The following is a 72,089-nucleotide window of genomic DNA, read 5'->3' as shown; positions in this document are numbered from 1 at the left end:
ACGTTTTATTAAAATTTTATTCCCATTCTGTTGGGTGGGCTGAGCGAGCTTAGATTTTGATGCTTCAGCAAATAGTTTTTTTTTTTCTGGTTCTGGTGACATTCTGCTTCAAGGCTTTTTGTCAACTTGCGACGGAAAACATTTCACTTTCGGATGAAATATGGATTCGGGACTGACGCGAGAATTATTCACAAATGGATACATTTCCGTGACTTTGTTTTAGTATGCAAATTGGATGAGATTTGGGGATTTTCAACTGGGCTTAGGCATATGTTGTGGTAGGTTAATTTGAATTTTATTTTTGTTGCTTGATTGGGACGTGAAATGAAAAGTTTAAATATTTTTTCAAAAAAAAGAAATGAGAAATGCCAATGTCTCCTTTAACCACAAAGAGTTTTATCTGGATGATGGAAGGATACGCAAAAACATTATCGATTGCAAGTTTGAAATTTTCACGGATACTCCACACCCGGGCAGACTTGGCATGGTGATGATTTATTGGAGCTTCACTGAGGGGTAAAAGTTTTGCTGCGAAATTTTGAGCTCAAACAATTGGAAAATAATACCACACACGTGGCCTGAAATGATTAATTGCTGGGGAATGAGGATTTTTGTTTGCTTCGAACTAAAAATGATTTGTTTTTTATGTTTTTTTCTGCTGAAATTAACATTAAGTAAAAGACTTATTTAATTTTTTACCATTTTCACAGTCAAAATAAAATGTACAAACATTACAATATTCCTGTAAATTGTTTTCAAATCTCGCCAATGCATGCTCCATCCTCGTCCAAATCAGCTCCCCCTATCCACCAGAACTTCTTGATCCAACAACGCATCCAAGTCAAACCCGAGAGCCCTCAAAACCCAAACAAGAGTCGGCAAATCGGCACCACTTAAAAGGGTCCATCCTAATTACAGGGCAACCCGTTGATTACTCTCATTATCAAGATGAATTCCGAAGCTTTTCATTATTTATCTCTCCGCCGCTGCCGCTGCTGCACCAAGTCACCCCTCACCATAGCTCCCCCACCCCCTGAATCACACTTTTTCGCACAAGAAAAAAAAAAACCTCCAACTCCAAGGAGTTGCAGCAGTGCAGAAAAAAATAACAACCATCGCGCGCAAAACACGCGGAGCAGCCACAAACCGCCCATTTTTATTGCAAGCTCAGCTCGGGCGCAGCTTTTGAGCAGAGTTGGGCACCGGAGTATCGAGCTTAAGGCTGAGCCACCTTGCGCAAAACCACATCCTGTGGCGTGGCGTTGATCCAAATCCCCGTCCCTTCTATCGTAAACGCTTCAAAGGGTCTGGCTCGGGAGAATGGGGGTCCGAACTCGTGACGGTGTTTGAGGCAGAGTTTTTTCATTTGTCGTTGTTGTGGTGTTGGCAATAGAGTACCGTAACGTGGTGTTAAAGGTACATCCTTCTAGAAGGTTATTTGAAAAAAAAGGGCGTTCAATTTTCCCGAGTTTTGAATATCCCTGGAAACGGGAAAAATATGCTGGGAATTCGAGAGATTCCGGCATATTTTTTAATTGGTATGTTGTCAAATTTGTAAACACTGAAATTTTTCCAAAATCGATTTTTTTTAAATTCACGTAAATGTTTCCAAAATCAACAACATTATTTTTTAAAATCGGAAAAAAATGTTGACGATTATGGAAACATTTTAATGTTTTCAAATTTGACAATATAGAGTTTTCGGATCAGCTTGCAGCATTTCTATCCGTATAATATCACATCAGGAATTTGTGAATTTTCATTATTTTTTTTTGAAGAGCATTCAAATATATCTTTTGTTAAAAATTTGGAAGTGCTACAGATTTTTAAACAATTTACTACAATTTTTATCCAATGTGATCCAGATAAAATGAACTTCTTGTAAATAAATTTATTTTCTTCATTCAAACATATTTTTTCTTGATATCTTTGATAACGTCCGAAAAATGAACAAAAATAAATAAATAAATAACGGAAACAAAGAAATTTTTCCATAGTCAATCTGAATTTAATATTAGTTTAGATTTTGACGATTTGTACAACACGTATTTTTCAAATTGTCTTTTATCTTCATTTAAGTCACTAATACCAACTGGGGTCATTCAAGACTATAGTTTGAATAAGGGCAGGTGAATAATTAAACTTATTTTTTTGTTCTGCTCCTATTTTATCCTCAATCAAATATCATGACACTTTGCAAAATAACAATACTTCAATGCTGTCCCAATTCGTTACATTTGTCCTGATTCCACAAATATTCCGGTTCTTAAAGAAAAATTCTTAATCGAATCAAAAAATATTAGACGTATTACCCTATCTTATAATAATAATAAAATATACAAAGACAATAATTAAAAAAAAAACTAGACATTTTGCAAATTTAACAATAAAATTATTAAAAAAAATGCTTTAAAAGTTTTATTAATTCTTTAGTTTCAACTGTTTCAATATTTTTACAACCAAATCATGACTTCCACACCAAAATATTTTTTTTTTCAATTTCAGGAAAAGCGGGACATAATTTTAAAAATCCATGAATTCCCGGGTTTTGAAAATTGCCATGAAATAAATTTTCAAGACTTTAATTCAAAATAATTAATAAAAATTTAATAGTTTTCGTCCCAAAGCATTGGTCAAGGCTATGAATGTAACTTAAACTACATTATTAAATTACTAAAATCCACGATTAAATTGTACTTTTCAAATGATTATAAATATTTTTTATTTTTATTTAGTTTTTTTTTAAATTGATTTTTTTAAACTAATTGAAAAAACGGATTTAATTTTAGATTTTTCAACTGTTCTGCTTTTTACAAGGAAATAAAATGCTGTTATCTTTGAAATGTGGCTTTAAAAACATGGAAAATACTTACCAAACTTCTGAAACAATGCAATTTTATATGGGAATTTGTATGGAAAACCCTACCTTCTCAAAAAAAAAATCCATAATTCTTTTTGCAATTCCGAATATTTCTTAGTCAAGTCAAAACCAAAGTAGAACATTTCAACACTTAAATGAGAACAACAACTCAAAGTTGCCATTTGAGTGAGAAAAAGTTCCACTTTCAAATACTAGTATTGAAAAGCAAAGCAAAACGATATTGTTTAGAGTATGACACATTTCATTTAATATATTTCGTTGTTTAAAAGTATTACTTGTGTGAAGTTACTATCCTAAGCTGAGATGTGACTATCCCTAGTAACATTTTAGGTTTTAAGTAGGCCATAAAAGCCTGTTTAGGCTGTATGAAGGTTTTCAGAACCATGATAAAACCTGTGAGTTTATAAATGTTACTAGGGTACCTTTCAACAGTTGATTAATACTATTAATTCTAATTTATTGAAAACAGAGTTTTTGGGTGCTTAAGAGCGAGTCCACGAGCAATGCATACCCATCTCGCATCGACCTCACCAATCTCCCTGAAAATTGGGTTGTTTGTACATATAAAACTAGCATCTGGCCAAAATATGAGCACTCTAGGTCAACGGGAAGTGGGGCAAATCGGGACACAAAGTTAAATGGTTCAAAAACGTCAAAATCTTAAAAATGCTGTAACTTAGGCAAAATTAAATTAAATTTCAAAATTCAAAATCCATCTGAAAGGGCTTGAAAAATGTAACAAAATTCAGGGTAGAGATAAATAAAGTAAAAAAGAATCTTCAAAGCACAATCACAAATCAAAAATTCGTTTCCAAGGATACCAGATGTCACCAGAAAATGATAGCTTCTGAATTTTTTTCACTTTGATTTTTTAAAGGGTTAAAATGGATGAAAAAAAAAATTTTATGCATGTTTCTATTGTAACATTTTTGAAGCCCTTTCAGATGTATTTTGAATTTTGAAAGTTAATTGAATTTTGACTAAGTTACAGCATTTTTAAGATTTTTGACGTTTTTGAACCTTCAAACTTTGTGTCCCGATTTGCCCCACTTCCCGTTGACCTAGAGTGCTCATATTTTGGCCAGATGCTAGTTTTATATGTACAAACAACCCCTGAAAATTTCAGGCAGATTGGTGAGGTCCAAACGACGTCCCATACAAAGGGGTATGCCCTGTTCGTGGACTCGCTCTTAAAGAATCGAGTTAATCTAATGAAGTAAAAAAGTTACAAAATAATTTTCGAAATAGCCTAAACTAATTTTTATCAGTGATATAAGCTCTTGAAGAGCTTGTTTTGAATTTATTGTTTGTGTATTCAAATGGAGAGAAAAATCATTATTCCATTTTAAACCTTGCATTCAATACGAAAATAAAGTTTGAGGCAAAACAAATAAATAGGTATCAGAATAGAAAAAAAACATGGAATTCTTGTTTTTCAATTAATTATTTAAATTAAGATGTCGATACAGCGTTATGCAGCAACATGCTTGTTGCAAAAAAATGGAAGAGTTGAATACAAAATAAAATTGAACGATTGAAATTATGGCTTTTGTGGTTTTTTTACTTATCTAAAGGCGTTCCAAAGTGTCTTTAAAAAAAAAATTAGTCAGTTAAAAATGTGCTATTCAACTTCACCCTCTTCACCAGTCGCATCGATATCGCAGATCATTTCTCAGTCACAGTCCGGTATACTGACCCATCATCCGTTGAAAAACGGTTCTTCGGGGTCTTCAAAGGTGAGTCCCTTATCGCGGTCTTAAAGCTCCCCGAACACATTCACAGCCATTCAGTTCCTTTGGGTCGCGCTGTAAACGTGAAGTGTGCCCTCCAGCAAGGAAGATCCGCGACTTTGTAGATAACTTGTTGCACGCGCCGTCTACTTTTGGGGAGAGACCCCTTTCAGAACCCAAATTAGCGAGCGCTAATCCCGCTGGGAAGAAGGATTATCCCTGCAAGCTGGACCTGCCAAACTTTCCTTTGGGACTTAATTTCAGCGCTGAGCTGACCGGTTTCCTCCGAAACCATAAACCCGCGCGGAACTTCACCGCGGTGTAATTTGCCTAATTAGGGCCGTCAAACTGGCTGGTTTTTACTATTGAGATGTTGGGAAATGTGAAACTTCCTTTGCTGAGGTAATAATAGTACTCATGAAAAAAATCTCTGGAGTTTTGCCAGTTAAAAATTTAAAAATTAAGCTATCAAAAATTCAACAGGTAGACAAACCGCCAAAGTGTTTCCCAGAGAACCACGCTCATAAGATCCTAAACGTCCCGGACCGTAATTGGATCAAAAAGAGGGCCACTTATTACACGGCGGCGTCGTCCCCTTAAAACGCCCGAGACGGTTGACGGGCTGATTTGGGATTTCGATTACGTTTGATTAACATGTTATGCACCGCGCGTTAGATGGATTCCCGGAGTTGGAGAGCATTCGCCACCACCAGAAGCAGCAGCTGCTTTTACGGCTTAATAAACGAGCTCATCTCGAGTCCAAACAAACCCCAAAAGTGCAGCCCAAGAAGTCCCAGCCCCGGTGGTGGATAATAAAATCCGCCGAAATTAATGCCCCCTCATTTGCATCTCCCGTTGGCCGCTGTGTTTCCCAGCTTGTGGATCTAATCGGACCACGAGAAATTTTAAGGTTTTAAAGTTATTAAGAGCAAACATTAGACATGGCATTTGCAAATGGTTATTTCGTCGAGCGCGGTTTATGATCCTTTGATGTGAGGTTTATTGCTGGGCAACTGGATCAAAGGGAAAATTCCCATGATTAAAGATGGATAGATAAAATTTCAGCTTGATTTTTCTCATGGATAAGATCATTGTGTAATTGAACAGAAACTTTAACCATAAAGGTTATGAAATTATGTAATCTATATATGAAACGGGAAATAAGTTTCTGTTTCACATTTTCTTGCAAACTAAAGCACACTTATTTAAAAAAAAAATACCTAATCAACCTACGTGGTTGCTGCCTTCCTCACTGCATGCCAAATATTTTTATTTTTCCAAAAATAACCCTTTTTCAAAAATTCCAGATTTTGCACCATTTTTAACTCTAGCGAAAATGATGCCTTTTAGTTCCTTTAAAAATATAATGTTTATCGAAAATCAAAAATACCTATTTAGGAAAATCAACATTTAGTAATAAAAGTCAAATAAGAAAATCTAGAAAAATATTGCTGAGAACAACTTTTTTGCTCAAGGTCCAGATCTGCCAAGACACAAAATTGATCAAAAATCTCTACTCAAGAGACAGATTTTCAAATATCACACGCCTTTTGATGACAAATGAACAACGTTTCATTCAAATCTAAACTATCAAAACTATAAATCAAGATAAAAGTTGAAAATAAAGAGAACTTCTAAACTGTTGTTAATCTTGTACAGTTCAAATCAATGCTCAACTAAAAAAAGTATGAGTTTTACAGAATATTTACTTTTTTACTACACAGAAAAAAAATGATGGTAATATTCATCAGGAAATGGTGACAGATTTTGTGTCAAAAAAAGGTTAATTTTACCCCAGAAAATGATGAATTTTCATCAATTTTTGATGAATATTCATCACATTCATATTTTACACATTTTTTATGTAAAAATGTTCAAAAATAGAGGTAATATTCAACCTATCAAATTTTCTACATTCCAAAATTCACCTTTTTTCTGTGTAGAATAGATTTTGAATACATTCAGTTTGACACATTTTTGAGAAAAAACTAAAAAAAAATCAATTACAGTCCAAGCTCGATTATCCAAAGTTTCGATTACACAGAAAAAAAAAGTTGAATTTTGGAATGTTGAAAATTTGGTAGGTTGAATATAACCTCTTTTTTTGAGTAATATTACATAAAAAATGTGTAAAAATGTGAACCTGATGAATATTCATCAAAAACTGATGAAAATTCATCATTTTCTGATCATTTTTTTTTGCCACAAAATCTGTCACTATTTCCTGATGAATATTACCATAATTTTTTTCTGTGTATCCGAAGGTTTATAAGGGATTTCGGATAATCGAATCACGAGCAGATTTTTTTTTTCATCTATTTTTTATTTTTTTACTTTTAACATCAAGTTCGAGTTCTGCGACCCCATTTTAATCAAATTTGAATATTTCATTGCCTTTTAAATCAAAAAATGTATATTTTTCAATATTTCAGCACCACAATTTTGGGCCCATCTCGGATTTAAAAATTCTAAATCATTTTAGAGTAGTTTATGGGACATACTAAGCTCGACAATCAAAAATTGGACAATGAAAAAAATATATTTTTTCGTGATTCGATTATCCGAAGTGAAATTTTTCCGAGGCCTTCGGATAATCGAGGGTGAACTGTAGTATTCATTTGGGTGCTGGAAAGGTAAACTTGTTAGCATTTATTACGAAAAGTTAAACTTTTTTTAAGATTTCGAAATAAATATATATTTTTTGCAAATGTGATTTTATATTCTTCTTATTTTTAGAATGTCAATTTGCCTTGTGAGATTGCTTGATTTCATAAAGGATAAATGCTATGAAAAAAATATTTTAAACATCTTCAAAGAGCAAAGCTTTCCTTCATGCAAAAAAAAAACTATTCTTACTTGTTTAAAAAAAATTGCTTTAGAAAATAACTCTTATGAGAAAACAACCAATAGCAATATAATAAGTATTTATTGTATCATAAACATTAACCCCTTTGGTATCGTTCCCATTTTTAATTGTGCATCTTCAAACAATTCTTTGCACATCTGCTCCGATCTCCTCTAAAATATTACCCTCACTCGAAGTGATCATCTCCTATCTTAGAACGTACTAAAGATAATTTCATATTATACACATTCAATATCTTCTTCCAAACTGGTTCGCCAATGTATCAAAGGCTCATTATCCTCCTCATTGAAGTCAACGAACAATGAAGGCTAAGAAAAAAAGCACTACCCGCGTGTAAACAGCTTCAGTTCGTCGACTCGACACGTTCATTATCCTTGGTTCGTTACAGAGGGAAACTTATTTAGATCCTTTCTCACTTCCACAAATACATGAGGAGACAGAGAAGAAAAAAAATACCCAAAGGAAAAAGACTAAGAAAAGCCAATCTCTAACGCGCAAGCTGTAAATAGCCCTAGTTCTGGAAATGAATCACTTCCTTCGCGCGCGCTCACTCACCCCGATGGTTTCAAGAAGATTTCCTCACGCTCACTTTTCATCATCATCATCGCCATCATCAGCGCTCAAGAGTGAGTGCGAGCTCTTTAGAATAAGTGACGACGTGTTCGTTGCACACATTCAATCAGGCAGCGCGAAAGGGAGCGAACGACTGTGTCTCCACTCATAATTTCTTCTTTTCGCTCTCATTTCTCATTCTTCGCCTGTCACCATCGTCATTCACTGATCCACACACACAGCGTTGCCACATGTACAGATTTATCTGTCATGGTACAGATTTTCAGCAAAGATCTGAGTACAGAATCTGTACGTACAGATGACAGATATTTGGGTCACCGTACAGATTTGTACAGAATTTCAGATAAAACAGATTCTTACTCAAAATAATATTATTGAAGTTATTGCAGTTACCTCAACATTTAAGAACTTTTCATTGATTAAATCTAATTTAACTTTTGAAACATTTAGAAATGGATCATGCTTATATTTTTTAACGATCTTAGATCCAGTTATGCTAGAATATTTTGAACTAGCAATCCCTCTCACTACTAACCCCCAGTACGCTGGCAAAGCAGATCCAGCCAGCGTTGCCACATGTACAGATTTATCTGTCATGGTACACAAGATCCTCTGTAGTTACTCTTAGGTTTAAGACAGTTCTCTTTACAAAAGCAGACTCATTGCTAACCAGGTTTCAGTACCGACAAGGACCTTATAAAAATAATTCAAAGCATAGCATTTCGTTCTAATAAAGCTATAACATAATTTTGAAATGAAGGAGACCTCAGGTAAAATAAAATCTAAAATACTTCAAAAATGTATTAAAAGTTGTAGTGAATCCAACTAAAAATAATGAGGCATAATGTTTATTGTATTTTTTTTTATGAATTGGAATATATTTTAAAATCATTGCTTGTTGCATTCCATACTTTACATGCACTAAATTTGAAAAATATTTACAACCGCCTTATAGTTGCCTGCATTTAAAAAAAATGTAATCCTCGTTTTTCAAAACATTATTATTTCTAGAGTTTTTTTTTGAATAGGTCCTATAAACATATGAAAGACAATAGCTTATAGGTCCTTTAAAAAAAACTCTGGATTTGTTTCTTGAAAGGTAACGTCATTATGTCACATTAAACTTTATAATAAATAAAATCTGGCCAAAGTAAATCTTATTGAAAGCTTTCGATAAATTATGTTTTGTACCGTCAACTGGGTCGATTGGGGCTGCATTCTGAATAGTATGAATATGGATTACAGTCTAACTTTATATTTTTAAATTCTTAAATTCATAAATTCTTAAATTCTTAAATTCTTAAATTCTTAAATTCTTAAATTCTTAAATTCTTAAATTCTTAAACTCTTAAATTCTTAAATTCTTAAATTCTTAAATTCTTAAATTCTTAAATTCTTAAATTCTTAAATTCTTAAATTCTTAAATTCTTAAATTCTTAAATTCTTAAATTCTTAAATTCTTAAATTCTTAAATTCTTAAATTCTTAAATTCTTAAATTCTTAAATTCTTAAATTCTTAAATTCTTAAATTCTTAAATTCTTAAATTCTTAAATTCTTAAATTCTTAAATTCTTAAATTCTTGAATTCTTAAATTCTTAAATTCTTAAATTCTTAAATTCTTAAATTCTTAAATTCTTAAATTCTTAAATTCTTAAATTCTTAAATTCTTGAATTCTTAAATTCTTAAATTCTTAAATTCTTAAATTCTTAAATTCTTAAATTCTTAAATTCTTAAATTCTTAAATTCTTAAATTCTTAAATTCTTAAATTCTTAAATTCTTAAATTCTTAAATTCTTAAATTCTTAAATTCTTAAATTCTTAAATTCTTAAATTCTTAAATTCTTAAATTCTTAAATTCTTAAATTCTTAAATTCTTAAATTCTTAAATTCTTAAATTCTTAAATTCTTAAATTCTTAAATTCTTAAATTCTTAAATCCTTAAATTCTTAAATTCTTAAATTCTTAAACTCTTAAATTCTTAAATTCTGAAATTCTTAAATTCTTAAATTCTTAAATTCTTAAATTCTTAAATTCTTAAATTCTTAAATTCTTAAATTCTTAAATTCTTAAATTCTTAAATTCTTAAATTCTTAAATTCTTAAATTCTTAAATTCTTAAATTCTTAAATTCTTAAATTCTTAAATTCTTAAATTCTTAAATTCTTAAATTCTTAAATTCTTAAATTCTTAAATTCTTAAATTCTTAAATTCTTAAATTCTTAAATTCTTAAATTCTTAAATTCTTAAATTCTTAAATTCTTAAATTCTTAAATTCTTAAATTCTTAAATTCTTAAATTCTTAAATTCTTAAATTCTTAAATTCTTAAATTCTTAAATTCTTAAATTCTTAAATTCTTAAATTCTTAAATTCTTAAATTCTTAAATTCTTAAATTCCTAAATTCTTTGATATTTTTTTAATTTTTATTCTGGGTAAGGTTTTAAATTTTAGATTTTTATTAAGAATTTTAAATTTTTTGGTTTATAATTTTGAATTTGAAGGATTTTGAATTTTTGAATTATTAAATTATATTTTTTCAATTCTATTAATTTTTAATTATTAGAATGTTAAAGCTTTGAATTTGTTATTTTTAAATTTTGTTTTGTATACATATTTCTTTTTATTATTTTAATCTTAGATTTTTTTATTTCTCAATTTTGAAATGTTGTTTTTAATAATTGTATTTTTGAATCTGTGTGTTTATGCATTTTCTCTTTGGTTTACTTCCTTTGAAGCAAAATACAAAATCGTTCCTTTTAATTTCAAGATTCTGCTTTTTGAGATTCGGCATCATAAGGCAATTCGGAATTTTCAATATTATAATATCGATTACAAAATTATTGATACATTTATAAATTTCAGTTTCAATAAAACAAACAATTCCTGAATATTTAAAAAAAAAATCACCAGAATATTTTGCAAACAAACATCGCGCGAAGAAACGTCATACACCACTTTCCGTTTCTGTTACTTTTCAGCAGCGTACCACTTAAGGAAAATCTTTTCGTGACCCTTTCCATGAACGTTTCTTGGGCGTTTTTTTATATGGAGTTTTGCGTTCCTTCAGAGCTGCATATCAGCATTTAGTGTTGTCATAAGATTGTTCAAAATGCATGTTAAAAAAAAGTTTTTTACAAAAAATATACCGTACAGATAATGGTACAGATATTCGCCATGCTTGGTGCAGATAAGACAGATTTTTGGACCCTCTGATACAGACGAGCATGTGGCAACACTGCACACACACCACCTCCCTCAAGTCACTCATTTTGGGGAGGGACTCCGACGCGCTCACTCGCCGAGGTGGGATGGGTCAACTTCGTTCCAGTGAGAGCTGCCTCGGCGAATGAGTACCGCAAAGCGCACGTGAAAACAAAATGGTAGCGAGCGCGAAGAGAGTGAGCGCGCGGCGCAGCGAGTGAGTCGCAACCTCTCGTCACCCATACATGCTCGCGGGTAAAGCAACTGGTTGCCGTGGAGGGGCGTGGCCAAAACGGGTTTCTTTTGTTTCGTGTGAGTGTTTTGCATCGGATTGCTTCATTATCGCTGCATTCGCCGCTCAGCAAACCGGCTCCCGCATGGTTTGCTTTGGTTTGATCTTCCGAGGGGTTTGAGTGTAGTGGTGGACTTGGAACTTGTTTTCCGAGGAAGTGAGTGTTGGTGCAGTGCGTTGAGAGGAGGGTTTCGGAAAACCAGTTGGAAGGCAGTTCGAGCCCGGGTTCGAGTTTAGTTTCGTACTGTTCGCCTGAAGGCTCGTACACACAGTTGACTCTCGGGGTTTTAGCTGCGGTGTTGACGGCGTGTGTCGTGACGTGTGAGAAGAAATTTGTAGAAAGGAAAAATAAGCAGCAAACGAATTGTTTTCTTTTTTTGTGAGTGTGTGATTGCAATTCTCTCAAGAAAGTCGAGCGAGTGCAGTTGAGCGTTGGCTGTCTTCACCTCTTGCATCGCGGGAACCGCTAGAAACGGAAGTTCGGTCAAGTGAAGAACACACAGCGATTTCAGCTCAAGTGAAAAAGCACAGACCCGTCGGTAAACTGGAACAGGTTCGGTTCGGTTGTTCGCGGCTCGCGTCGTTCGGTTGTCGTCATTGTTGCCACAGTGGTCGCGCGAAAATTGGTCAAAATTGAGAGAATAAAACGAAAACGTGAATCCTCTAGTGAGTTAAGTGGAAGCGGTACTTCCAGCAGCAGTTCGGCAACGGTAGCGGCTATTACAGCGGCGGCGGAAGCTCACCACCGGAAGCAGCTGGCACAGCACGAAAGGATGCTGCTGGACACACAGAACAATAACAATAACGGCGGCGGAGGTGGAGTCGGCGGACCCACCAACTCCATGGGACTGGTGGGGCAGATGGGTGGACCGATGGTGAACCATCGGAATGTGGCCGCGTCGGCGGCGGCCCTGCAAGCGGCGGCCGCGGCTGCCCTGACGGCGGCCAAGGGCGCGACGGACTTTTCGATCGCGGCAATCATGGCACTGCGGGAGGGTTCCGCAAGCCGGAGCCCTCTGGAAGCAGTTTTCGTAAGTGGCAAGTTTGTTTTCGGATTCCTCTATTAATTAGATGTTAAGTCTGGGTTGGAAGGAAATGAAACGTAAGGATTAGTTTGTAAGGAAGAGAAATACATAAAAGTTCTTACAATACTCAGTATAGTATTTAAACTATGGTGATAAACATGAATTTATATTAGAATCGAGAATACAGTTTAACTGCTTTATTGTGTAAATACAGCAAATACCTATTAATTTAATCTAATAATCTATTGAATCGTATGAATATATTTTTATTTAGCAAACTATACATTTATGTACGTTATTTAAAACGATCCAACAGCAACAAACTTTTACTATTTTTGAATTTGTTTTTGCATTAAAGCAATTTCTGATTTTTAATGATTATTTTAGAGTTATCGAGTTGTTTTCCAAAATATTTCAGATTTCTAAGAAGATTTCCTAAAGCTGTGTATTTATGATGTTTCTAGAAACACCTATGATATAATTCAAGATAGTATTTGAAAATATAGATTTCATCTTTATCTACAATTGTCACCGTTTTTTTTATTTGAATTTAATTTCTAATATCATTTAAATAATATTTTTTTCTGGTTGCTTGTTTGTTAATGTGTCGTCTAGTTTTATGACTTTTAACATTGTAAGAAGATACACAATTTGATTGAAAATTTAGATAAATTCTTCGTTAGATGTATTATAATCAGTAAACACATTTTTTAAGTTTTATTAGTTTGATACAGCCATTTTCAAGAGTACAAACAAAAATTTATTTAAATTCAAATATAAGTGAAATTAACTGTCAAATATTCAACATTTAATGGTATAAACATTAACACTCTTTCAGTAGATATTTTACTCCTAACTTATGATTTCCTGCAATTTTTGCACAGATCATGTCTCTCGACTCCATTTCAAAATAGCTTCAAAAATTAGTAGTTTTCCTCTGAATATATTTTTAAATAAAAATTCAATGTTTAGAATAGTGATGCCAACTGGCAATTTTTTTATCATTTCCAAAAGCGTTGTACCTACATTGTAGCAATACTATTTAGTTTTAATAAGTTATTTAATTTAAAAAAAAACTGTTGCTATTGTATGTAAACTTCTAAGATTATGTTTTCTCAAGTGTTTGACATTTGACATTGACATTCGATTTTAGAAAAAACTGGAAGCTGAAAGCATTTTTAAGTAAAAATTTCAATGAAGTCCGTGCAGTTTTTGCAATTTTATTTAGTAAAACTGCACTTTTTAATTTGAATTAAAGTGTTTAGCTCGAAAATTATTAAAAATAGTCATTTTGTTCAACAAATCGCCAACCCTGCAACGATTTTTTATGAAAGTTTCATCAAATAACTGTTTAGACCCGAAAGCACTCTCATTTTAAAAGTTAATTGAAAACTCAAATAGTAGTTTACGCAACTAATGGCAAAAATGATGATTTTCTAGCATCAGTCTTAGATTTAACTTGAGTTTTGCAACGAGTTTCATTCAACATTTTCTGTAATTCTGAAAAACAGTGTTTTAAATAATAATTTTTAAGTTACACTTTTTTCCCACTTAAGTTTGGCGTCCTTTTGTTTGATCGGCTCAAACATCAAAGCAGTGTCGAAAAGAATTACTTTTCAAAATAAGTGCTGAAAAAATGAAATTTTCAGCACACAAATGAGTGCTATTATGAACTTTGCGGCACTGTTGTTTTTGGTGATGATTAGTATGCCATTTCGTCATTACTTACTTAAAACTCCTTTGTAATGTTGCTACATGGGTTTTGCTCAAATTTTGGTCTTTGAAACTTTTTGCAAAACGGATCACACTATTTTGGCATGAATTTCAAGGTATTTTTAAAACTATTGGTAGTAGCATAACTGTAAAGTAACCTTTTTAAATGACGAAACCTTACTTAAAAGCGCTCAGGGTTCAGTCCTATTGAAATGTTACTTTATGTTTAAAAACATAAAATTGAATAAAATTTTCCTGGATTTCGATTTTGTTATTTTGATCCGTTTACCATCTTATTTTTGCTTTTAATTTCTAATGAAAAACAAAATAGAGAAAATTATATTTGTAATGTGTATAGTACTTAATTTGTAATGTTAATAGGACTGAATTAAATATAATAATAACAATTAAAAAAAATAATATGAAATTTTACTATTTTTTTTAAATATTAATGTATTGGAAAAGATTAAATTTAAAATTCAAAAAAAGTACAAAATTCCTTTATTCTAGGTGTTTTGCCTATTTTTCTTATTAAGTTGTTGGTTTTTTTGAATTACTAAATAAGGAAAAGAGGCAAAATTCCTAGAATTTAGGAATTCGGTTTTTTTTTTTTTTATATCAGTGTACCTTTTAATTTTTTTTGATGTTTCATACGGTCAAAATAAATAATCTGTATTTTTAAAGAAAATTTTAAATAAGTGTACGTAGTTAATAAATTAATAATTAAATTTTGTTAACTTTTTTTAGTGGATCAGGAAAAAAAGGTAACTGTTTACAGTTATTTTACTCAAATAATTTTATTTTAGCAGTGCTTCAACATGCATGTCTAATCTAAACTTGGACATATGCATCTTCCCTGCCAAGGGTTAAGAATTGATTTGAAAGGTTTCACCAAATTTCTAAATTGAAAATGTAGTACAGTCCAGACTCGATTATCCGAAGCCTCGATTATCTAAAGTTCGATTATTCAAAGTTCGATTATCCGATGGTTTGTTTGGAATTTTGGATAATCGAATCATGAACATAAACATATGTTTTGTATTTCTATATTTTCTTACTTTTATTATCATTTCAAATTCTGCGACCTCATTTTTGTCAAATTTGAATGGTTGATTGTCCATAAAATTACCAAATGTATTTTCTCAATAATTTTTATGCACAACCTTGATTTTTTTGATCATTTTAGAGTAATTTAAAATGTGTAATGTAATGTAAAATGACGAAAAAAAATCATCGAGTCTGGACTGTATTCTGCATTAAAACGGCTAAATTCTAATAATGTAACGACAGAGCCCACAAAGACTCGTGGGTTTACGCTCCATCTCTTTTTTTGCCATAAAGAGCAACACATAATTGCAGCATAATGATCTGCTAAAAGTTAACGGTTTCCTTAACCTCCCTGAGTACGGCGACCCCAAGTCTAGAACAGAACCAGTTCTAGATGTTCACTCGGCTCAATAAAATCCTAGAAAAACGCTCGTGGTATCAAACACAAAAAAATAAAATAATAAGCAACTGCCAAACCAGCGACTGGAATAATTGCCGCGATGATGTTAATCATCGACTGCAATAACTTCCCCATACTTCCACTGGAGGTCTGCAGTCTAGTCTCAATCCATTGCATCACCCACCCCTGAGTCCGTCCGGCCATGCTGGGTGCAACATTGTTTAGCTACTTGATTTGTTGATCCACCATCAGCACTGGTGGGTGGTTGGGGTGGTTTGGGTGGGCTGAATTCAATCTAAGTTTAGCATTGATTTTCAACACTTTATTAGAAAAGGTCCACACACAAAAGTCGTAAATCACGCGTTCGTACTTGAGGTGTGTGTAACGCAACGCGTAGTTTACCCCCCTCTTTTCCGCTAAATTTTATTTAAAACAGTTGGAAAACGCACCGTTGCAGCAACTGCAAGCAACAGACACGGAGGGAACACCAGAATCATCATCCTTTTCGCTTTATTAAGTTTTGCACTGCGAACACGCACACTGTCAGCGCGGCTTCCTTTGAAAAGTGCCCCCTCACCGTAGTGATTGGGCCACCCACCCATCTCCCAGGTGGGAGGTGGAATTTGTAGGTGGGAAAGAGACACGCACGTAAAAGTGGGGGAGCTTCTGCAGAAATTGTTGAACTTTTTTTTGTTTGCTGCTGTTTGTTGGTACAGTAAATAGGGAAAATCGCTTTGTGAGTTATTTGTGGGTTTTGCAAACTTGGCAATGATTGGTTGGGGGTGGAAAACATAGACGGTACACAAAAAGGCACTTAAGTGCGTGAATTGGCTTTCGTATCTGAAGAGCGCACGGAGAAAAATGAGTCCCCAAAATCGTGAACAAGCGTTCATGAAATTGGGAACCAGGAACAAAGTGATCAAATTTCATGGTTAGTTTTTGGAAACATGAATTTGTATTTTCAAGTTGGAGCATTTGCCATTCTCAATGCGGTTAAAAAGTCATAAGGCCGTTGCAAATATTTTTTGAAGTTTATGTCCCTCGACTCTGACCAAAGTCGAGAGGGGGGGGGGGGGTGGGGGGTGTGGGGAGCAAAAACAATAAAAAAGTATAAAAATTTAAATTACTAGCCATGGTTTCAACATTTTAATGAAAAAAGTGTTTTAAAAATCATTATACACCTGTCCAGTTGTTTTGCCATCATTAGTTTCCAAAATATCTAAGTATTGACGAAAATTTTATTTTTTGCGAAAAATAATTTTTTTGCGGTGCTGTACATTGGAATTTCATAAAAATTCAAAACATTTTTAAACAAGCCCAAACATGCTAAATATGATTATCAATGCAGAAAAATGCATTTTAGGTTGTTTTCAGTTGATAAGACTTCTATTTTCATGGAAATTTTGAAGTTTTTTGGAAAAATATTTTTTTTGCCCCCTGATTTTTCAGACCAATTTTGAAGGGGGGGGCGACATAAACTTTGAAAAATATTTGCAACGGCCTAAATTCTCGAAAAAGGTAAAATAGTTTTTTTTTATATTTTATTTATTGAAGTTTTGAAAATAAAAAAAATAGGTTCGAATATAAAATTAAAAAGATCATAACTTGTCATTGAAAATTTGATTTCATAATTTTAAATTAGAATTCATATTTTCAAATCGAAAAATACAACTATTGGTTCTATAGAAATAATGCAAGTCATTGAATTCATACAAAAGTTGTTACAAATTACCAAAAACAAAAACACCAAAACTTTCGAAACCGAATGAAGGCACGCAAATGATGCCCCCCAAAAAAAGAACTGCTCCCAGTCATATCATTACCATTACCGTGTGCGTTTACCAAACTTCCAACACCTTACCTCAAAGGGTAATTGTGCCGACTGGCAATCATTTCCCATCAAGTTCAACGCAACGGGCGAAAATGATTAGCACCCGTCGGCGCGCTCACTTGAGGCCGAACGGAGGGCCGCCTAACAATCGAAAATGGCTTACTCCGAAAAAGTGCATTGTTTTGCTCCCCTTTTCAAAGATTACTCAAAAGAAGCAAAAAATACTTTCGACAAACACGCACACGCAATTTTCTTCACTTGCGAATTGTTAACACCACTTACGCGAACCAACGAACGGTGGACCCCTCGTCGAATGGGAGTTCACACATTTGCAAAGAACTACCAACACTGCTACGGCAGTAAAAAGAGAGTCGAGCAACTTGCGTGCAAATTAATTGAGGGTTCGTCGCTTGCTCGCTTTGAAGTCTTCGGAAAATTTGGTGGACCCCTCGTCGTTGCTGTGTCACCTCTAGAAGCTGGGAGTTTTCTCGGAGATGATTTAGCGCTATCGCGCTCAAATCGTGGTCTTAATTAGTTATCATTTTCATCTTAAGGGGGCGTTCTTCTTCAAGCAGGTGGGTTATAAGAAGAAGTACCTCATTGTTTGTTGATTAGCGAACTGAGGCTTGAGCGTCGAGTTGATTTAGGAAGGTTTTGTGTGCGGCACTAATTAGTCTTTACGACCCGCGCGCAACTTGCGGGTCATTTCCGCACACGAGGTAAACGAGATGTTTGCGAGGGGTCCCTCACGCCACGTGTTAATCCCAGTGGCACACACAATCGAACGCTGTATAAATTAATTCAACAGATTATCACCATCATTAGGCGCGGTGCGCCCCAGTTGGTCCCCAACCCGACGCCAATTCAATTACATTACGCGCGACCCCTCGGAATTCCCCCTAGCGGCCACTAGCGCAAACTTCTTGAACCTCAAACCTCTAATCAACGCGCGGCGGTGGCGACGGCGCTGACAATTTTCTTTTCCACACCGGTGAACCACCCTAACCTTACGCATTGATTAGATGTCAAAAAGCGCTGGCAGCACTGGTCGCGCGTAACACGCGCGGCGGGGGGTCCCCCAAGGGGACACACACTCGGAGTTGCTACCGAATTGATTTGTGGTGAAGTGAGGGTCCCGAAAGAGGGTAAAGGGGGGTCTCGCCTACGCCTTTGGCGGTCATTGCTGTGGAGTTTGTGTGCGCGTGAGTCTGTTAGTGGAAATTATAGCAATTATTCGCAATTAGGTGTGATTGGGGACGAGGGGATGTCAAATGGATTGCGGGGGGAGTATTGCAAAAAATCTAATTGGATGAATTTAATAACACGGATTTGACGGGATTGAAAAATGTAAAATAGTTTCGTCATGAAGCGTGCCAACACTTTGACAGAAGGCGGTTTACTCGTACTGATCGATAAGGGACGAGGGGCTAAGCAATGAATTATTTTGCAATAAATATGTTCAAGTAATTTTTGTTTTGATACATTTATTTATATATGTATTTATAAAATAATCGAAAGTTAAAATTAATTAAAATTTTCAAACATTTACATCCGCTTACCCCTCGTTAACTTTGGTTTGTTATTGTTTTTGACGTTTGTCTGTTTTTTGACTGAACAATCGTCCAATAGTACTGAATTTGAAAAAGTAAACTTAAATATGTCCAGAAAATCTGTAAAATCACTCCAAGAACTTTCATCACATCAATATTTCATTAAAAAGAGAAGAGAGCTCACTTTTCATAATCTCTCTCAGTGAGTGCTCATCGAGAGATCTTCCATCGCTAATCATGGTACATTTGCCCTCACTTTTGAAGATGACATTTAAAAAAAATAAAAATTCTACAGTTCCGGACAACCTCCATTTCCTCGGACATCCATCAGTCCTGAACCAACTGTTCCAGACATTTTTAGAATTTGATGATTTTTGACTAATTCCCGGTCGCGCAACACCCGGTCCGCACTCCTAATCGCCAACCGATCTAAAGTGCTGATGTTGGCTGCAGTTGTCTAAATTCATTAGCATTCGCTTCCTTCCTTTTCCGAAGAAACTCCCACAGCTGTTTCCTTCCCAGCAAAAAAAAATGGGAAGCACTAGCGCACTGCACTAAAGTGAATTCTTCGCCGGTGGTGTTCCGTCAGAGCGCGGTTTCGCGCGGGGTCTTACGGACACACGCGCGCACGTATCTTCCCCGAGAAATCCTCAATTATTTCCCCATTAGACGCCCGGCCGGCAACACTTCCTGATGAGGTGCAATCCATCAGCGCGCGCGATCCCGATTTTGCCAGGACCATCTGGTCCGCTCGGAACTCCCGGGAACTCTATAATTACCACGGGTATCGCAGGGACATTAGGTGGTGGTTCCCGAAGGAAGAGGTTTGTTTTTATTCAAATTAGGACGGCGATGATGCGCGCCAGATGGCGCGGATTCAACCTGGCAGGGTTGCCAGCGGAAACCGCAAGGGCTCTAATTTGCTCGATTTTCTCGCCCTTTTTGGTCGAGAGGGAAGCTGAAGTGACTGGATGTTGGTTTTCCTCGACCCATATGGTGGCCAAACGGTTTCGGCCCCGTTGGGGCCGAGCTTGTTAACGCTGTTTACATAACCTTAATTCGGATTGACGTTTCGAGGTTGTTGCCAGCCGCGCGGTTTCTTCAAACACCTTTTTTTTCCTCGCATCTTTCCAACATTATAATTGTTTCACGCCTAATTTACATGTAAATTTAATTAAACCAACCAACTAACTCGACCCGTTCGCTTGGAACGGAACACTGCGGGCGCATCGCGGGCGCGGGAGTTGGAAAATCGGCATAAATTTATACGCATTTGTTGTTTGATTTATTAAACATGCGGTAATGGCCGCCACCACCACCACTCTGAAGCTGAAATAAAATTAATTGCACGCGTAAGGAAGAGTACCCCTCGGAGAGAGGGGTAGATAAGCTAATTGTCGAGCAGATAAGGTTATCGCCACGACAACAACAACAGCAAAAAAAAAGGGCGTATAGAACTAATCCGCCATTTTGTTCTTCTTTTCAACAGGACCCCCTAGCTCGGTAGATCGGCTGTCCGAGGTGGACGACGAGGTGGACGTTGACGTGGAGGAGTGCTCCGACTCGGAGGAAGCGGCCTCACGGTCCGGCCGGAACTCACATTCCCGGGCGACCGCCACGCCCAACTCGGTGTCGGACGAGGAGCGGCTCACGCCGGAACCGGCCTCGGTAAGTTTAGATTAGGTTATGACTGTGGAGTTGGTGGAGTTCGCACCATTTGAATACAGTACTTGTTCGGTAACTGTCCATTTCGAAAATTTTCGTGCAGATCATCAACGCTAAAAATAAAATTTGATGTGAAATTTCACCAAAAAATATAAACAGGAATATTAATTTGCTAAAATTCATTTCTGCATCCATCGACCCCTCGTCCTCGATCATTTTGCTTTGTTATTGTTTTTTGACGTTTGATTGAGAGAGAGCATATCTCAGTTTAAAATCTCACATTTAACGAACAAGTACTGTATCTGGAGTCTAAAAGAGGTATTAGACTATGACAAACAACCAACCAAACATACTCGCACTTTTTGACAGTTTGACAGTTTGCCTGCTTCGTTTGTTTACCTGATTTTTTTTTGCAAGAACGTCAACCTGCATACATTTTATTTTGTTTGCGAGTTTGCCGCAAACAAATTTTCGAATTTGGCAAGCTGTTAAACAAGAAAATTGCGAGTTTGTTTGTCATAGTCTCATAACTCCTTGAGTTGTAGTTGTGAGTTAAAATATGAGTCGGAGTCGGTGAGGAGTCGAAGTCGAGTTGAATGAAGGGCTAAAGTCGGAGTCGACTAAAGAAGGTATTAGACTATAACAAACAAACTAACTAACACTTATTTGTGTTTGACAGTTTGCCAAATTCGCATAATTCCTTGAGGCAAACTTGCAAACAAAGCAAAATGTATGCAGCCTGACGTTTCCGCAAACAAATGTAGGCAAACAAACAAAGCAGATAAACTGTCAAACTGTCAAAAAGTGCGACTGTGTTGGATTGTTCGTCATAGTCTAATACCTCCTCAATTCTCACGAATTTTCTATAAAATTCGTTTTGGAGTCGAGTCTTTTTGATGATCTTTGTGCGAAATCGATGTCAGACCTAGAATAGGAGCCAAAGTAGAAGTCATCAAATTTCGAGTAGCCGGAGTCGGATTCGTAACTCAACAGCCCTGATGTTCTGTACTATCTTATCATTTAATTGATATGCTAATTATTCATTAACGATCCCTCCCAACTCTTATCTCCCAAAAACAACTGATCAACAACTAATTTCCCTCATGTTCCTCCTCCCCACCAGAAACGACCGCAGATCCAGGGCTCGTGCAACTCGGACGATCTGCGGCCCGTACAGTGCCACCTCGAAACCAAGGAGCTGTGGGACAAGTTCAACGAGCTCGGCACCGAGATGATCATCACCAAAACAGGACGGTAAGTCGAACTCTAAACTTCATCCGGGCGTGACGCTGGTCGCTCGTGTCAAACGCAACACTTCGCCGGAGATCCCTATCGATCTATGGGAATCTACAGGGAAGGGACACTTTCGAGTGTCTTCTTCGGCGGGCATTACCAGTAGGGATTAGTGCGGGAATTTATCATGCGTTTCACTCGGGGTCTTTTTTTCGGGTGCGCTCCGTCCATAAATTATGCCACTGAAGTTTCGAGGGGTCGCCGGACGGGAGAAAGAAGCGAAGAAGGACCAGATAATGAGCGCACAGATAAATATCTTAGACAAAATACAACTATTACCGGCTCCGCCAGTGTGGGATTATAAATTAGAAGACATTAGTCAGTGTATAATTTTCGTCTAAATTGCGGTGAGGTTAGCCTCCTGCAACAGAAAGCCTTCACGGAGGTCCCGTGCGACATCGATCGATTCTTGCGCGGGGCCAGCAGCTTCCCACGTGATTCAGCGAAAAAAATTGAGCCATCATCCGCGATCGATGTCGATCGAGGGGGGTAGGTCAGATCATCAAAGGAGAAAGAAGTTGGCAGCTATTATTGAACGTGTAGCTGTCATCGCACGGCGCACGGTCGCGGTTTGGGGGCGGTAGCCCGTGTCTATTAGCCCCGCGGCCCCCCTGTTTCAGAGGGGGGCGCCGAACAATTAACCGATCGATTGCACGATCGAGGGGCGCTTCAATAGAGGAAAAAGCTGACCGCTTTTTTGTCTGTTGTTCGGGCGAAGTGGGCAGGGAAATCAATTGGCTTGGGTTGGTTTTTACCCCTTCTTGCAAGAGAGGTTCCCTTATGGCCACTTGAGGGGCGCTTTCAATGATCTGTATAAAGAGCCGGGACTTAATCTTCCAGGTAATGGCGATTAATTTGCCTGAGCGATGAAGATGACGAGCTGGGAAGTGCTTCATTTGGTGCAACTTTGATGGGTTCTCATCGGTGTGCGGGTTTTGCTCCGGGGATGACGAGACTGTTTGAGGTTAGGTTGCTTTAAGTACAAACCCTGAAGAAGACCTCAAAATTGGTTGAAACAATTTTTGAAATTTCATGACTTTGTCAATTCCGGTCATAGAAACGACCAAATTGACCGGGTGGCCAGCAACCCCAACATGTTCTACCCCTTTGGAAACGTCCAGCGCTCCGACAAAAACACACATCGTCCAAAAGACTAACAAATGACAACCCATTTAGCGCTTGTTTTATTGTTTTCCCACATTGGCCCGACCCTGCTGGGGATGTCGCCTACCAGCGAGCCGGACTTGGGAAAATTTATGACCGCCGCGTAAGGCGGAAATTTTCCCCGGAACTGGACCCCCGTCAAAAACAAGCCACGTCGAAAGGAAATTTATTTTCAATTTTAAAATTTAATACCTTGTTCCTGAGCGCGCGCACGGCTTGATTTTCAATTATTTGTTTTAGTTCGATTTCGGCGGTGTGTCGTCGGTGTGGGAATTTGGACACATGTGTTTGTGTACGCGCGACCGAGCGAGCAAAAAAAAAGATGGCGACCACCCGAAGCTGTCAAACGGGGGGCGCTCGCACGTACGACCCTAGCGCGCGCCCATAAATGTTCCACTTTTTTCAGAACATTCACGCTGCGCGTTCATAAATCCGGCATGTCGTTTGTCAGTTTAAATTACGTCGTCCATCGTTTTGATGCATTTTATGGTGTTGGTGGTGGCGCACCCCCCGGCCCCTGTCAAACGACGATGCCGCACCGATTTCGTGTCACGTTTGAACAGTGTTACAATTAAACCCCGTCACGAACTCCAAATTGTCGCGCTCTAAATCGATCGAAAGCGAAAGGGTTCGGTTGGCCGCCATCTTTGATCGGAAATGTCACCAATTATGGCGTGTTTCGTTTCGTTTCTCCCAGAAAAAAATTAAACCCTTCCGTCATGAAACTTGCATGGCACGAAATCACCACGAAATTACAACCTTTTGAGCCCCGCGCCGTCAGATGGAACAATTCTCAAGGGTCTCTCTAAAACCCGGGTAACGCCCCGCTCTGCCACAACAACTGTCAAAAATTGAATGGAAAATTAAAAGAAGTGTTTTTCTTCGCTGCGGTTGGCAGCCGACACTTTGTCTTCTTCCTTGAAGAGTGACACCGCCGCCTAGAAGAAGAAGCCACGTGATTGAGGTTCCTGTTTAGCCCCTTTTCCAGCGATTGTGTGTGAGAAACGTAAATAGAAAGCTTGTTGTACCTACTTCTCTACCTGGAAGTTCTGCTACAAGAGAACCGCATAAATAAATCATTTTCGTGTTTTTTTTCTTTCAATTCCCCCTCCCTTCTTAATCTTGAGGTTGCGGTGACTTTTGCGCCTTCCCTTAGCTCACTTTGAAAGAAGGGCGTTTAATTAACGAGAGCATTGCAGAAGGGCACAAAGACGCTTGTGTAAACAAACAGCTGTCAAAATCAATACGGCAAAACGTCTTGGCCCGGGGTCTAATTAGGCGACTCGACTTTTGGTAATAAACTGGAAAATTGAATGCGTTAGGTTTGGCAGCTGGCGAAATTTATGGCACTCGATCGTTTCGTTTCGGGACCTCGGCCCGTTAATGGGCTCAAGGTTGTGGGTCTTTACGTGATCCGGAATGGGTTTGGTGTTATTATTCATTATTAGGGACAAGATTAGAGCAGGGTTTTTGGTAGGGAAGAGTACATAAATAATCGGAGGATTGTTTATTTCATCTTAGATTTGTTTTGTCTGTAGATCTTTAGACCACGGCTTTGCAGTGAGGCGTGTTAGCCCTTTGGTTCACATAAAAAGGGTTTTAAAGTTTTGTTTAACTTATTTAAATTATAATGTAACAATTGTTCTTTCAGTCTAAAACTACAAGTGAGTTGAGTTAGCCCTACCCATTTACTGTAGGTTGAAAACCGTGAGGAGAGTTAGCCCTTTGGTAAATCTGTAGTTTTTTTGATGATCTGATGATCAATAAATTTGTGAACACGTCGTTTGCTGCCATTTAGGTTGCCTTATCAGTGTAAAACTAGTCGTGAATTGTGTTAGCTTTTTAACTGTAGGTCGTTAGGCGTGAGGCGAGTTAGCCCTATGAAAAATCTTTAGTCCATTTGTATATCAATTAAATTGTTAGGACGTTGTCTATGGCCATTCAAAGTTGGTCAATTCAGTCTAAAACTAGTCGTAAATTTTAGACCACTTTCATGCAGTGAGGCGTGTTAGCCCTTTGCTACGCGTAACAAGCTCAGTCTTTGTACTGATCTAAATTATACGCTTGAGGCATGATCCTTTCAGTCTCAAACTAGTCATGAGCTGTGTCAACCCTAGCTTATTCACTGTAAGCCGTAAGTCGTGATGCAAGTTAGCCCTTTGATATAAAATTGGGAAGACGGGGGTCCAATCTTGTAACTTATCTAAGTTATACGCTTGAGATATGGTCCCTTCAGTCTAAAACTAGTCGTGTGCTGAGTTAGCCCTAGCTCATTTACTGTTGATCGTAAGACGTGAGGCGAGTTAGCCCTTCGATATAAAATTGTGAAGATGTTGCCTTCAATAGACGAGATCTTTTTGCGCTAAGTTATCTTGTGCAACAAGTTTGCCCTATAGTTTTAGATCTTTCAACAGCGTTGAGACAGGTTCGGAAAGATTGGCATGTGGTCTGCATAGTGCTTTGGAATTATCTTAATTTTTTTGCTACTTGCAAATTATTGCATTATCGCATTATCGTGTAGAAACAAAAGGTATGTTTAAAAAAACACCAAATTTGCTTTTCTTTGTTTTCCAACTCGTTAAGTTTTTAATTTAATTAACGGAATAACTTGTTATATTACCTTGGAAAAGGATTACATTGCGTCCCATTACACGTTCCATATCGTATCGTAAATATTGTTTAAAGTAATGGAAAACTTGTACTATCACCTTCAAAATAGATTACAGTCCAGCCCAGAACCTGTTTCATATCATATCGTAAATTTGGCTTAACCGCATCTAAAATGTGTTACATTGTCGATCGATATCGTTACAACCAGAGAGCACCTCTAGGTTATTGAGCCATTGAATTTTAATACAATTATTGCACAATTAGCAGCAGCACTTTTCAGCCAGACAACGCCGTCGAACGCGGGTCGTAAACTTGGCGCAACAACTCTTGCAGGACAACCCCACAATTCTACGTGGCAGCTGTCCCGCGAGCATTAAAAATTGAGCCATTTAGACCACCAGTGTGCTGCACCAGAAAACGCAAGGTCCCTCAAGAAATGAATTCATTAACATTTCCCATCGCCCATAATTTATTCAATTGAGCGCAATAAAAATTCTCAATTTCTCGACCGTTTCTCATCGCGCTCGGCCGGTTTCTTTATTTATGGGATCCCGCGCGGGAGAAAGGGACTCCAGAGTGTGACACCTTCGCTCATGAATGGATCTTCTGAAGAGGTTCCAACGCTTTTAGGAATATGAATTGAATTTTTACGATCGATCATAATCGATCCCGAAATTTGGACACCTCCAGCGCGCGCGCTCTCGCGCGCTTTAAGCTCTTCCTTCTTCAGGGGGTCTTAAAGACCGTCGACCACTACCGTGGCAGAATTATCGCTTTATCGCTTTATTGAATGGGATTTGGGAAGGTGTCCGGAGATTCGGCGGTGGCCAACGCGGTCAATAAAGCGATAAAAGTATTAACCACACTCGAGTCGGGCACCTTGGCCGGACCCGTTTCGGGGCGACTTAATCCAGAGCCGGTTGTCACTAGCGGGCGTCGAGTGAGGTTAGCCCGCCCTAAGCCGCGCTGGCATTCAAAACAGTAAAAATGGCGGCTTAGTGCGGTTTTTGGAACGAAACCACTTCTTCGTCGCGACGGTTGAGATTTTCAACACCTTGAAGACCTGAACGCGGGCCGTGTGCGTAGGCCGGTAAGTGACGAACCGCCCGCAAGCGACCAAATTGATATCGCATCGATAAATAATTGCACACGACTACGACGACTACGAACACAACCTGCTGCCCGCGGGTCTAGGTTGTGTCTCTAGCGAGCTGCCCCCCTGCTGCGGACGACCAAACACACATGCAGCTGGGTGGATGTTGTCACGAAAAGCGAACGCGACGGGACACAATGCCCCGCAGGACTCGGTTCTTGAATGGCCAACCACTCTCCGGGACGACCCCCGGCATCTTGTGTGTTGTGTGTTTAGGGGCTATAAAGCCGAGCTGGTCATCCTCCTTCGGCGCAGCAGGGGCTCGTCCAAGGGGTTGCGTGACAGTTTTCTTGCCGCTCTGGGACGTACACAGAGAAAAAGAAGGTCTTGTTGCAGCTTTGTTCCGTTGTGTGGCCACATCCAGCGAGAGGTATTGACAGTTTCATAGGTCGTGCCGTAATTTATGGCCCTCGGGGACTGCTGGATCAAGTTGGAGTGGCTCGGGTTAAACATGTCTTAGAGCATGGTTTGATCTTCTAAACGAAGTTTGGTGGATAAGTTTTAAAGGTTTGGATCCAGCTTAGTTAGTACTTCGCCAAAACAACAATAAAAGACAAGATATTGACAGGTCTTCTTCACCTGTAAGTCTCCGGACGAACTCCGCGTGCCATCGCGTCGAGCAGCTGAATCCCCAATCGAGACTTCGCCTCTCATTTGCATAATTTACTACTTGTGAATCGATAATGTGAAATGTTTTACTCCAAACGTCTGTCATAATCAGCGGCTGGGCCGTTTAGCGCGATCGCACATTCCCAACTCGCTCGCGCTCGCGATGAATCACAGCTCAATCAACCCCGCTGAACCGGTAGGTTGTAGGTCAGCCTGGACTATCGAATTGATTTGGAGGAAATTTGCTGGACACGTTTTGGACACCATTCACAATGAATTCGTGGAGTTACGCGGCCTCTACGAGACCCTCAGCTGATTTGTCAATCAGCTGTCAAAAGTGGGTCGCGCGGACACGTGCGAGCGATTGCCTACGGAGAGGTCACCTCGAGCTTGCTGGGTGGTAAAAGGCCTAGATGTAGTAACGTGACTTCAAGAATTGGAGCCATGTCTAGCAGGGTTGATGCACGGGGTGCAACCAAGTTGGAATAACTTGATTTGTGCTGGTTGTGATGAGCTGAACTCACGGGGACATCGATTTGAGCCGATACATTGGCTACAACTGCGATGATCATCGAATCTTCAAATTTGAGAGGTTGTAGCCACTATTATAGATGTCCCCATGTCTCCAAACTATGGCAGGGATCCCAACTAAGCTAGTTTAGTTAAGTTACAGCCAAAAACATCCCTTGGTTTCAATATTGATCGAGTTCATGAAGAAGTGGTGAACACCAACTTCAGTAAATGCTTTCAAACATCGCTCCTTCGTTCCAAAAACCAACTCCGCAGTTGAACCCACCAAAATTCCGCCAACCCGCGACGACCTGCGCGACCATCAGCGGAACTTTTTCAATTACGCCAACTGTCAAAACGGCAAACCGCACCGCAAATCGCGCGCAAACTGGAACTGACAGCGCATTCCGGAATCCCACCCAAGTGGCGCGATTGTTTACGGCCACAAAACAATCCCCGTCGTCGTCCTCCTCGGAGGAGTCGTCTTGGACGACGACCACGTCACGGGGCAAAATAAAAGAAGAAGAGTCGCACGGTGCGAAAATTGAATTAAATTGAATAAGTCAAAGTGTCAAATCGATAAGTGCCTTAATTTGAGGTGAGATGTGAGAAACGGGCCAATTGTTGGCGGCGCGGCGCTACCGCGTCAAAACAAAAGCCCGGTGAAACATTAGAAAGGTGAGAAAAATGGTGCCCCTTGTCAGCTGGTGCGGTCTTCCCGCATCCCCTTGAAGAAAAAAAAAACGGACGATAACTATTCAACCTGACAGTTGCGCTATTATGCTTCCATTCTTGGGCGCACTAATCTGTCAATCATCCTCGTCCGGGTTTTTTTCCCAACCCAAACCGAATGCGATTATTATTAGCCGCTTCTTGGCACAATTAAATTCCAATCACGGGACCCCTCGGCTGTCAGAGCACCGACAAAACCCATAAATTAGACCTATTCAACCGACGGGGACAACAGATTGTCATCGCAACGAGCGCGCGAGGGATCAATATCCGACCGGAGTTTTATGATCTAATCCAACTGATTTTATTAGGATTTGTGTCGAGTCTCGAACGTGGCGGTGTTTGCTTACCGAAAACCTGTGACGATTTATAGTCCCCCCGGGTCAGGCGCGAGGGGTCCACCGAGAGGCCTTTATCTTAATTTAATTAATTGAGATTATTTTGGCCTGTTGCGGCGACCGCGCGCCGTGGAATGTTCCGGGAGGTGGGCCGAGTTGGCGCAAGGTGGCCGGATGGTTTCCGATTTCAGGCGTGTCACACACACGAGCGCGCGCGCGTTGAAGAAGCGTTGACATTATGCTAATTGAAATGTTGGACACGATGTTGGGATGGCTGATGGATGTTTTATTGATTTTATGGATTTTGGCAACTTTTTGGAATTTAATTTGAATTTCGCATAATATTTCACCAAATAATACTACGTCATTTGTGAATGGCGCCTGAACATTTTTATAATTTTTTTGATTTTTTTTTAATTCGAAAATATGGCAACCCTGTCCAAAAAAAATCTCTAATTACTAACTACTTTTATCAATTCGTAATATTTTGATAGGTATTTGAAAGATCTTTTCGATAGTTTTAAACTTCGCAGATCTGGCAACCCTGTCATCAAAAATCGCAATTTTAGAGGAATTAAGCAAATTCAAGCGTTGTTTATTTCAATTTAAATTACTTCAAATGAAAATCGTTAGATTGTTTCTGAAGAATTTTCTGATTTATCATGAACTTGTTGATCTGGCAACCCTGTCATGAAATATCACAATTTTAGAGGAATTTAGCAAAATCAAGTGTTGTTTATTTTAATTTAAATTACTTCAAGTGTAAATCGTTAGATTGTTTCAGAAGACTTTCCTGATCAATCGTTAACTCGTTGATCTGTCATAAAATATCGCAATTTAGAGGAATATATCAAATTCAATCTTTATTTATTTTAATTTAAATTATTTCAACTGTAAATCGTTAGATTGTTTCGGAACACATTCCTGATTAATCGTGAATTTGTTGCTCTGGCAACCCTGTCATGAAATATCGCAATTTTAGATGGATTTGTCAAATTTTAGTGTTGCTTATTTGAATAAAAATGACTTCAGATATAAACAGTTAGATTTTTTTGGAAGACTTATCTAACAAATCGTGAACTTGTTTATCTGGCAACCCTGTCATGAAATATCGCAATTTTAGAGGGGTTTTTCAAATTCAAGTGTTGTAGATTGTTTCTAAAGACTTTTTGGATTAACCATGAACTGGCAACCCTATCATGAAATATTGTAATTTTAGAGGGATTTATCAAATTAAAGTGTTGTTTATTCTAATGAAGATGACTTTTGATGTAAATCGTTAGATTGTTTTGGAAGACTTTTTTTTTATTAATTATGAACTAATTGATCTGGCAACCCTGTTGCGAGATGTTGCTACTAAATTAGATTTGAGGATTTTTGACCTGATGTTGCAAGTTTTGATTGAAATTGCATCTAGATTTTATAGGATTTTTTAAATTTAAAACAAAAATTCTGGCAATTTGGGAACACTTTCAAAATCTATCTAAACTTGAGAAAGGTAATAATAAAGTACTTTTTTGGTAAAATACTGAACAGAAAGTCCCAGAACATTGTAGATCAACCAATATCATAACTTCTCAACAACCTGCTCAAAAAGTCCTCCGTGGGTACCTCCAGGCCATTTCCCACGACAACCTCCGGGGGAGATCCCTTCAACAGCACGCGTGTCGTCAAACCACCACCAACAAAACCTCTTCCTCTCGCGACCAGGGATTAGATTAATTACACAATCATGTGAAGAGGTGTATTCTCACCATAAATAAACATATACTTAAGCCAGGTTCTCGCCGAAGATCTTCGCCAGCCGTCGATCCCGCAACGGAGGGCAACAAGAAAAATGATTATTTTGACATTTCAATATAAATATACAAATACAAGAATAACTACAGTCATTTGTTTTGCTCCGCGAGCAGGAAACCACCACGTCGTCGACCCGACTCGGCGAGGTGGCTTACGGGAGATCCGCTGAACTTGCCTCCGAATGTTTGAGAAGTGGAGGGGGTAAAAAAAATTGTTTGTAATCGTATTATCGTGGAGATTTTGGAATTTTTCAATTAATTATTATTTATTTTTTGTCGACCGTGTCGATTTCCCGCACTTGGGCCACCACACACCGTTTTTGAGGACAATAGCCGGGGACTTGGACCATTTGTGGAACGATTTTTATTGCTACAACAAACACCTTGACACCCGGCGGGTGGTAGCCAGACTGTGGGATGTTACTGGCAGGGTTGCCAGACTGCTGGGAATTTTCACCGAAAATTTGTCAAATTTAAAAATAGTTTTTGGAGATTCTAAGATATCTTTTTTCAGAATACCTCGAAAACTGGTAACCCTGCCGCAAACATAAATATTGTCACCTCTCGAGGGGCTGTCCTCACTGCACACAACAAACGGGAAGACTCCTCTCGGTCTCCCGAGGTGCGTGCCCGCACCCTGGAGGGAAGCTGGACACACAATGGCGAGGAAACCTGCCGAGAAGCTCCGAGAGTCCCAAAACGGACAGCCGTAAAAATATGGAATTATACCTCGATGAGCAGTGCCTGTTCTGCCTCCTCTTCTTGGGATGGCGAGAAGAAATGTGTGCTCAAATTTATCACGGAGTTTCGGAACGTCGTGTGCAGAACAAGTGGTGACCACACGCAACCGACCTTCAGCAGTCAGGGTCATAGCGATCGCCCGGCACCACCGAAGAAATTAGTCAAAATTAGAAGGTTCGAAAATTGCGCTCTCCGGAACCTGTCGGGTGTACCACCCAGAACACGAAACAAAGTCGAGTGTGTGATGTGGGTTATGATTGGTGGGTACCGAAAGTTTTTTCGGAGATTTTACGACGTGTTGAAATCGACCGGGCCGATGAAAGATCGCTGGGGTCGTTCTCACGTAATTAGTCGTTGTCAGGGAACCGTCGTCGGTGAGCTAGGCGTTGGCGTCGTCGCCCATGGGAAAGAGGTGCGAACGGAAAGCGGATAGGTGTTGACGAACGGTTGTCCGGTGGAACGCCCCGAATTTCTTGCTTTTTATGGAGATCTTCGGCGTCAGTCTCCAAATCTACGGGTTAGACTGATGACCTGAATGGTTCCAGATCTTCAGTGAACCTCCAACTTTGCAATCCAAACTTGTTCAACGTCAAAGGCTGAGTCCCGCTCGATATTGGCCGAGTTCACAAAGAAATGTCGCATTAACGACAGCGAGAAAGTCATGTTTCGCCAAAACTAACAAACTCGAAATCGCACCAATTGTCTCCCCACCCTCGCAACCTGATTATGACAGTCGTGTAGATTGATGACCTGAGACGTAGCAAAAACAGGTGCAACCCCTGCCTTGAAACGGGCTCAACCTTGCTAATGATCGAATTGCATGTCGCCAAATTGACTACCGCGTCGTCGTCGTTGGTGGCCGGATTGTTTGGATTTATTCATTCCACACAGTCACACACACGTGCAACTTGACGACCTTTCAGGAAGTTTTTTTGTTGCGCCCGAGGGCGCTGACAATTTTATCGTCGCGAGGTGATTATGTGCGATAAATAACGATAATGTTCTAATTGTGAATTTGCGAGTGTGATGGAAAAGTTGCTACCTTGGGTGCGAGTTGTGGGGACGGACAAACTACCCATAAATAATGCCGCGGGAAATTGTTGCTAATGATTTGGATGATTTTTTGACGGGCTGCCGAAGATTAGGAGCTGTCTTTATGGAGGGAGTGCTGACTTGTGGCAGTGAATCATACCTGGTTTTTCGCATTAGCCTAATAGGCTGTAATGACTTGAGTTTGGGGTATCCATAAACCGATTTTTATTTGTTTGCAGGCAAATTTAGGTCGAATTATGCTTCAAATCGTAATTTCCTTCAACGAGAGCTCGGTTCGTCGCTTGCACTGCAGTATTAGCCCGTTGAAATCTCCGGCCATATTCTGCGCATTTAAACATCTTTCAAAACCCCGTACCATTCGGTACATTTCTAGCTAGTTTACGACCCAAATTACCGCTGACATTGGCAGGTTTCGAGTCGTTAGCCCGCAAGTAAAAAGTTCAAATCATTCCTCATAAATCCGCGCGCGGCTCCCCGTCGCTAATTTGCCCACTTTCGGCACATTTCCACCACGTTAAAAGGTGACCACCCAAGTGCCTCCCCCGCCCCTCTCCAAATGACCCCCCATTTACAGCTATATCGCGTCGCTTTAATCAGACCAGCCCGACAAGTCAACGCTTCAGATCGCTGCACCACGATAGGTATGGCCATCGTAATCTATAATGGGGACTGGACACCCCCGTGATCAAGAGAGGGGGTTTCGTGTGGGTGGCGCGAGGGGTGCATTTTAAATGTCATCGCCTCCATTTTCTTTTCAGCGCTGATGACCTCTTGACGTTGTGGAGGTCTTCTTTTTCGTTGCTTTTTCGCTTCCACTCGCTGATTATAATTATTTATTTCAATTTTTACCGCTGCTTGTTCCGCGGGGTGCTAGTTTCGTCTCTTTCGTGGTTTAATTTAATTCAATATGCCGAGTGCCATCGAGCGGAACCCAAGTTTGGAACAAGCAGGAACCAGCCCCAAATTTATACCTTAAACAAGACTTGGCTAGCTGGCTTTAAAACTGTTGTAATTAATGCAGATGATGTGTTTCTTCTGCTTGTTGCCTTTAAAAATAAAAAGTTTCCCAAAAAAGAGCAAGCTAATTTTTCTCAAGTTTCCACGAAATGTGGGAAGGGGGTGGCCCCCTCTCCGGGGTGGAAATGATTTACGAGATTGGTGCTGCAGAATCACATTTCAATTTTCCGCCTGGTGCTACTTAGCAGAAGTAGCTAGCTAAGGTGTGGTTGAGCCGGGCTGGGAAGCGAGTTGATGAAGTTATTTGTGTGATTGTGAGAATGGCTTGTTTGGAATTGAAATGGCGTGTTTCCCGCGCGGCGAACATGGCTTAAGAGGGGGAGTCACTTCTGGAATAAATTACGATGGGTTGTTTGAGTTTTTTTTTGTTAAATTTTGTGAAATTTGTGAACTTTATCCATAGAACGCAAAAATTCTTTCTAAATGTTACTTTACATTAAAACACGAAAACTTTTAACAATTTAAAGTAACACGCCCCTTGACAATCATTGCGGCGTACCCCTCGATTCACATTTGTTTACATTAAATGTTTGACAGTTGTGATAGTCATTGTTTTGCAAAAAGTTCTTTTTCAATAGAAATTTTGGCCAATGATAGATTGGCGAGCCCCTCGTTGGCCTAAATTTGTCATGTTATGACTTTTGAACACTTTCTTTGGAGAATTAAAAAAATGCAATAACAAATGATATCATAACAACAGTTCAACGAAAACTGGCAATTTGGCAGCACTGGAATTGCAATGTTTGTAAACAAGACTCAGATGTACAATATTGGTTTGTGTACAAACAAAACCCAAACTGTGTTGTGGGAAATTTTCGAGGGGCACGTCACTACTAGTTTTTAGGTGGTTGATGCTAACTGTCACACAAACAAAAAAGAATTGGATCTGCAATATTTGTTAATTCCGAGGGGCACGTCACCTGTTTGTTTTTTAGACTGAAGCGAAGTTTTGTGACAGATGTCAAAATGAAATAAAAAAGCACATTGCTTTACTAACTCTAGCTAACGTTTCACAACGTTGACCATCCAACAATCCATGTTATTCCTGGTAATGAGGCAGCAGTTCAAAACGCACTCATCCAGCAAACCTTATCCAAACCGGCTAATCCACAGGTTCTGCACACAGTCATTTCCCGGTAATTCACACTAAATTGCACAAACAGATGCCTGCTTGCATCGAGTTTGCTACTGTCCGCCAGAGTGGTCATTAGACACGCTATTCAACGCGCTCGATTCCCGGGAGCAAGTTAATCCAACCGCGATCGCGGATGAAAAATGCACCCGCGTTGGAATCTATTTAGCGTCATAAATTTCCCTCCAAACGACGTGTGACCTTTTTATCCTCTCTCTCTGAAGTCGCTTCACACTTCTTTTTCGTGTGTCACTTCCACCACTTCGGTGGTGCCGGTGGTTGCCAGAATTAACAAACATGTTGTTAAGAGGTCGTTTTTCTCGTCGTCCCATAGAGTTATCTACGTGCGCATGTATTGCGTGTACGTACACGAAAAAGATTGAGGTTAAATTTTGTCCGGCCAGCAAAATCAAATGGTGCGCTAGTGTGTGTGCGCGAAACGTCATAAAGCTCTATTGAAAGCCGTCACGCAGATGTGTGGCGGAGTCCTTTCAAACTGTCAAACGGCGATTTTTCTTTCGATTCTTCTAACGAGAGCCGGAACAGCTTATCTGCGGGACTCTCGACAGGGTTGCCAGGTCGGCGGAGGAAGCTGGCGTTCGTGACCAGTTGCGGTCTGGCAACCCTGGCAGAAACATGACCGTGCACAATACCGCCGGTTGAGGAATTTCACATGAGGACGGGACCACCCACGCGCTCCGATAGCTCTAGCACTTCTATCGGAGCGGAAGCAGCAGCTTCACGAGGTAGCCGGAGCGTTCACCGTAGATGGAAGGTGCGAGGTCTACAATCGAAAACGGCGATAAATATGCAAATCACTATCATTAAGTGGCTGCTGAATGGAGGTTGCCACAACAGATCCCACCTCCGCGTGGCCAAAGTCTACGGAGGTTTCATTCATGACTAGACGTGCTGCTGGAAAGCACTGCTCCAGGTAACCTGGCGATCCTTAATCGTGCCATTACACTATCTGGCACGTTCCCTGGAAGCCCCAGTTATCTTATCGACTCGTATCGGTAAGTACCTTGTACCCAGCTCGCCACAGAAGTCGTAAAACACACACCTCAAGGAAGAAGTGGTGGTCGTGCAGCTGACCGGGTCGATATCGTAAAAAATTTGTTTCGTATTAAAATATCTCTCGTAGTCGTCGTCGTCGTCTGCTAATTCCCTGCTTCGTTCCGAGTTACTCACCGCAGAAGCCCGACTACGACGAAGAAGTCGAGCGCTGCAATAAAATATACAAAACAGTCGGAGCGGTCCGAGCTGTGGCAACGAACGGGGGGTGCTCAAGATCGTTATCGCGGCCGGCCATCGGGCAATAAATGTAAATGCTCTCTCCCTCTCCGGTCTTTGAAGGGTCTGTTTGGTTGCAACTTTACATGCATTCTTACAAGGTGTCTGTGCGTGCCCTTTGCGCGAGGGGTACGCCAATCGGTGGGGGCAAAATTGAATTTTTGCTCGTGTTTTCCACGAAACCTGTCCGTTTGATTAGGCTAACAACCGGCCGACATGAGTTCTGGAAATGATTGATGAGGGCTCGCGAATTGTTTGGGGTTTTTTTCTGCGAAATCGCAGCGGTGGTTGACCCCTCGGAACTGTCACTTTGACAGAAGCGACGATTACCTGATTTTTGAGCTCAAAAAGCAAATTTGAAGAAAAATAGACCACCCAAAAGGTTCAAACTAAAAAATTACCAACCATCACCTTGTCGGACATTTCTGACAGGTAGTCCCGATCGGCAAGATAAACCCCAATTTGCACCCGACAGAACAATGAGCGAAAACAGACGCTACACGCTTATTTCGAACGCAAAAACGGCAAGTGCTCCAACATCGTCGAAAATTGGCCCGGACGGTAATTTTCAATTACATTTCTGCATGCATAAAAATGTGTCGACGGCAACGCATCGACAATTATGATTGAAACAATTAGCGGAGCGACCTGTCAGCGGCGTTCGCCGCATGGCGACGCTAGCGTCGCACAGCAGAACAATCCCATTTTAAAACATGACTTAATGATTGTTATTAAAATAAATTATTGATATCTCGTTGGCGGGCAGCGCCCGCGAGCAAATCGAAAATGAATTCACTGGTACAATGTGAAACATTTCAATCAGGATGTAATTCGAGCGAGAGAGCTCAGGGGTGCAATAATCGTTCAATAAACGAGAAGGAAATTGAGCGCCGTAATGGCCGAACAAGAACGCGGGCGAAATTAAAACCAGCTGTCACAGGAGTTGAGCCGCGGCCGCAGTGTTGCCAGCACCGTGGTGAATGAGGTGAGAAATTGGAGTCGGTCTAAATTAGCTCCGTAACCCTTCTAATCCGACGGGGGTTCCATAAACGGTGTAGCAACAAAGTGGGTTGCTCTTTTTTATACTTTCTGACGTTTCGTGGGTCATTGATCTTGCGCAGCGAGCGTAACTCGTTCGGGAGATGGTACGTGCACGTTTTACGGGGCCATAATCTTTAAAAACCAGTAGAAATGAAATAACGATTTGTAGTTGGTGGATCGTTGAGCAAGCGGCAACGTGTGAAATATTTCGACGGGTTCTGCCACGGATCAACAGACGTAACAATCGAAGGTGAATTCCAAATTTACCACGCTAAATTGACGAGCGAATGACAGCTGAGCGTTTGCTGCGCAGCGTTAGCAGCACTGCCGCTAACGCTGAACGTTGATTGCGCGAGTCATTCGCGTGTTCGCGTCAGTCGCCAAATGTCAACCGCAATTCCCGTCCGCCCCGTGGCGCCACCGTTCGTGCAGCGAACCCCGGACGGGGCGAATGTTTGCAGAAACGTCAAAACCGCAAACATATTACCGAGCCAATCACGTTTCAAACGGGAGAAAACATAAATAATCATTGCCGGATCGCTTCTGCACTGCGCCACGGCCACCAGCGATACTGCAGATAACCACCCCTCGGCACCCAAGGGGTGCGCGGAAGGGAAAAGGTGCACCTTAAATAATCATAAATTTAACACTTTTGCATCTCTCCGTTTTTTCCGCTGCGCGCGCGAAACCTGAAGTCCTGCCCCGCATGCAAAACACAGTAAACGAAACGAGATGCGCGCGCCATCTCTCGCGCGCAAAAATCGTAAACTAGCGAAAATAAATAATAAATTAATTAAATTCCATCAACATTTTGCCTCTTTAGCCGGCGATGCTGGTGGCGTCTGTGCTGGTGGTGGTCGAATAACAAATATTTGTGGCCTGGACAGTTGCAACGTCGCGGATGACCCCCCTCTGGGCGGAGAACGCAACACTGCACTGCACTGGTCGTCGTGCATTTGGCCGCGCACTGCACAGCAGGTGAGAACTAACGAGACGAGAGCGGACACCTTGGCATTAAGCGAGGATCACGTCATCTTTGGGGGCTTTTTGGGGGGTTCAAAATATCGATTTTTGGGGCCAATTTCAATTTACACTTTTGATTTTAGGTTGGTTTTGAAAGGTGTCAGCTTAATGGGGTAGTTTGTTGAAAAATAGTCAGTGTCTTGTCTTTAAAGTCCATCTATGGTAGAAGGACTCATAAATTTAGTAGACATTGACAGCTGATACGACACCGGACATTTACGTAAGACGATATCTCTGTGTGTCTGTGAATTGAACAGAAACGTCAAAATATTATTGACTCCCGCTTCCAGACTTATGACTCCTGAATCCTGACACCTAACTCCTGACACCTAACTCCTTACTCCTGACTCTGACTCTGACACTTAAATTAAGCTTCCCATTTTAGTGACTAATTTTAAGCATTTACGTCCACAACCATTTAAGTGTAGTGAAACACGCAACCTAATTGACTCGTGTTATTTTCAACATTATTTTACACACTATCATGTAACTCGCTCTAGTTTTACATGCAATTTAAAATTCTCGACAATTATACAGGACATTTTTTAACATGAACCCGCGTGTCCAAAAGTAAATCGATCGGGCCCCCAAATTCACCTGCTACCCAAAAACCTCCCAATAAATTGTGTCATTTCAACTGCCATTAAGGGCGACACTTTGTTGGTCGCACGCCGTTGACCAAGTGTCCTTGGCGATCCCCATCGATCATTTACGGAGGTCCCCTTCCGCAAAAGCTGCAAGCGTTGGTTCCCGCGAAGAAGACGGAAGGCGGGCAAACATTCAGAAGGGCTCGTCGTATTAGCATAATTTGCGTTCGCGGGCTTACATTTTAATCAGGAAGGAACGCCGTGGAAAGTGGAACCGACATATGGTTCCCCATCCCCGCTCGGGGTGGATCAAAGGAGGCCGCCGGGGGTCGATTGGCGGAGGTCACGACGGTTTGTGCAAATTATAGGTCGCGGTCTTTTTTAGCTTTGAACTACCCGCCAGCTGTCAACCGCTTGACAGCTAGCGCCGCGCGCTCGACATAACCTCTAAATCGCACGACCACGTGAAACTGCGAAAAAAAAAATCAGTGACGTGTGAATGTGACAAATATTTTTCGCCGCACGTCACGGTGACAGTTGCGGGACGAACAAAAAATGCGGGCCCAATTACGGTCCACTTGTCGTCCGTGCGGAATCTTCTTTCCCGTTTTTTTTGTGTCAGCGCACACATCAAAACCCGGTGGCGTTTGTTGCGTGTGCGGCGTGAGCAAACAATGCCCGGTCGTAATTGCCCTTTTGTGCAACTGTCACGCGGGCAGGTCAGTTTGCGGAAGTAGGGTCTTGATTTTTGGGGTGCTTTTGTGGCTTGTTTTTTGACAGCGATGACGTTGGAGTCATCTGGTGGCGAATTGCATAACTTCAATTTTGATTTGTTGTCTTACCCCTCGTTCGTTGTTGTCAAATAGCGCTTGCCACAGACAACCAGACGTAAAACTTGGAACTTTTTCGCTTTTTCAAGACAATTTGTGCGTTTCTTGATCAACGCACGCACCTTACGATTAGAAATATCGACCAGCTGGAGAGTCGGCTTCCCCGAATCAACAAAAACCGTCGGAATTATTATTTATTGAAAACGATAAACTTTCTATTAATGAACTCACCCCAGTAAGGCATTAGGTCGGGTGACCATCAGCGTCCGGCTACCCATCGGTCCGATAAATTACAACCGGGACCTTAAAATTATCACGTTAATTTAATCATCTCCGAGCGTTTCCTTTCGTGAGCTCTGCTCTGCTCTCGAGCTGACCACGCGCTCGTTTCGAAAAAGGTGTAATAAATTCCACCCCCCTTCTCACTCTCACCCCTTCCCCTCGAAGAAACCCACTCCATTCTCAAAACACCAGCGCCAAAACATGCCTCGTAATCGTTTGTTTCAATGTTAATTAAGAGCTTAAAACATGCTGCTCGGCTGCGCCGAAAAGAGCACTCTTTTCTAATGAAAAGAAATTAATTTAATCGAGTGGCGCGCGGGCACAAATCGAAAAATTAATTTACATAATTGAAATTTTGTCCGTGGCAGTTCGGGTGACCCTTTTTTCTTGCTTTGACAGATGCGATCAATCAAGGGCGCGAGCGTTAGCGAGAGCGTTTGCTCGCAATGTTTCGCTCTCGCTCGCTTGTTCCCTCGCTTGTTCACAGGTTTCCGATCGCGATAATGAGTTGCAGTGTTAATTTTCAGCAAACATTTGCGGGCCGGAGAAATTGTGCAAGGTGCAGTGTGTGTGTGTGCGAGCGTGTATGCGTGCTCGCTCTAGCGGAGAGAGAAAAATCATGTGCAAATTGGCGCAGGTGAGAGGGAGAGAGAGAGAGAGTCGGGTTGTCTTTGCGATAGCTGTGAGAGGAATTGATATCGGGTGAAGATTTTTTGGTGACGATTTTTGACATTGAGTGTATTGTTTGGGTGTAGGAATCGCGTTGCAAAAATTTCGATATTGTAGTGATTTTTGCACTCTTAGGTGGATTTGATGTCGTGTTCGTTTAATAAATGAACACACAAGCTCAAGCGCTAGTGTGCGCTGCTTTGAATTGCTAATCAGGCTTAGATTCATTATCACTTTAGCCTCTCATTTAATATTCAATTACTGTGGGTTATGTGTGTGAACGAGTGCGAGTGCAAAAAGGGTAAGAACCATGCAAAACTGGGTACGAGAGAGGCGATATCGAAGAAATTGTGTTGCTGGCGGTAGAAAAGGTGCAACAAAAAGTTGGATATAAAGCGGACTGTTGCTGGGAATGCGTGCTATTATCTTAACGATGGCTATGATTATGTGCAGAATGTTCTGAAATGATTTCCGCAATAAAAGAAAATTGCAACAATCTTGTATTGATGTGTTTTTGCTTTGCAGAAACCGCCGGTGCGTGTCCCGAACAGGGCCCCCGAGGGGAGCGAATCTACTACGCACCACCGGTGCTCTGCAGTTTATTACCCACTTCCCAGCGAAAGGCACTTTAATTGACTAATAACTGAACGAGAAGTATTCGCTTTTAACACTTCTCGGGCGCAATTAATAACGAAGGGCGCAAAACCTCCCAAGTTGCGCACCCATCAGCATTCCCATATCATCTGTCAGCAACTAATTGACTGACATGTTCGAAACAGAGTCGGAAAATGTCCTCAGCGAACAAAAAAACAGAGCTGCTCAAATGACTTTCCCGTTTTTGTCCCGGTGCACACGAAACGTCAAAGCGCGTCCCTCTTTCGCACCCAGGTGCGATAATTTGCGATAAGCGCGCGCTTTGCGATGAAAAATAATGCTAATGCACGTCGTCGTCGTCGGTTGGTGCCCTCGGGCAACCCTTCGGTGTCCAATTCATTACCGGTCAGTCATATTTGCTTATTATTTTTTGCGAGAGCGAGCTTCGGCCGAAGATAACATCGAAAACCGGACGGAAATGAGGCTTGTGTTGTTGGGAACACTGTGCGAGGCATAGTTTTGCAAGTTTGGGAAGTTTGACTACTCCTCGACCTAAACTTCGAGACTTCTCAAGAAATGTCAAAATATCTTATTTCTATTTAAAACATTTTGTGTAACCGAGTGACACACCCCTCGGTAATCAAACTTAAGTTCGCTTTCGTTCAAAATGTCAAACTGACAATATTTTTGAAATAAAATCTTCACCGAGTGACGCACCCCTCGGTACGCACCGAGTACGCAAATTTGACATTTCGTGCACATTTTTCAAACGGCGACTTCGCAGCCCATTTTCACCTCCCAACAAAAAAGGCACCTTTACCGGATTAGCGTTAGCTAAAGTCCACGGAAAAAACTATCACCACAAATCAAGTCATTATGGCGTTTCATCGCCGTCGTCGTCGCCCAGCTCGGCGGTCGTTGAAAATCGAAAATCTGCACCTCGTATTAACCGCCACGCCTACCACTTACACGAACCCGGCCCAACTTCACCGCCGCGACCATTGGCTCTCGTGATTTAATTTAATAACTCATTCCGGAGCTAGGCTCGAATTGTCACCCCCCTCGATAGAGATATTCACTCGCTTTTTATTAAATTAAGATTTACGACCGGGGGCCGGCCCTGATTTCCCCACCCGAAATGTCGGAGTTATTTTCGGTAGTGACGAAAATCTTAGATTTTTATGACCCCGATAAGGCGCGGTTATTATTGCCCGACCACCCATTCTCGGGGGGGTCGTAAATTGTCCAAGCCCGGGTTGACAGTCACTTCCGTCGCCATGTTGGTTGCGTGCCGGCGTTACATTTTTCCTGACAGACGTCAGCGGGCACTCCCGGCGGCGAATGAATGGCTTCATCACTGGGGGATGTTTGGAAGTTTTTGCGAGAAACGGTTTGAAGTGGGTCCTTGCCAAATTTGGACGGTAATTGTTGAAGTGACTCGCCCCTTGGTGAATTTAAAATTGTTTGTAAACAATGATTTCGTTTGCGTGTTGCCAAATTGCAAAAATAATAAAACGAAATTAAAAATTGTCTTCGAAGAGTGACATACCCCTCGGTAAAAAAACAATATTGTTTGTCAACAAAGAACACGGATGCAGTGTTGCCAACTTATCATAATCCTCAAATTGAAAATATATTTTCGTTTTAAACGTTTTGAACTGTCAACAACAATTATGCGGTCCCGATGTCTACCCGACGTCTGTCAAATTGACAGCTAGTTCTAACCCAATTCTTTTCTCTTTTTCCAGACGCATGTTCCCGACGGTGCGGGTGTCCTTCTCGGGCCCCCTCCGCCAGATTACGCCTGCCGACCGGTACGTGGTCCTGCTGGACGTCGTCCCGGTGGACAACCGGCGCTACCGTTACGCGTACCACCGGTCCGCGTGGCTCGTCGCCGGCAAGGCAGATCCCCCGCCGCCGCCGCGGCTGTACGCCCATCCAGACACCCCGATCGGGGCGGACGCCCTGCGCAAACAGGTTATCTCGTTCGAGAAAGTCAAGCTCACCAACAACGAGATGGACAAGAATGGCCAGGTAAGCGTTCCGAGCTCGCTCGGCTTGTAATTTGATACGATCTTATAAATCACGTTCCGCGATCATGATAAATTTTGGATCATTAGCCCCCGCGGGTGCAGGCGCGCGCCCCCGGAACATGGGTTCTGCGCGGCCAAAACATGAACTTTGGTGTTTCGGGAGGGATTGCCGAACTGTCAAATTATTTCAACCTGACTTAATTCTAGCTCGTGCGAGTTGGACAACAACAACAACAAGGGGGCGATGAGTATCTGCCTGTCAAAGTGGGGACCAAAACGGTGGTAACATTACACCCACGGGAGTTGTCTACATGTGTCACGGGTTTCGTTTTGTTTTTTTCGTTGACGGGTTCCCGGAATCCTAGAACCGGGAGATTTCTCTCATCGCATTCTTCATCGTCAATTTACCGGCTAAATAGGGGGCGCCTGGGCTGACATTGGCGCGACGCGCCAGTTTTCATCTGTCTTTTGTTTTGACAGATGACAAGTGCATCGTGACATGTTTCATTAATCTTTGAGTCGCGTACGCGACTCTCTCTCTCACCGTCTCTGCTTCGACCCAGACGCGGAACTTTGAGAAATTATGAAGTGCGATGATCGTTTCGTGTTATGAAGGTCATAAAAACAAACAATATTTTAATGATGGCACCGTTTGAGGCCTTCCTTCTGGCCCTTGAGAAGGGGTTAATTTCCATAATTTCACCATAACCGTATTTTTTCCACCCGGGGCCCAGCAGTCTAGAACGCCTACGAACGGCCACGTGCTGGTACAAAATCGATAGCGCAAACACACGGTTCTCTAACGAAAACATCGCGCACCCCGGAGTATAATTAGCTTTCATAAAGACAATAATTTATACTTCATTTACGGAAATTCGGCCTTTCGTGGGCCCCACTCTTGAAAAGGGCGCCATTTTTGGTGTGAATGGTTCTAGCGAGCCCATAACTTGTCGGCTTTATGGAGCTTTTCTCCCGCACACACACTCTTTCTTTTTTGACAGCTCACACCGAGGGGCGAACCGATTTGCATAAGGAAATAATCCTTGTTTTATAACGCTTTCGGCGCGTTTTCCGTTTTCCTCCCCAAAAACGCCGTTTGCTAGTTATCTTTAGTGCCATTTCCATTCGTATTAATTAGGAGGCAACGATTTGGAGAACCTCGTGCTCCAGTTTCAAAATACGACCATTTTCACGAGTTAACACATTTGCTGGCAACTCGGCGCTTACGCGCCGCTACTCCACAACTGTCAACATGGCGGCTAATTAACCAAGCCGCGATTGCGACGATTCCGAAACCGGTTTTCAATTAATCAACCGGTTGGTCACAATCAATCTCGCGCGACCGAAGGTCGCCCCACATCAACACGGTTCGTCAACGCGACAGCAGTGATGCCAGCGCGCGAAGCGCTGCCTGCGTACTTTCGCAAATTTCAAAGTAACGACACAAAAAAAAAGTTTCATTCTTCCGAGGTCATCGCGGCGCAAATTATAATTCCTTGGCAGCTGCTGCAGGTTCCGTAATTTGTAGTTTGGAGCCGACGCAAGCCGCTTGCGCGCTCTCTCCTCGGTTAATTTTCGCAATTTGTTGTCATATATTTTTTTGTTTTCGGTGCATAAACTGCACTCTGCACAGGGCTTCGAGAGGGGGGAGAATTATGATAATTAAATTATGACAGCTACTTGGTTCCGAAGCCCGGCTGATCGGAATTAAGCGGTTTGAGCGTGTTGGGACATGGGCGTGCGGTTTTTGTAGGGGTTGTTGAAGTTTGTTTTGATTAGACCCGCGGTGAGAAATGACGTTGACTACTAAATGATGTCAATTTCTTTGCACTTTGAAGCACATTCAACGCAAATAAAAACTAATCTGGCAACAATGCCAAGCGTTCGGAAGAATGAAAACGAAACACTCAATTAAGAAATTGATAGTGTAAGGCTTTCTAGTCAGAAATTTACCAACACATTCAAAGTATGTTTACCTGGCAGCTGGACGTTTGTTTGCATCAGATTTCCTATCTCTTTCTAGCAAACGTTTTTTGTCAGGCGACTACTAGCTGGTTTTTTAGACTGGCCGCCCGATATGTCAGCCAACCTTCTTCGCAGGGCTGTGACAGCTCGAGCTCGATCATTTTTTTGCATCAGGACGCTGTGACAAGAAGTTCGTCATTTTTGGTTTAAATCATATTTTTTCCTATGGGCCTAAAAAGCCTTATGCATTTGGACGAATGTTTTCATAATAAGCTGTGAATCACCCCTCGGTGATCGATTATGACATTTCTCCAGCACGCAGCGCCATTTCTCTTATTTGCTCGAGTGACGCTCCCCTCGGCTCACGCAACAAAAGAAACAAATAATGTTTATTATTTATTAATGTTTAGCGTGTATGCCACTCCAGCTCCGCCAGAGCGGATAGGATTTCCTGTCTTAACTCATGTTCCGTGCTGAAATACCCCCTCCCAGGGAAAAAAGGGCGGAGAACCTGACACAGAGCTCATCCGTACAAATAACGATTTGATGAAACTGATATCGATTCATAAGTGGCTAGGCCAAAGCCAATATCAATAATGGAGTCGTACACAGCAACACACCCCTCGGGGCCACACCAGCCAGATTAAAAACGAATCATAACCTCAACCGAACAAATGGAGGGAATTTAGCACGCTAATCTGAAACAATCTTTCTCCCTCGGGGAGATGTCATCCGTTTGTTTGTGTGAATTTATTTCCACCTCGTCGACGTCGTTGTGTACATTACACACAGCTTCTTCCATTTTTTGCCCGACGTTCTCCGGTCGGAAATATTATTAGCATTGTGTTTGCACTTTTTACCCAAACGACAGCTCGGCAAACACCCCCTCGCGCACACCCCTTGAAGGGAAGACAAACTTTGTACATAACCTCAATTGGTCCAGCGAACCCTCGGTAAACAATAGACGCAGCAGCAGCAGCTTGTACAGCCATGTTGGCACCCCTGCCGTTTTTGTTTGTTGTTTGTTTGAGGTTAAAGTGTACATGTGTACACATTTATATCGCCCCAAGAAACGGTCCACCCTCGCTTTTTAGGTTAGGAAAAAGTGAAGAGGGTTCCATCCTCCAGGATGATCTTCCCGACCCAACGCGGTGCTTGCTCGCTCGCAGCACGGAGTATAATTTATGGACGGCATTTTTATTGAGACATTCCGGATAATTAGTATGAGGGCGGACCCTCGTCGCCCTAGTGTCAAAGCGGTTCCCAACCTCGGTGGTGTGGCGCAGGAGGAACATATAAATTAATGTAATTTATACCGGTATCACGCTTCTCCCTTTGACCCGACACTCCCGGTCCCCGGTAGAATCTAGAACACGGCTCCTAATTGAAACGCTTGGCTGAATCTGGAGCGGCAGCAGCAGTGTTGCCAGACCGAAGAATCAATCAAACGTCGGGCCCGGGTCACTCCGGACGGCCTCGATAACAGATAGTTTTCAGTCACATTTTAACACATCGTCGTCTGGTGCATCCATCCACGTGGTTTACCTCCTTCGGGGGGTATTACGGTCCAGTGGTCATCCTGCTGGGCATTCCGGTCAAGAGCGTTGTAAACCGCAAAAACCCGTGCGCGCCCGCTCCCCCACAGTCTGAAAAATAGCCCCGGGAAACGGGATCAATTTGTCACGAGAGCATCCCTGGCCACACCGCACACCAACAACTCGGCACGGTAGTTAAGTTTCGAGCATCCTTCCCGACGACGACACCGCCATCAACAGCGTATTTTATGCTTCGTACCTAATTTATCAAACTAACACCTCGCCAACACATCCAAAGCGCTGTCCCGACACTGAGAGCCATTTTTATGCTAAACACGCTTGCTCCAGCAGACATACACAAACATCCCCCGGAACTCGCCCCCCACTCGGGTCGGTCTACCATGGTATTGGTACAAGACATGCGCGCTCCAACGATGTTCTAATCTTCCGGCACCAACACCTTCGCACAGACTCCGACGACCCCCCTTTTGGTTTCCATGACAACGTCCAGGACACCAACACCAGCGCGCACACACAGGTTCCGACGGCCAAGGATTATCTCCGTACCGTTTGTGTAGGACAAATCGATTCTCCCTCGCCTTTCGTTAAAGCTTTTCACAGCTCATCTCCGACGACGACGACACGGTCTAATCCGGTGCGGGCGAAGACATTGTCAGCATATAGAACGGTTCATTTTGCCGCGTCTTTAATTGGCCCAGATTCTGCGGGGATGAAACTATTGTCGGGAGCTAATTTGCTACAGTTTACGACTCTGGGGTAACATATTATTTCCGGATTAAATTATCCACAAACTCGCGGTTTGAATTTTAATTGCCACATTATAGTTTTGATTTGCGCGTGACATACGCACACGAGAGTTCGCCAGATGTCACTAATGGTTCCCAATTTCTCGTTCGTTCCAGATTGTCCTCAACTCGATGCACCGCTACCAGCCGCGCATCCACCTGGTGCGGCTCGTGCCCGGCCAGAACATCCCCACCACGCCAAAGGAGCTGCAGGAGGTCGACCACAAGACGTACGTCTTCCCGGAGACGATCTTTACCGCCGTCACGGCGTACCAGAACCAGCTCATCACCAAGCTCAAGATCGACTCGAACCCGTTCGCCAAAGGCTTCCGGGACTCGTCCCGGCTAACCGACTTCGATAGGTGAGTTGCAACTTTAATTCTCGAAAAAAAAAAATCCTTCCGAGCGGCAGCAAGTGCAAAATTCCACCTCAATTTTGTTTCAAAACTGACGATGCACCCTTTCTGTATCTTTCAGTTTCCCGGGCATGTAAGTATCCGGAACATTCACGTAACTATAAAAACAAACCTAAAACGACACTAACTCCACAAACAACGCTTCGCTCTAACGCTAACGCTTGCAATGACGCTTTTGACAGTTGTGCCGTCGGCGGCTCGCCGAGGGGCTAGACACTGCTCGCGCAATCCAAATGCAATCAATAACGCTAATTTTGCTCGTAAATCTTGTTACCTGGCAGCATTGGGCCGGGATGCATTACGCGGGGGGCGGGGAAATGCTTTATGGCTAAATAATTGTTTTCGGCGTTAGTTTTTCGCCATTAATCAAGGCGCATCGCGGCCAAGAATCGCCGATCGGAAAGAGTCTGTGTGTGGATGAAGATGACGACTGTTAATATCGCGTTATATTTATGATTATTACGACGCTCGCGCGGAAGTGGCCGGGCCGCGTCGGCATTCCGGGGCCGGGCGTAATTACAGGGAACACGCGGTGTGTTCCCTTCTCCCGGGCCACTTTGTGATGGTGTCGGGAATATTGATGTTTGCCTCCGGGGGAAAACTTCGACCCAGCGACTCTCGACAAAGAGCCGCCGCGCCGTGAGATGGGCCTGTCAGCGCCCAGAGGGGAACGTCATCGTCAAGGATGGCGACGATGCCGCCGGAAGGCGAGACATAGAGCAGGAATTGAGATGCGACACGGCTTTCTGGGTTGTGGTTGCATTTGTAGCTGATGTTATGAAAAACATAAACAAATCGCTGTCAAAGTGACAGCAGTGTTGCCAACATTCGGATCCGAGGGGCTCGCCACTCTAAATTTTGTTTCGACCATTCATCTATGCGAAAAACCGGATCGATCGCCGAAGCCTTTTACGACATCCTTTTTTATCGGTGCGCGCGCGTCATCATCGGGACATCAACCTTCTCTCCAGTCTCTAGCGAGGGGGCGTTTAGCGTGCCCAAAACCCCACTAAAATCTTGTTTTACGGCCGCCCTCGGGGTTTGCAAATTCGGCCGAAAATTCGACAAGGGCGTGACACTTCAAGATTTGACAGCTCGGCGGCGCTGGCGGCGGCCGAGAAATTGACAATAAGGCTACCGCACACTGCTTTTTTAACGGCCTCGACGAGGGGTTCATAAAATCGGCAATGTATACGACCTAGGAGCGTAATTTACACGTGTTTTTAGTACTCAACGCAAAAGGGCGGCCTTTTATCGCCGTTGACCACGGAGAGATAAAACGAGATGCCCAGTAATTACCAAGTTTCTCCGCCACGTTTTCATTGTTGTTTTTTTTCGTTGTTTTTGTTCTCTCGCGCTCTCCTTTTGACGCTCGTTTCTTTGTTCCCACTTTTGAAATGTTTTCTTTTCATGTTTTCTTCTTTGCGGTGGCTTATCGCGCGGCTTCTTTATTGATTGTTGTTGAAATGATCGCGTTTGGATTGTTTTCTTTTCATTTAGAGATGGAAGTTAGCTCGTTTTTTGCTGCTGCTATACCCATGTGTGAGTTTCTCAGTTAGACAAGCCGTCGGCGGCGGTTTGAAGAAACAAAACAAAAAAGTGGGAGGTGCAGAAATCATCGCGTTTTATGAAAGGTGAGCCGCCGAGGGGTGTGCGGATGGAGTCGTTAGCTGGGTGATTTTGCTAATGAATGTGGAATTCATTAGTTGTTTTCGCCGGTTGTGATGAATGCGGCTTGAAAAAGTCTCAATTTACGCAGAAAGTTGATGCGTAGTGCCCCTCGGTCACCAAGGTGACCTGTCAAACTGACATTTTGCACTGTCACTGACAGTGGCGCCGAGCGGTACGCCAATACCCCGTTAAAGGTCAAATTTTCTCGAAATCTCTTTGAAGTTTGCCGCCGCCGCACCGTTTGACGGGTCAATTTTCCCATAGATTCCGCACGGTTGACACCTCCCAGCCTTCCGGGCGTCTAATAACCACGTGGACGTCTAATTTTGCGTTTCAAGTGACCGCCGCGTAGCGGCGGAGCAATTACAGACTGGCCGATGTCTCCACACCTGTCCCATTAGGCTGTCAAAGGTTGGTCAGAGATTTCCGTGGCCCGTCACTTCGCAAAGGTGTGAAAAACAACCTTCTTTAAAGTCTCGTCCAGCGTTGCAGTAGCCCCGAAGTGTGCAACGGAGAACCGCTAAGCATAATTAACGCATAATTTGAATAAATTGTGAACATAAAAAAGTGGTTCGCCGGGCCCTCTATCGACGATACCTGGAAGGGCTATAATGTTCCGGAGCAGGAGCATAAAACACTCCTTTTCAATGTTCGCCCCGGAGAACACGCATTAGAAGTCAGAATGGCAGGAGAGGAAGGGTGGTGCGAAAATGGTCATGTAAAATGCACTCGGAAAGCATGTTTTCTCCTTCCAGTGTAAGGAGTTCCTGCAGGAACCGGGACGACGTTCGGGGTCCGGTTTATCAGTCGAGTGCAGCATAATTTTTAATTTGAAATTATTACGATCAAATTATGTAAAACATAGTGGGCTCAAAATAGTGTGTGTGTGTGTGTGTGTGTGTGTGTGTGTGTGTGTGTGTGTGTGTGTGTGTGTGTGTGTGTGTGTGTGTGTGTGTGTGTGTGTGTGTGTGTGTGTGTGTGTGTGTGTGTGTGTGTGTGTGTGTGTGAGACCGGTCCACCAGGACACTCGATCGGACCAGGCGGGGTGTGAGGAACATGGTCATCGGTCGTTGTCGTTGAGGGGACGACATTAGAGAGTGTGATGTAATGGGGGCTCGTACTCTGAGCTGAGCGGGTAATGAAACAGAGTGCGATAATGGATATGGGATCAGGGATGAAGTTTGGGAGGCGTTAGAAATGTTATTGTTGGAACTTTATTCTTTAAATCTTAATTCAAAACAGATTTATTTTCAGATGATATAACACATTTTTTTAATTTAAAATTAGGAAAAGCATGCTTTGAACAGAATGAGCGAAAATCTTCAAATGATTAAATTTAAAAAAAGAAATCTAGCAAAATACTTTAAATATTATAAAAAGAACGAAATACTTAACCTGCTGTAAAATTGGATATTTTTCAAAAGTAATTTGGAAATTTTGAATTTTCCTGCAATATTTTTTTTGCATGGATTCTATTTCAATTAAAATGTGTATTATCTTAACATTTACTTCTTTTTTAAATTTGCTCTCATTTTTTTAAGATTTTTCAATATTTTGTGAGTAACTCTCGATTTTTTAAGGCTCGGAAACATTCCTTTCGGATTTTTTTAAATTATCTACTTTCAAATATTCACTCTCAATTCTATTGCTTTTTTAAGACAATTTAATTTTTTGAGTAACACTCCATTTTCCTAAGTGCTAGGAAAAATTTCATTTCGGATAGTCAAATCACAAAAAGTAATGTCAACAAAAATAACTTTTTTTACTTTTTTGAATCAATGTATTGAAATAAGTCTCTAAAAATGTTCTAATGTGATTGAGGAATTTGTTATTCAAAATGGCAGCCGGATTGGCGGTAATAAAATATAAAAAAATTATAGTGAAACAGGCAATCAACCACTCAAGTTTGACAAATTTCTGATCGCTGATTGCAAAATTGAAAATAAAAATATGATTGTTCATGATACAATGAGACCATTCAAGGCAAGAATCTTTTATTATTAAAAAAAAACTGGTGAAATCGATTGTAGACTATTGAGACCACATTGTACAACATTATTTTAATTGTTTTTTTTATAAAATAAGCCAACAGTCGGAAAACACACAAAATTGTATAAGAAAAACATAAATAAATTAAAATTTAACAAATTTTTGACATTACCATAACTTTTAAATTGCATAAAGGATTTTGCGTCGAAATTTTGAAAGTTTTTTTTAATTACTAAATAAACTTTTAACATTGATTTAAACTGTTCAGATTTCTTTTTCAGACATTTATTTATGAATAATTATACAAATTAGGCCTTTAACATACATTTAATTTTATTTAATTTCGGAAACAAAGATTAAAGCATAGCTTCGGAAACATTTTTTTTAATATTATTTGTTCCCTTTTAATTTTGACAAATTTGTCAATGAAGCTAAAAATGTATTAAGCGTTTTGTGATAGTTTTTGCATATTTTTTTTTGAAAATCTGGCTTGAAATAAAAAAAAAACTTTAATTTTTAAAATGAAAGTGTTTTTTCAATTAAATGATTTTATAACTAATATTTTTTTGTTTTTGTTTAAAACGTCGAATTTTGTGAGTTTTTTTTAATATGGTAAAATGTTTACTGTTCCTTTAAAGTTGATATTTTCCGAAATCCAGACGTGAACAAAACATCTTGAAAACTGCCACCGAATTGGAATACGTTTTTTTGTTTTTGTTTAAAACGTCAAATTTATTGAGTTTTTTTTAAATATTGTTTAATGTTTACTGTTCTTTTATTTTTGAATCCTGGAAAAAAACTCATAAACGGGAGAAAGCATCAACATTTTTTTTAATCAGAATAATCTTTTTTTTTACCAAATGCTAGATGCCACCGAATTGGAATATTTATCAGTTTAAAATGTTTGTTTCAATTGAGTGGTAGCCTTTTTTTTAATGTTTTCAATTTTAGTAAATCTCTTATTTCAAAACTATAAATAAGACCTGACAAAACCGAGTGAATTTAAAATTATATATTTTGATAAAAGTGTACTTTTCAGGATTTTTAAATTTAAAGATTTTTCAAAATGTTGTGTTTCATTTCTGAAATTAAAAAAAACTGCAAAATGGTTTACATTGTTGTATCAACATAACTTTTTTATCACATTTTTGTTAACTTTTGTGAACGAGAAAATTTAATATAATATAAAATTCAAATTAACAAAATGACAATGTTGCCACGTGGTTTCTGAATTTCCCCTTAAATTGCTATTTTTTTTTGGTAAATTTTCAAGATCTAGAATATTTTGATATATTTATGAATTAGGAAAGCAACATACATGTTAAATTTGATAATACACAGAAAAAAAAAGTTGAATTTCAGAAGGTTGAAAAGTTTGTTGGTTGAATATTACCTCTTTTTTGAGTTTTGAACCTGATAAAAATTCACCAAAATCTGATGAAAATTCACCAGTTTCTGATGCAGTATTTACACTTTTTTTTACACAAAATCTGTTATCATTCCCTGATTAATATTACCCTAATTTTTTCCTGTGTATATTTTTTTACCAAATGAATTGAACTTTGTCATAGAGCAGTTGAAAATTGTATTTTTTAAGCTTTAATTTTTTCAATTATAAAATGTTAGCTCAAACGAATAAATATATCAAAAATAACTGATTGAAATGAATGGAATGGAACCACTTTTATGAATATCATCATTCAATCAGTATTTTTTTTTATTTTGCTTTTTTCTTATTTGTTTTGAAAAATTATAGAAAATCGTGCAGTGCGAACTATTTTAACTTTTTATTTGGTTTAAGTTCAGAAGTTAAACTATTATTTTGATCTTTGTTTAGTGTAAATCGATTCATATTTTACTACATCAATTGGTGACTTTTCATGATTTATTTAGATAGAAATTTTCTGGTTTTCATTCTTAATAATTTTTTTTTTATTTTCTTATTTTAGCGAATATTTTAACATTTACCGAAGTCAGGAGACAAGAACATTGATTTTAATGTTTTTTTTAATTTCATTGGATTTTTTGAACTTTATGTATTTTTGAAACAGTTTTGCCAATTTTCGACACCTTCAACCCTGCTCCTCCCAATCGCTTCAAGTCACCCTCCAGAGTATGAGTTAATTTCATTATGACCGCCTCATCTTCCTCCTCCTCCCCCTCCACCAAGGGTACGGAGGAACACCATCATTTCGGGGGGTGGAGTGCCACGCTGCCACCCACCCTTTCTCCCTCCACCTTGCTTGCTACATTATCTTCCGCTGGCCGGCATTGCAACTCGCCGAGCACCTCCGAAAAAGTGTTGATTACAGAGCGGCATCCTTCACGTAAACTGTTTATTAACGCCGACGAAGCCCCCCAAACTAAATGACTGCTAAAAGTGGCCGTAATTGTCCGGGAGACCCGGGCCAAGGAATCGAGGCAAATTATTATGTTTCCGTGGCCGGTCGTGGTTCCTCCCGCGGGAGGAGAGGCCACTTTTCGGGAAGGTAATGATTGATAAAAATTTTGCAAACGTGGAGTTTGAAGCTTCTTCGCAGGACCTCGACCCTGGATAATTTATACGAAATTGATGAATTTTAATGCCTTTTTCGGCGGCGGTAGAACCGAAGATCGTGTATGAAGACGTATTACGCGGTTCCTGAAAGCGTTGCGTTTTTTTTTTCGGGGAGAGCGCGCGATAATTTATGATTTCGGACCAGACTGCGGGACGCGGAGTTCCCTGGAAGAACGTAGGGTAATTACAGCTCGGCGCGAAGCGATGTTGCCACATTTACGGTAGGTGAACTCCTGGAAGTTTGGGGGACTTTCTTGGTGCAATTGGGGTCTGGTTGGGGACACCCGGTGTAGAGACCCTGGCAGGGATCATTAATCATACTGTTTCGTCAATGTTTTCATGGACAGGAAAGGTTGATGTGACCATCGTCAAGTTGGACTGATTGCTGGGTCGGGTATTGTGATGAAAAGTGTCGATGGCGAAGATTGCTGAGGATATCTCAGGAATGTGGTAGGGAAAATGATTATGGTTCAATCAAGATTTGAGGTTATTTGGAATAAGATCGACTTTTACAAAGTTTGAGTCTTCTTCAAGACTATTTATTGAAACAATATCTAGGTTGTTCCCGTGAGCAACTCTTCGCCGAACCATCCCGGCTCAGCACTAATTGCAACCTCTATTAATGTGGCTTAATATCTTTTTAATAGTCGCGCCGATTCGCGCACGTCATCGCTGCCCTTCTCTCCAGAGCTGTCTGCAGAAAGTGGGCTGATCCTGCCCGCTCCCAGGCTTCATTCATCCGCGCAAAACCGGCAACTCATTCCGGCGATAGTCCGCCTCCTAGAATTTTTCGAGACTCAGTTTTCAATTTCACACGATCATAAATAAATTAAGACCCACGGCTCACGGCGAAAGAACCTGTGCCCGCAACAACAACAACAAAAAACGATGTCCCGAAACTGGGGCCCTCGCCGCAGCGTAGCATATCATCATCATCGTCGACGGTTTCTGGGTCGTCCAGGACGACTTGGCCTGCAACTCGCCGGTGCTGCTGCCGTGTTCATCGGGCCCGGTTGTTGAAGCGCGTTTTCATCAAAAGCCGCCACGCCGCCCTGTAATTTGCGCCGGTGCCGCGCGTGATGATATTAGCCAAAGGGTCCAGCCTCCTCGCCCGGCCCGGAGAGACGACTGCGACGGCCTCTTCTTCGAACTGGACCACGATAAACTGAGCGGTTTGAGAGTGAATGGAACGAGCAGAATGGAACGGGCTGGACCTGCAGAATCGGGGCACGGTGGGTTCAACAGCTCGAAATTATTGTTAAAAACGGTTTTGAAAGCAAATATTACAAAAAAGTCGCCAAGTCTCATACAAAATTTTCGCGGACGCTTCTTAATCAAGAAGAATCGACGTGAGCGTAAGAAGTTCTATTCTGTTTGATTTTAGTGGAAAACATTCACAATTAGTGCTTGAAAACGAATTTAAGAACACAACTGACAAAACAAGTCGCCAAGTCTCATACAAAATTTTTCGCGGACGCCTTTTTTTAGTAACGAGAAACGACGTGAGCACAAGGAGTTCTGTTCTGTTTGATTTGATTAGAACACAATCAAAATTAGTGCTTGAAAACGAATTTAAAGACATAAGTTACGAAACAAGTCGCCAAGTCCCATACAAAATGTTTCGCGGACGCCTCTTTTTTTCAATTTAAGATAAAGGATGTTAGCACAATGAGTTCTATTCTGTTTGATTTGAGTACAAAACATTTAAAATTGCTGCTAGAAATCGCATTTAAGGACAAAAGTTACGAAACAAGTCGCCAAGTCTCATACAAAATTATTCGCGAACGCTTCTTTTTTTTAATGAGAAGAACTGACGTGAGCACAAAGAGTGCTATTCTGTTTGATTTGAGTAGAAAACATTCTAAATTAGTGCTTAAAAATGCGTTTTAGGACAAAAGTTACGAAACAAGTCGCCAAGTCCCATATAAAAATCGACGCGAACGCTGCATTTTTGGAGTTAATCATTCTTCAAGCTTAATCTACTGGATTATGTTTATTTTTTTCGCCAGACTCCCAAAGTTTTCACACAATTCTACAAAAATCGATCCCACCGTGCCGCGAAGCGGGAAAAAGGGTGGAAATATCGATTTTTATTCCGCACCTTCCCCGTCTACCTGCCGTCAGAAGCCGGTCCGGGTCTCGCTGTGCCTCGTCCTGGGTGCAGCAGATCCTCCCGGAGTGCCGAAAGCCGGCTGTTGAAGGTCGCGACCAAAGTGGGGAGAGGTGCCTGCCCGGCTTCGCCGTCAGTGCCAACCAGTCTGCAAAGACAAAAGACGACCCCCAGAACGCGTCGTTCCGATGGTGTGGTTCGCTGATTAAAGGGCTGGACGAGAGGACGGTGCGATGATGATGATGATGATGACGGTGGAAGGCAGCGATTTCTTCACACCTCGTGTACAACAAATTAGTGGCTTTCTGCGCAGACACACACTTGCTGATGTTGCCGGCTGCAGGTGAAGAGATGAAGAAGGGGTTGAAGGGCCCTATCAACGGGCGATCGCGTGATTGCATCGCTGGGTTCTGGCGGAGGGTTTGGGTTTGCTGCGGTGTGACGGAAATGCAGCGGGATTGGATGATTGCGAGAGGGATATTTGAGAATTTGGAGTGTTCTGGTACGCAGATTTTGGTGGTCTGGAGGATCAACAGAACAAACTAAATCAAAATGTTGTGAAAGTCGAGTTTCTGGGACTTCTCTGAACAATTCCGATCAATTTTGGTACATTTCAAGCTTTAATAGAACTAAGATGTTGAAGGCCTGGTGGATCAACCACGTAGATATTGATGTTCTGGAGGATCAATCGAATAATCTCAATCAAAATGTTGTAAAAGTCGGATTTTTAGGACTTCTCTGAACATTTTTGATCAAATTTGTTTTTTTTTTCATACATTTCGATTGTAATGATAACATTTTTTGAAAATAATCAAAATTTTCACAAAACTACGTATCTTCAAAATTTCAGTTTTTTACAATATGGGTATCAAACGATCGGGATTTTTTCATACATTTGATAGTTATAACATATTTTTTGAAATTACTCAAAATTTCACAAAACTACGTATTTTTGAAAAACAATACTCAAAATTTCAGTTTTTAACAGCATGGGTATCAAATGATCGGGATTATTCCATACGTTTCGTATGTTATTACAACTTTATGAAAATACTAAAAAAATTCACAAAACTACGTATATTCGAAAATATATCAAAAATTTTAGTTTTTTACAGTATGGGTACTGAACGGTCGGGATTTTTTCATACATTTCGAATGTTATAACACAAATTTTGAAAATACTCAAAATTTCATAAAACTAGGTATTTTTGAAAACCAATACTCAAAATTTCAGTTTTTAACAACATGGATATCAAATGATCGGGATTATTCCATACATTTCGAATGTAATAACAACCTTTTTGAAATTACAAAAAAAACACCAAACTACGTATTTTAGAAAATATATCAAAAATTTAAGTTTTTTACAGTATGGGTATTGAAGGATCAGGATTTTTTCATACATTTCGAAAGTTATAACACAAATTTTTGAAAATGCTCAAAATTTGCATAAAATTACGTATTTTCGAAAAATACTCAAAATTTCAGTTTTTTATAATACTCAAAAATTTCACAAAACTACGTATTTTCGAAAAAATACTCAAAATTTTGAGTATTTAAAAAAAAAATTACATTCGAAATGTATGAAAAATTTCGATCATTAAATTCATATAATAATTTTGAACTCAAATTGTAAAAAACTGAAATTTTGAGTACCTTTATTTAAAAATACTTTGAGCTTTGAGAAAATTTTGAACATTTTCAAAAAAAATCACAGAACAACGCTCATCAACTGTTTTGGAGACTCAACTAAGTTGTATGAGAAATCTTGAGCAATTTGCTGAGTTGACAGAGCTATTCAAGTTCTAGATAGTCAATCGACCAATATGAGGAATCTCAATCAAAATTTTGTGCTGGTGAATCTTCATACGAGTTCTTTGAATAAAACTGATCCAACAATGGTAGTTTCATTGCATTTCAAACATAAAAAGAACTAAAATATTGAAGTCTTGGAGGATCAACCCAACGGTAGAAGATATCTGGAGCAAAAACTGTGTTGGTAGAGCTTGAAAGGTTTTCCCAGAATAACGCTGATCAGATTGTGAATGTTTTGGAGAACTTCGAACTTTGATAGAACCAAGATATTGAGGTTTTGGAGAAGCAACCAAGCCGTTTTACACCCAAAGGAAAAATATATCTCAAAATCTGCAACATTGGATTTGCTGCAGAAAATGTACCATTTTATAACATTTTTTGCAGCAAGCCCGTAGATCATTTTTGCCCGCGTGTAAACATTTCAGCGATCTGCAGTTCTCACCAACACATATAATGCTGGCCCGTCCCCGAGCAACACTCCAACGAGAAGCATATGTTGGTGCTCTTTCACCCAATTTTCATCAAGCGTCCATGGCGCGGTGGTAGCGTGTCGGATCAATAACCAAGAAGTTGGTGGTTCAATCCTCGTTCTGTTAAGGGTTTTTTTTTGTGAAATACAACCAAAAAGCCGTCGGTAATGTCGATAATTGTCGGTAACGGGCAAAAATGTCATACCCCTATATCTCAAAAAATGCATGAGGACAGATTTCATGCAGATTCTGATATACTTTCATGCCGCCATGCATCACAATCATGCGACTGCCAGTTGGGTGTAGAAATTTCGATCAAGTTTTTGACTTGGAAGACCTAAAAAAGTCTTCCCAGAACAATTCTGATTGTAAGAATGAAGTTCTGACGGATGAACTGAACATCTTGACGATATTTCTACCAAACTTAATACCTGCAACTTCAATCCCCCAAACCCGTCGATAGCTCAATACCTTCCGTGTCTCTTCGGCGCGGTAATTGACCGGTTAGCACGCTCTTCTTTGACACATTAGCTTGCGAGAGTTCGAAGAACCGCGCACATCTTCGCACCGTGTCGTCCCAAAGAGTACATATCTCCCAAAGTCTTCGTCGTCGCCGCCGTCGGGGATACTTATCACGTCTCATATCGCGGTCCAGCAGAGCTTGCGTGTGCGAGAGGAGCTTTTTCGTCCCGCTGCCTTCCTTCACGAACTTCACACCTAACCATATCATCATCATCATCATCACCATTTGGGCTGAAGATTTTTTTGCAGAGTTTTTTTTGCCGCGGCGGTTCTTCAATCACCGCGGCGCAGAAAAACGGTCCGCGCGGCCTTTCAGCGGCTATTAGAGAGAGAGAGAGCGAACGCTGGCACTGTGAATGCTAAATTGGACGATAATATGATAATTAAGTGCAAGTGTCGGACCTTGGAAACGGCAACGCCAAAAGTGCGCGCGGGACTTGCAACGAGCTTTTCCGAAGCGGTTGAGACTTCGGCGAATCGCTAAACACAGGGCAGGGTTTTGAAAAATGTAGCTGCAAGGGTCGAAATTTGCATGCGTGGACAGAACCGCAAGAGGGGGGTTCGGAGCGCGCGGGGAAATTGTCCACCCTTATTTGCGCGGCAAGATCAAAGGGATCGACGGAAAAGGGGCCGCCGACTTGGGCTGGGAAGTTGCGATTTTTGAGGGCAGTGTTGCCAAGAAATTTCTTTAAAAATGAAGTATCAATCTAGATCAAACCTCGTTGCTTATAAATCAACACGCCAACGCTTCGATTCCACCCCAATTAATGCACGCCCCTCGCCACTATCGGCAGCCATGTTGCCCGATCAATCATACGCTAGTCCATCAACGCCGTGGTACTGCTGCTCCGCCCTCGTAGCCAGTCAGCATGTCTGCGAGCGCGGCCAGCCAAGCTGAACTATTGCGTGAACAATTCCAACTCACCACGACTGCTTTTCCACGCTTCTGCACTCACTGCCATTACTCACGGTCTCATTATCATTTTATAATTACTCTCAACTGCTGTGAATCGTAAACTGACGAACGTTTTTCTTCTTCCTTCCAGGGATCCCATGGACGCACTGCTGCTGGAACAGCATCTCCGCTCACCCCTACGACTCTTCCCGGACCCGTTGATGGCTCAATTTGGCGGTGGCGGCCCAATGCCCGGCCAAGATCCGGACGGTGCCCAGGCGGCCCTGCTGGAGAAGGCCCGCCAGCACCTGCAGATGTGGGGCCGTGCCGCCCCGTACGGTGACCTGCTCATCCCCCAGATGTACGCCCAACGACCCAACATGGCCGCCGCCCTGAACCTGGGCCACCTCTGGCAGAGCCAGTGGCCCCAGCAGTTCCCACCGGGCTTCCTGCCGAACGCAGCCGCCGCCGCCGCAGTGGCCGCGGCCACCGCCCCTCCTCCACCCCCACCACGAACAACCCCCCCTCCACCCGGACCAGCCCAAACCATGACCAGTCCGGCCAGCTCGGCTGGCTCTCCCTCGCCGGACCTCCGCGCAAAGCACTTTTCCCGCTTCAGCCCGTACCAGATCCCGCAACAACACCACCACCAGCAGCAGCAACAGCCTGGACCGGCACCCCCTCACCAATCACCTTCCCCGAGAAGTCCCTCAAACTAAACTTCTCGCGCGCTGGCAACACTGCCGCCCTCAGAGGCTGATCATCAAATCACAGTATTATCAAAACGCAACTCTCGCAACATCACGAAGTTCACGAACAAACCCAGTGAAAAGCCTCGTGACAAAACAATAAACAAAAATCGTTTCATCCTGTAAATATTCATCTCTATTTATTGCTCGCCAAACTTGCGTCCTCAGATAAACAAAAAGTTTGAGCAGATAATTGTAATCGTTGCAATCTTAGAATCACCCTTTTCCTTCGTTTTCATCGTTTTAAGGCTTCATCTCATTTCCAAATTAAAAAAAAATGTAAAAATGTTAAAAGTGAGGAGGCTAGGATCTCGTTTCTGTTTCTGTGCTAGGGAATTAGTGTAGTGTTTCGAATCAAACAACTTTAACAAAAAATATCAAAAACAGTTTGAGCGTACTTAACAAAATCTACCAAGAAAATAAAAACAAAAAAGTAGACAGGTTCGACGTGTGTAAATAAAGTAAACAAAAACGCAAACTAAACAAATAAAAGCGAGTAGCAGGTAGTGCGCACTCGGTAGTCTGTAAGTAAGCCTAATATATATTCGAATGCCGCGAGGGAGGGAGGGGAGCGCGAATCGTGTAGCACAATGTTAAATTATATCTACATAAATACAATGTCTCGATAAGGGCGGATGAGAATATGGACACAAACACACACAAATTTGCAAAAAAAAAACGAACATAAATTAACGAACACACGCGGTTTGAAGGAAATGAATGGAAAACTAATAAATTATGAACAAAAATGCATGTATTTGATAAATGAAATCGATGTTGTATAGATGAATTCAAGCAAATAAACACTAGAAATATTGAACATTATTCAAAACTGGTTGTTTTTTCTATCTTTGTTTGTAGTGGTTTATCACATTCCCTTGTTTTTTTTTTTAAACCAAATTGTTGCTAATATTTTCCAAAATGATTGCCGTCTTCTTTTAAAATGTTCTTCAAACACTTTTAGCTTTTTTGGTATCTTTGAAAAGTCTTCTGGTTGATTTTGGAATTCGGTAGCTCTTCTTGACTTGAAAAATCGCTTGTTTTAGCGAAACTGATCCCCTAAATAGCGAATATTTTTTCAAAACCAGTAGATTTTCATACTGGTTCGATCCTCCGGATCAGCGGACAAATTTATTAATTCCTGTTAATTTTTCTGCAAGCTGAGAAATGCATTTTGACGATGTGTCCCCTATCCGTAATCAAAACCAAGTTGGATGCTGGGTTTATCCAATTTTATTGGGACTTGGAATATTTGTTGAATTACGTTAAGAAAACATGCCAGCATCCAGGATTTAAAATATTAAATTAGCCAAATATCGAGAAATTCAAATATAAAATATTCCAAGTCCCAATAAAATTGGATAAACCCAGCATCCAACGTGGTTTTGATTCAAATATGTTCAGAGAACCCCAAAAATGAGTTTAGAAACATTAGTTGGTGGATTACGTTAAGAAAACATGCCAGCATCCAGGATTTAAAATATTAAATTAGCCAAATATTTAGAAATTCAAATATCAAATATTCCAAGTCCCAACAAAATTGGATAAACCCAGCATCCAACGTGGTTTTGATTGAAATATGTTCAGAGAACCCCAAAAATGAGTTTAGAAACATTGGTTGATGAATTACGTTCAGAAAACATGCCAGCATCCAAGATTGAAAATTTTAAATTAGCCAAATATTGAGAAATTCAAATATCAAATATTCCAAGTCCCAATAAAATTGGATAAACTCAGCATCCAACTTGGTTTTGATTGAAATATGTTCAGAGAACCCCAAAAATGAGTTTAGAAACATTGGTTGATGAATTACGTTAAGAAAACATGCCAGCATCCAGGATTTAAAATATTAAATTAGCCAAATATTGAGAAATTCAAATATCAAATATTCCAAGTCCCAATAAAATTGGATAAACCCAGCATCCAACGTGGTTTTGATTCAAATATGTTCAGAAAACCCCAAAAATGAGTTCATAAACATTGGTTGATGAATTACGTTAAGAAAACATGCCAGAATCCGGTTTTTTTTTTTAAATATTTTTGAAAGGATTTATTAATGTGGTTTTCGTCTCAGAATTCAATATTTTGACTGTTCTGAGCTAAATAGTAACTTAAAACAACTTTTTTAAGTACTTTAAACTTGGATGCTGGATCTGGATGCTAGCTAGCGGTTTTCGAAATTTGGATGCTGGATTTGGATGCTAGGTAGCGGTTTTCGAAATTTGGATGCTGGGTTTGGATGCTAACTAGCGTGAGCTTTTTTGGTAGGCTTGGGCGTTCGTGTAAGTTGGACATTAGGGTGCCCAGAAAAAATGACCCCCTGCTCCACAAGCGGAAAACGGTTTTTTGGGTTATTTTAAGCATCTGTGTAAATTTTGAGCGAAATTGGATGAGATTAACCCATTGATAACCGAGCCTAAAGTTGGTGAAAAAAGTGAAAAAAAATGACTTTTTTTAATCGCTAATAACTTTTCAGGGTCGAGTTTTACAGCTTTGGTATGTTCTACAAAGTTGTAAAGCATTAAATTTCCAATGAAAATCTCACTTTTGGGAATATTTGGATGGAAGTAGCGCACCGTGCAGACCAAACCGTAAGAAACTTGGGTTTTCCATATTTTTTTTCGATTTTTCCCATACAAACTTCACCTCCGAGTATCAATGGGTAAATGATGACCGATTTTGCTCATATTTGGCCCAGAGTCCTAAAATAGGTCAAGGTGATTTATGGTTTTTTTTCGTGTTTCTTATAAATCCGAAGAAAACTGCATTTGATATATTTTTTACCGTTTTTAATGCAAACTAGTGCGTTGATATTGACCTACGTTTTCGAAATAGGTACTGGAGTTTTGAATTTAAATCTTTTAAAAATACAACCGGTTTGCTTGGTTGTTCGTATAGATTTGGTCATAAAAAAAGATAAAGTAAAATGTTGGTGTCTTCGACAAAGTTGCTTGGATTGGCATGGCCACCATTTTTTAGTCGTTAAAACTAAATATAATACAATTTAATAAAAAGTGTGATTTGCAGAAACACTATTATCGCGGACCAGTTTAATTTTCAACCAAAGCAAAACTCCAGCTTCAACGCTTCAAAACAAGAATATATTTTTTTCAGAAAAGACTAAATTACGCTTCATTTTACGAACTTTATAGAATTGTTCCTAGGGTAAATTGTACTAAACTGAAGAATGTTTGTAATAACTTGCCTGAAAATCTCGTTTTTGTTATGTTTTATCCGTATGGAAAAGGTTGCTTATCTTCCGCATCAAATTTTGATTGATTACATCGATTAAAGATTTTGTCTTGTGTTATTTTGCCAAAATTTACACATATTTGCTATGTATTTTCAAAAGGATTCAGAACTTTGAATTTAATGGTTTTATATTTTTTTCAAAACTTAAGAAGTAGAAATAAGTACGATTGATGGTTGAAAATATTCACAACTCAATGGATTTGTTTGAAGCTATGACTTTCTAAAAACAAAATTTTAAAATTTTGGATAGCTGCATTAAATAAAAAAAATATATTAAAAAATGGAACAAATAATGTTGTAAAAATTACTGAAAATTTATAAATTATTATTATTTTTTATCTTTGTATTGTTAGTCAAAGTATTATTTTAAGATGTTCTTACTAGTAAAATTTAAAATAGTTTCATCATAAAATGCTTTAGATTTAAAATAATCTTTTATTGATTTTGACACAATTTTGAATTGGAATCTATCGTTAAATCAGTATCGCCATTTTTTCTAGAATTCAGGAAAATTCTTTGGTAATACGTATTAAAATAGATCAGATCAAATTCGCAGGCTTAGAAATTATAAAAATTATGAACGAGATTTAGCAAATTTCGTCACGAAAAAAATTAAAAATATTGAAATGAAACTGCAACACACATAGCGAATATTCAGTAAACTTAAATCCTAAAGCAACTCTTTATTTCAATCATTTTGTATTGGAAACCAATATACATATTGATATCGGTTGAAATGATACAAAAAATAAAAATAAAACAATAGTTTGAATATTCTACAACGAAAAATACGGTGTTAAAAATGTTTTACTTAACATATTTTTTTTTTCTAAAATTACGATTATAAAATTAAAACTCAAAATAAACAAAATGATCAAAATGACCCAAACGACCAAAATGACCAAAGTGACCAAAATGACTAAAATGACCGAAATGACCTAAATGACCAAAATTACCAAAATGACCAGAATGACCAGAATGACCAAAATGACTAAAAGGACCAACATGACCAAAATGACCAAAATGACAAAATGACCAAAATGACTAAAATGACCGAAATGACCCAAATGACCAAAATTACCAGAATGACCAAAATGACCAAAATGACCGAAATGACCTCAATGACCAAAATGACAAAATTACCAAAATGACCAAAATGGCCAAAATGACCAAAATTACTAAAAAGACTAAAATGACCAAAATGACCACAATGACCTAAATTACCAAAATGACCAAAATGGCCACAATGACCAAAATGACCAAAATGACCAAAATGACCAAAATGACCAAAATGACCAAAATGACCAAAATGACCAAAATGACCAAAATTACCAAAATGACCAAAATTACCAAAATTACAAAAATGGCCTAAATGACCAAAATGACCAAAATGACAAAAATGGCCAAAATGACCAAAATTACCAGAGTGACCAAATGACCAAAATGACCAACATGACCAAAATGACCAAAATGACCAAAATGACCAAAATGACCAAAATGACCAAAATGACCAAAATGACCAAAATGACCAAAATGACCAAAATGACCAAAATGACCAAAATGACCAAAATGACCAAAATGACCAAAATGACCAAAATGACCAAAATGACTGAAATTACCAAAATGACCTCAATGACCAAAATGACCAAAATGACCAGAATTACCAAAATGACCAAAATGACCAAAATGACCAAAATGACCAAAATGACCAAAATGACCAAAATGACCAAAATGACCAAAATGACCAAAATGACCAAAATGACCAAAATGACCAAAATGACCAAAATGACCAAAATGACCAAAATGACCAAAATTACCAAAATGACCAAAATTACCAAAATGACCAAAATGACCAAAATGACCAAAATGACCAAAATGACCAAAATGACCAAAATGACCAAAATGACCAAAATGACCAAAATGACCAAAATGACCAAAATGACTGAAATTACCAAAATGACCTCAATGACCAAAATGACCAAAATGACCAAAATGACCAAAATGACCAAAATGACCAAAATGAACAAAATGACCAAAATGACCAAAATGACCAAAATGACCAAAATGACCAAAATGACCAAAATGATCTAAATGACATAAGTGACCAAAATGACCAAAATGACCGAAATGACCAAAATTACAAAAATGACCAAAATGACCAAAATGACCAAAATGGCCAAAATGACCTAAATGACCAGAATGACCAGAATGACCAAAATGACCAAAATTACCAAAATGACCAAAATGACCAAAATAACCAAAATGACCATAATGACCAAAATGACCAAAATGACCAAAATGACCAAATCGACTAAATTGACCAAAATGATCAAAATGACCAAAATGACCAAAATGACCAAAATGACCAAAATGACCAAAATGACCATAATGACCAAAATAACCAAAATGACCAAAATGATCAAAATGACCAAAGTGACCAAAATGATTAAAATGACCAAAATGACCAAAATGACCAAAATGACCAAAATGACCAAAATGACAAAATTGCCAAAATGACCAATATGACCAGAATGACCAGAATGACCAGAATGACCAGAATGACCAAAATTACCAAAATGACCAACATGACCAACATGACCAAAATTACCAAAATTACCAAAATGACCAAAATGACCAAAATGACCAAAATTACCAAAATGACCAAATTGACCAAAATGACCAAAATGATTAAAATTACCAAAATGACCAAAATGGCCAAAATGACCAATATGACCAAAACGACCAAAATGACCAAAATCAACAAAATTAACAAAATGACCAGGATGACCAGAATGATCAAAATTATCAAAACGATTTAATGACAAAAATAACAAAAATAACCTTATGTCCAAAATTACCAACATGATTAAAATGACCAAAACGAAAAAAATTACTAAAATTACCAAAGTGATCAAAATGACCAAAATGAGCATCCTTGTGCTACATTCTAATTTCAAACTTATAACGCAAAACTGGGGTGAATCGGGACACATGGGGCGAATTGGAACAGCAGTTTTAAGCATGTAGGAGTACAATATTTTGATTTTTCTGGTTGGTTTCGGTTAGAATAGACTCAGACCAACAAAAAACATTAAATACTCTAAAAACTGCTGTCCCTATTCAGACTGAAGTCCCGATTCACCCCAGTTTTCAGTACCGCATTGATGTTATTGGCTATGTGGTTAAAGTTAAAAAAAAACTCGAAATTTTAAAAAATATAATTGCTGTACTAAATGAAAAGATTACTCGGATCCCCAAAATTAAAATTTAAACCTGAGATATTCAACAAAAAACAGAAAACTTCGTGCAATGTTGACATTCTTCATATGAAAGAATCTTTATAAATCTTGATCTCGATCTATCTATCACACCCTGAAAATTGATGTATGTGTGACAACTGGCCAAAAGGGATTACTCCGGTGACCAAATTCAACCAAAATCGGGACAATGAACAGAAATGACTTTTAAATTCATAAGTGATAGTAAAAAGCATTATTCTTAAAATGATTCATTTTGAATCCAAACTTTCAGAACGAATATTAAATTGATTTAAATCATTCAAAACTGACCTTACATTTAACCACCTCGCAACTAGAACATATCAATTCATTCGCTAAAAGCAAACAATTCGAGCCACTACAACCGCTCAAAAAACAGACCAACAATCGTTGAAACACCGTTCGTAGCTATCGCTCGCTGTGTTCCGGCGGATTACCCGGCACTGACAAACGGACAACTGCGGCCCTCGCGAGTTCGCGCTCTCCACGGTCCACTCGGTTTCGGACGCGGGCCATTAATCATTTTGTAATTAATGAAAACAAACATATATCATCCTCATTAGTTAAAAAACATATTAATAAAAATTATTGATGGTGATTTTCGATATTTGCTCTCTGCGTTTCGTGTTTGTGTCTGCTGAGTTTGGGTTGTTGGCCAGCGGTGTGGGGAGGGTTTCAGCAGGAGCCTCTTTTTTTCGGTTGGGGTTTGGTGGCTTATAATCTGTTGATTGGTTCGGGACACCAGGGAGAATGCCACCAGCACCAACAGATATATGAGGCTGGGTGCCTGAATATTTTTTTGTGTCTGTTGCTCTCCTGAACGATATTTTGTTTCAGCTTAATATTAAATGTTTGGCCCCAAAATGAGGTGAGAAGCAATGTGTTTTCGAAACCGGGGGGAGATTTATCATCACCGGTTATTTGTATTTGGAGTAGGATTCTGATTAATTTATAATATTGTGTTGTTTGATTCTGATATTTAATATTACTGCATACGAGTTGAACCTGCTGGAAATAAGGATTTATAATAAAGTTTCACAATAGTTCTGGATGTGGTGTGCTGTTTTGGTCAACCCTTAATAATGTAGAGTTTTGAGAGTTGTAGAGAAAATACTAAACGATTTGTTATTTTTTGAAAATTATCCTGTTCAGTTAATTTAAGGGGCGAATTCAACTTCTCAAACACGGGATAGAACAAAATTACACTAAGTTTCCAGAATATTTTTTTTTGTTGAATTTACACATTTTTTATTTAATTTAAACAGATATTGTTACATATATTATAACTATTGAGCAATTTCAGCTCAAATCAGGAATTTTTCTAGTACTTTTGTACCCGACCCTCTCTGATTTCAATGAAACTTTTTTGACATGTTATCCTAGGCTTATATAAGCCTTTTTTGTGTATTTGGAGCCAATTGTACTCCAAAATGACATTTAAGAAGGGCGTAAGACGTCATCCATAAAGTATGTCACGCTAAAATCGGCCAAAATTAACCCCCCCTCCCTTCTAAGTCACACATTGTCACGCTGGCTCTGACCCCCCCCCCCTCAGAAAGTACGTCACGTTTTGTCGGACCCACCCCCTCCGCACTATCTTGTTTTTTGTACAATTTTAGCATGATTTATAAAAAGGATGATTTTGAAATTCGGAATTCATTCGAGAAAATTTTTAATTTTTACAGGTTGCGTTTGGATTTTTATTTATTTTGTTCAATGTTGTAGTGATAAAAATCATAATCACCATCACAGTTTTTAGAAGTATATTAAATCTATCATCAAAAACTCTGTTTCTTAAAGCCTTTAATCGTGTTTGATTTAAAAGCTATATTTAAAAAAATAAATTTTCAATATTAAAGAAATAGTCTAGCGTGACGTCACAGTCTCACATACCCCCCCCCCTCTCCCCCTTGTCACACTTTGTCACATTTGCGACAACCCTCCCTCCCCCCCTAGAGCGTGACGTACTTTATGGATGACGCCTAAGTAATTTAAATATTTTTGTATTTTGTAATTTAAAAAGCACTGTAACTAATAGTCGTTGCATCGTATCAAAAAGTGGTCAAATACAAACTTGTAGGAAATTGGACGGGCTTTCTGAAAAAAAAAAACACTGAAAGAAAAATACACGCCACTTCCATGAGATTTTTCAATTTCTAAGTTTAATAGTTAAATTTGAAGGTAATGTCACGATTTTTTTTAGCTCAAAATTTTTGAGGAAATAGCCTAAAATGTGACAAAAAGACTCACGAAAAATACAGGATGGTATGTCTCTCCTAAAAAAATACAAAAATCATTTACTAAAACTGTTTTTTTGAAAAGTGGTCTAAACCTCAAAATTTTCAAAAACCGATAGAGGGAATCGATTTATTAGACAATTTTACATAAAAGTCTCAATATTGACCATTGTCCTATGTCCAATCCTTGTGAAGATACAGAGGATTAAAAAAAATATGTTGAAAACATAGTTTTTTTGATGTTTTTTTTTGCAATTTTTAAATGACAGATTTGATTTTTCCGTCTCGAAAATATGTTTAGCAGAGGACTAGCTCTCTGGTAAAAATATACAATTTCCTATAAGTTTGCCTTTGACAGCTTTTTAATTTGACTTGTTTTAATATTTTTGCCTTTCTTACTAAAGAAAGGTATAGGTTTTACTTTAAGCCAGGACGTCATTTCCATCTTCGTAAATATGTCGATTCAGCATGAATTTTAATCGGAAAAATCGTCAAAACATCACACTGCATCGATTTTCGACGCTCTATCGATTCACCTTGACAGAACTCGTCTATCTTCAACCCTCGAATTTTGAGAAAATAAATTCCGTGGAGTTCGAGTGATGTCCGTGTGTGGTAAAATTTTTGCCAAATTTTGTGTCACGTAATCCTCGGCTCCCCTATTTTCGATTCTGATTGTTAAAAGTGCATTTGAAAGCTGGTGTGCTGAACAAGGGTCATTTTGAGACCGAATTTCGAAATATCCATCTGTTTTCGGATGCGGCCAGACTTTTCAACAAAATACACAGTTTTCAAATGAAAATATGGTCCAAATTTTTCATTTTCATATATTTTATTTATCTCAAAAATTGCATTTTTCTAGCTCTACAACCTCCCAAATTTTCATCCAGATCCATAATCTGGTTCTGGAGTTAGAGCCGTTTGATTAACCTACCAAAAGAAAAAAAATCCCTAAAAAAAGGTAAAAGCCCACCTGGTGACCTTCGCCAACACTTTTTATTTCTGATTTTATCCGAAATTTTTTTCTACGTTCATAGTACAGACCATGAGTGAGCATCTGAAACAAATTTGACATCTATCGGCAATCCGGATCAATTTTTAGAGCGATTTACTTTTTGCCTTTCTTACTAAAGAAAGGTATAGGTTTTACTTTAAGCCAGGACGTCATTTCCATCTTCGTAAATATGTCGATTCAGCATGAATTTTAAGCGGAAAAATCGTCAAAACATCACACTGCATCGATTTTCGACGCTCTATCGATTCACCTTGACAGAACTCGTCTATCTTCAACCCTCGAATTTTGAGAAAATAAATTCCGTGGAGTTCGAGTGATGTCCGTGTGTGGTAAAATTTTTGCCAAATTTTGTGTCACGTAATCCTCGGCTCCCCTATTTTCGATTCTGATTGTTAAAAGTGCATTTGAAAGCTGGTGTGCTGAACAAGGGTCATTTTGAGACCGAATTTCGAAATATCCATCTGTTTTCGGATGCGGCCAGACTTTTCAACAAAATACACAGTTTTCAAATGAAAATATGGTCCAAATTTTTCATTTTCATATATTTTATTTATCTCAAAAATTGCATTTTTCTAGCTCTACAACCTCCCAAATTTTCATCCAGATCCATAATCTGGTTCTGGAGTTAGAGCCGTTTGATTAACCTACCAAAAGAAAAAAAATCCCTAAAAAAAGGTAAAAGCCCACCTGGTGACCTTCGCCAACACTTTTTATTTCTGATTTTATCCGAAATTTTTTTCTACGTTCATAGTACAGACCATGAGTGAGCATCTGAAACAAATTTGACATCTATCGGCAATCCGGATCAATTTTTAGAGCGATTTACTTTTTGCCTTTCTTACTAAAGAAAGGTATAGGTTTTACTTTAAGCCAGGACGTCATTTCCATCTTCGTAAATATGTCGATTCAGCATGAATTTTAAGCGGAAAAATCGTCAAAACATCACACTGCATCGATTTTCGACGCTCTATCGATTCACCTTGACAGAACTCGTCTATCTTCAACCCTCGAATTTTGAGAAAATAAATTCCGTGGAGTTCGAGTGATGTCCGTGTGTGGTAAAATTTTTGCCAAATTTTGTGTCACGTAATCCTCGGCTCCCCTATTTTCGATTCTGATTGTTAAAAGTGCATTTGAAAGCTGGTGTGCTGAACAAGGGTCATTTTGAGACCGAATTTCGAAATATCCATCTGTTTTCGGATGCGGCCAGACTTTTCAACAAAATACACAGTTTTCAAATGAAAATATGGTCCAAATTTTTCATTTTCATATATTTTATTTATCTCAAAAATTGCATTTTTCTAGCTCTACAACCTCCCAAATTTTCATCCAGATCCATAATCTGGTTCTGGAGTTAGAGCCGTTTGATTAACCTACCAAAAGAAAAAAAATCCCTAAAAAAAGGTAAAAGCCCACCTGGTGACCTTCGCCAACACTTTTTATTTCTGATTTTATCCGAAATTTTTTTCTACGTTCATAGTACAGACCATGAGTGAGCATCTGAAACAAATTTGACATCTATCGGCAATC

General features: G+C 39.9%; 1 protein-coding gene across 2 annotated transcripts; it reads left to right on the top strand.

The window, feature by feature from the left end:
* The first annotated feature begins 11,716 nt into the window (after positions 1 to 11,716).
* Positions 11,717 to 60,850, top strand: LOC120420899 (T-box protein H15-like). Of its 2 annotated transcripts, XM_039584020.2 has the most exons (7): positions 11,718 to 12,581; positions 20,599 to 20,777; positions 21,898 to 22,028; positions 42,993 to 43,278; positions 47,701 to 47,945; positions 48,061 to 48,072; positions 60,180 to 60,850. In XM_039584020.2, exons 1-7 carry the CDS (start codon positions 12,317 to 12,319, stop codon positions 60,745 to 60,747), a joined length of 1,686 nt encoding a protein of 561 aa, XP_039439954.1. In that variant the 5' UTR covers positions 11,718 to 12,316; the 3' UTR covers positions 60,748 to 60,850. The 2 variants fall into 2 exon arrangements, with proteins under 2 accessions (XP_039439955.1, XP_039439954.1); XM_039584021.2 differs by lacking the exon at positions 48,061 to 48,072 and having other exon boundaries at positions 11,717 to 12,581.
* Positions 60,851 to 72,089: the final 11,239 nt, after the last annotated feature.

The sequence above is a fragment of the Culex pipiens genome, chromosome 2 (assembly GCF_016801865.2).
Source record: "Culex pipiens pallens isolate TS chromosome 2, TS_CPP_V2, whole genome shotgun sequence".
NCBI classification, from domain to species: Eukaryota; Metazoa; Arthropoda; class Insecta; order Diptera; family Culicidae; genus Culex; species Culex pipiens.
Note: the sequence above shows the minus strand (reverse complement) of the source record. Positions and strands in the feature narration are given on the sequence as shown.

What these genes read in the sequence shown, in the direction of transcription:
- LOC120420899 (XM_039584020.2), top strand. Translation starts at nt 12,317, where the DNA reads ATGCTGCTGGACACACAGAACAATAACAATAACGGCGGCGGAGGTGGA. An exon ending in ATCATCACCAAAACAGGACG is followed by an intron (nt 22,029 to 42,992) that starts GTAAGTCGAACT and finishes CTCTTTTTCCAG; the next exon opens with ACGCATGTTCCCGACGGTGC. An exon ending in AGATGGACAAGAATGGCCAG is followed by an intron (nt 43,279 to 47,700) that starts GTAAGCGTTCCG and finishes CGTTCGTTCCAG; the next exon opens with ATTGTCCTCAACTCGATGCA.